Genomic DNA, 72,089 nt, shown 5'->3' with positions numbered 1-72,089 from the left:
CCACTCCCATAAGTAGTAATATTCAAGCTACGATACTTTCAAAAATGGTTCAAATGGCTCTAAGCATTATGGGTCTTAAGATTTAACATCTGAGGTCATCAGTCCCCTAGACTTAGAACTACTTAAACCTAACCAACCTAAGGACACATCCATGCACGAGGCATGGTTCGATCCTGCGACCTCAGCAGCCTCGTGGTTCCAGACTGAAGCGCCTAGAGCCGTTCGGTTACCGCGGCCGGCCACGATACTGTAAAGATATGCAAAATCTGTAATTCTAATACCCCAGAGAGACACATTAGAAATGCTTTTTGAACCGTAAATTTCAGTAGAAACACACACACACACACACACACACAAACACACACACACACACACACACACACACACACACACACACGCACACACATGAACGCACTAATTTAGCACAAAGGATGAAATTGGTCATAATTTCTAATACTTGTACATTGTAAAATCAGTGGAGTATGTTGAACATTTGTTACCTTTCTGCTTGTAGCATCCAGCTGAGAAAACGGGATGTCTCCACAATCTTTTAATCCTAGTTTTTTGCGTACAAAATCAGTTCAATCATCTAAGTGAGTATCTAAATCTAGACTCTCATTCCTACACAACATCGTAATAGTACATGAGATTATGCAGCTCAATGTTTGACACAACAACCAGCAGAACAACATGTGACGACCTATATCTGGACTGGAGTTCATTGACTGATTTTCGATATAGTCTGAGTGGTTGTGGACTATGAAGTGATTGTAAAATTTCCAACAAGATGGCGCCCAAGCTAAATAATACTCTCTAGCGGCTCAATACAAAGATCGATGAGGGAAATTTTTTAATAACTCAGAAATATGTTGAATAATAAGTTCAAAATGGTTCAAATGGCTCTGAGCACTATGGGACTCAACTGCTGAGGTCATTAGTCCCCTAGAACTTAGAACTAGTTAAACCTAACTAACCTAAAGATATCACAAACAGCCATGCCCGAGGCAGGATTCGAACCTGCGACCGTAGCGGTCTTGCGGTTCCAGACTGCAGCGCCTTTAACCGCACGGCCACTTCGGCCGGCGAATAATAAGTAATTTGATTGTAAACGAATATGAGAAAATGACATTACAACCCAATAGTGGTACTCAATCCAACAAACACAAAATTTAGGTTTCTCAGAGTTCTTGCGTGAGTAAAAACTATTTTGTATTTAATGAAATGGTAATAGACTTGAACGTACGGTACGACGAAACGAAAAAGCAATGTACAACGCAGTAATCAGCTTCTGTTCAATTGTTAGCAACCTATAGTAAAGTCTCCCTTTTACTGTACTATACATCTTGGTCCCTACTCTGAGTGATGGTGACTTTTCAATACGAATTCAACTCCGATATACAATAACTTCACCATGGCAAGTGAACTGAAATGTGCTAACCCGGATCTTTATTCATCGTACAATCTGTATTCAGCATGGATCTTGACCAGACAAAAAACTGTTTTGTCTCCAAATACGGCTATACAGCACAAGCATCCAACCGACCTCGAGGAGAACATAGACTCGAATTTAACTCAGTAACGTCAAATTCAAGGAAGACTACACGAGCGGTAACCCGTTAACGATTCTCATTAGTTAAAAGCTAACTGACTCGCCAAAGCAGTAAAACTGCGACAGTGACTAAGCGAAGAGTTTACTGAGTGCTTGTAGCGAGTAATAGAAACTGAATACAACATAACCACGTTAATTATTGGAAGATAAAAACCGTAATCTACTACATATGAAATATAAACTGTATAAACATGAGTGGCGCGAAAACTGGCAGACCACTTCAATGAAAATGTAGCTGTCGCAGACTAGCTTAATGTGACAGCCTCAAGTTATGTTTATTTATTAAATAATTGTAAAGCTTGAAAAACTGGATAAGCTCATTGACCAATTTAGGGGGGCACTCTTTTGGACTCTTTGCCTCTGTCATTTGTTTGCTGTGTTTAGAGACCAAAGACTGATCTCGATACAGAATGCGACTTCTGTGAAATTGTATGTGGATCTTTCATGATGTGACGGTTCCACCTGCTTTTATTTCTCCCTTAGTTTGTTGATTGTCCTCGTGTCGACGTACTGCGTTGCTACACTGGCTGAAAAATGGGTTGTGGATTCCGACACTGAATATTTTAAATGATGTAGTTGACAGGTCCACAGTTGTGTTTCACAGTACTTTAATTTCACTGTTCACAACCCCCCAATAATACACAGTTATATGGCCAGTGCACTATTATTTAACCTTCGATATGGCTCATTAATAGTTAGCAGATGAAACTCCACAGCCTGCTACAATAGTTTACTGTTGAACTTCTACGAGCAGTAAAAACATAACCCCAGAGTTCACAGTTCTTGAAAAATAATCAGGTACATATGGAGCAGACACTGTCACTGTTTTTACACACGGCCTAATTATTTAACACTTATTCCGCAGTTAATTTGAAGTATTGTTGTTGTTCTAACCAGCACAGGTTCCTCATTAGAAACTCGGTCGTGGACTGACTGTCTCGTGACCAAAAATCGGGGCCTTATATATCATCACAATAATAGGTACTAAAACTTCACATTGTTCGATGTTTAATTTACAGAAATCACAACTAAAACTTAACCCATTAAACTAACTAAATACATCGAAAAATTACGTCTTTTTAACAGTTTCTTCTACCGCAAGAGTTAGACCGAATTATTTGTTTGAATCATGAAATTAACAAATACAGATATGCACACAATACTTTGGACAAAACTGTTAATTTCTTTGGAATTAATTAAGAACCAGCTATGGAATAGATCCAAATAGATACTTTAAGGTTACTAGTATTTCATCTTCCAAACCTTTATAATTAGTACAGAATTTATATATGTTTATATGTCAACAATAGGATTTAAGTTATCAAACAATTACTGATTTCACCCTATCACAAAAGGTGCTAAGTAGGAATAGTGAAAATAAATTAGAAAATCAGTTACAAAACTAACCAAAAAATTAGATCTGATGTTATATTCTTTAAAAACTAAGGGTCAATCTTTCTCTTTTATGATAACACTGCTTATACTCAGGTATTTTAACGTTAATTAAGTCAAAATCAAATAATGAATTTCAAGGAGGCAGACGACAAAACAAGAAGAGAATTAAAATTATCCCAGCTTGCTTCGTCACAATGTGCCTGGGGATACCGAAAGTTGAATCGGGATGATATTTTCTGAAGTAATACATTTTGTTACGCATTGCTTATGATAGTGTTACAATAGGACAAGGATTTCCGCCTTATGCAAGACACCTTGTCTTGCATAAGGTGGAAATCCTCATCCTATTTTCATAGCAAGCACGGACATAAGAAGAACTGCAACATCACAAAATGATTATAGTGCTACAATTTTCAAGAAGTTTTTATTTCGCGGAGAAGGAAGGAAGGAAGATCAGGGTTTAAAGTCCAGTCGACGTGGACGTCATTACAGACTGAGCAGAAGCCCGGAATGCTTCAAGGATGGGGAAGGAAATTTGTCGTGCCCATTCAAAGGAACCATCCCAGTATTTCCCTGGAACGATATAAAAAAACTGAGGGAATCCTAAATTTGGAAGACCAGCTGCGGATTTGTACCGTCGTCCTCCCGAATGCGAATCCATTGCGCTGACCACCGTATCACCTCGCTCGGTATTATTTCATGAACTGATATGCAGATGGGCAACGACCTTGCCGCAGTGGATACACCGGTTCCCGTGAAATCACCGAAGTAAAGCGCTGCCGGGCGCGGCCGCCACTTCGATGGGTGACCATCCAGGCCGCCATGCGCTGTTGCCATTTTTCGGGGTGCACTCAGCCTCGTGATGTCAATTGAGGAGCTACTCGACCGAATAGTTGCGGCTCCGGTCACAGACAACAATCATAACCACCGGGAGAGAGGTGTGCTGACCACACTCCCCTCCTGTCCGCATCCTCAACTGATGATGACACGGCGGTCGAATGGTCCCGATGGGCCACTTGTGGCCTCAAGACGGAGTGTTAATATGCAGATACAAATAAATTTCAACCATTAGTGTTGCACAACAGCATGTTCTTATTCTCGATATATCCAAGAGATGGCCTGATTTTGTAATGCGCATCCAGTTTACAAAATAACATTTCTCAACTCCGACGTGGCTTCCATTTGCAGCAGGTGCTGAAACTATCGCACCGTTCGCGCTTTTACAGCAACATCATCATGTCACAGAACTGCAACATCTTCCGGCAAGTACCAGGAAACAGTAACCTTTTAACGATTCAGCTGTATTTCTCCTTTGAAATTTAAAATAACTAGCTCTAAATGGTGAATTTCTTTTTCCCTGTCTTTTTCTCCCGCATTATCATTGATTATACGGTGTCCAAATTTGCTGTTCGTACTGGATTTTTCAGGTGTAGTTACATTTTCTGATGTCCATCCTGTTGTCGCAATATGACGCGTAAGATAAGTAGTGATAAGGCTACTCAGTGAGATTTCGCGTGCATTGCCTGTCTGTATCGAGTAATCATATTGGCTGTTTCCGTGTTTTCACTAGTTACATATTTTCAAAAAATGGTTCAAATGGCTCTGAGCACTATAGGACTTAACATCTTAGGTCATCAGTCCCCTAGAACTTAGAACTACTTAAACCTAACTAACCTAAGGACATCACACACATCCATGCCCGAGGCAGGATTCGAACTTGCGACCGTAGCAGTCCCGCGGTTCCGGACTGCAGCGCCTAGAACCGCACGGCCACCGCGGCCGGCTACATATTTTCATTAAAGCCTGTCAGTGGTCACATAATGTTCACCTCCATGCTGATGGGTAAAATATCACAACCATGCTTACACTAGCGCGGATACTATGCGTGTTTTAATCACTTCGCTGCTTCGAAAGTAAACGCTCTTAGCTTTACTCTGTACTATCAGGATCGAAAGCCACACCAATTGCAAATCGAACTGTAGGTGACGGATCGAAATGAACACAAATGCAGGTAATACATGTTAAGTTTTCCTGTACACTAAGCAGCTCTCTGTAATAGCTAACCGAGCTGCAGTGAATACAAACGTTGCGTCGTTCGGAGCGTTCCACAAGTAAAGTGGACGATGTGCAAATCGGAAGATTGGCGATATCATATAAATTCTCTACTGTTCCATTTTACCGTGTCTGTGTGCTAACGCGTATTTCCGCTATGTTCTTCATATCATCGCTGATGCTGAGGTTTTGAAATTAATCGCAAAATGTAATTTGTTACCTGAAAATATAAACTTACCTATCTAAATCTGCATTATTTTGGACCTCACTCTCAAGGAAATAACTAGACGTGATTTTTAGTCCAATTAGAGGTAAAAATATTTCGAACATTAGGTATACCATGAATACTTAGAGCGTTCCTTCTGTGTATTGTCTAAAATGCAAAGTGTGTGAGACCTCATTGAAAAGCTACAAACGCATACCATAAATTGACGTCACTGACTGGTGTTACACCTGTATAAGGGCCAATAGATTTTAACTCTTCCAAAAGGAATCGCCATAACTAATGCCGGCCACGGTGGCTGAGCGGTTCTAGGCGCTACAGTCTGGAACCGCACGATCGCTACGGTCGCAGGTTCGAATCCTGCCTCGGGCATGGATGTGTTTGATGTCTTTAGGTTAGTTAGGTTTAAGTAATTTTAAGTTCTAGGGGACTGATGACCTCAGAAGTTAAGTCCCATAGTGCTCAGAGCCATCTGAACCATTTTTGAACCATAACTAATGGTCATTTATCGCACTGTCAGACAAATTGGTCAAGGCCTTTTAATTTAGCTCTTTCGTATCTGGATCGAGACAATGCAATGAATTATAATAATGAATATTAAATAGAGGTCAATTAAGTTTATGGATTGGTAAAATATGTTTCATACAAACTCTCGGCCCTTGAGCATGGCTTTTTCTGAAGGTCCGTTCAAATATTTTTAACCATGTTGCTTCTCTCTGCGTTTTCACTAAAATCGGACTTCGTAATAAGACAGCACCCGAAGACGGCGGTGGATCGAGCTGGATGACTTTTTGCTTAGAAGTACGGAACCCGTTGCCACGCCAAGTCACCCAACGATCTTACAATGACTAAAAATACAAAATAAAACATACATACATTAGTAATAACAGTATATTCTGAAATAAAACACAATTAAATTACGACACTTACATTGAGACCTGCATTATGCAATTACGAGCGCCGATTGGCTGCAACTCGTGAATGTATTAAAAAAATAATGTAGCATTAATGGCAGTGTGCGAAAATACGTCCGATCTGGACAAGACCTAGAAAACAAAAGGTGCCTCTTATTCCGCCAATAATCTGACGATCAAAAATCTTCAAATGTTTCCAGCGGATGCATACAACAGTTATACAGCCGTGTACTATATCTATGGATCAAGTTATTTCTTTATTTCATTACTTATAATTACATTTTGTGCTAGTTAAAGCTCAGCATGCAACTGTGCCTTTAAACTGCCCCCTGGGTTGCGAGGCGAAAGGACACACCTGCAGGCGAGCAACTCACTCTAAAGCACACTGCATACATAAGTCTACAAATATACATACAGACCATATATAACACACATATAATAGCATAATATTTACACAAAACTGGTTTTCAACGTTTGAGTGTGGTGCGTGCGCCTATAGCAGTTTTATGTTGGCACTGCGCCTACCACGCATGCGAGTCGCGTCAAGTTCAGTACTAGCGCGGCCGTTGCGAAGCGAGTTCATCACACGCCAAATGCTTATTGTTGATAGTCTCTTTCACACAGTATTGGGCTTGAAATGTCTTTTTGTTTCAGATATAATGTCTTTTCACGACGTAGCGTCGTTCACAGTTCCATGAATCGAAAACATACGATAACATTATAAAGGTCAGCATTGTTTATAGCAGTTAAATGTTGCGTAAATGCTGTTGGAATTATGTTGTCACATTTCGCAGTTTTGATACAGATGCGTGTGCGCGATCACTCGTAGCACGGTTTATATATTTTCACTGATTACACTGTTTATGAAGACTGATGTCATTGTTTTTTGTCCTAGGTTGTACATCGCCTGATAGAAGACTGGTGGATTCCCATTCCACAGCATAAGGATAAGCAAAAGTTCGTGAGGCATGGAAGCAGGATCCTCGTTTGGTCCAGGTAAGAGTGTCCGTCATTTCCGAGAACATTTTGCTCTGTGAGGACCCGTCGAAAATTCCTCCACCCGTCGAGTGGTCTTCATCGTTTTAGAGCAAAGCGAGCGTAGGTGCAGTAGTGCATCAGTTCTTGCTATTCAGACTTTCAGATTTAAAGAGATGCAGCGCAGTAAATGTCAGTTTGCGATGCACTCAAAACTGTCGGCGCACTTCACTATGACAGTTTTGCACGTACTCAGTTTGTCAGGTGATACACAAATATTCGTGCACAAATAGTTGTGGTGTAGAACAAATGTTCGTTGACAAGTCTTTACGCAAACAATTCGTAACACGACTTCACATTAACAGTTAGTACACAAATTTTAAACATCACGTCTATACACATAGCAATATATCATGAATAGCCTTTCTCAACTATGCGGTTTTTCACACCAGTTTCCTCGTAGTTACAAGCTCAACGACGTATAGTAGACGTCCAGAAATAGTTTCAGGTTATGTAAGTCTCATAACTTTTCACACATGGGCACCTGTAACAAGTACAGATAACATATACAAGTGAGCATATATCATTTAGCTTTACCTAAATACAGATAAATACGTAGAAACATGTTACGTACATATTTTTACATAGGTAGAAATACATACAAACATATTACATATTGGATTTACATAAACATATTTCTTGTCTTCACACAAGTATGACTGGTCACATAAAAATATTTTTCATATACCTATACATAATTTTACAGTATATACAGTATTTACAATCATTACAAGTTTAGATCCATGTTTTCTTTTGCAAATGATGTCTCCTGAAATCACACCAGCAATAAGACCAAGCGCACAGCTACAAATAAGCAAATAACAAAAGCAATGAACTAATATCAAACACAAAAAATACTTGCGACACGAGTGTAAGTGTGAAATGTAAGCAAAGCCTTAGCTACACGTAAGTGTGTGTATTCAATATTGAGATGCGTATCCAATCAGTTTCAAGGTGCAAGTCTAAGGGTATAGAATGATTAAGTATTCACGTCAATCAGTCGTTAGCAGTTGAAGACTGGCGGTGCAGAGACTCAATCCCGTAGGCTGAAAATATATCACCTTCACACCTATATAAATGTTAATACAAAATTTGCTTTAAAATTTTACGTTGCTGTTGAAAGTATTCGGCGAAGACGAATCTCTTCTTTCTCCTTCTGCTGATGACAGGAATAAATTCTTATACTACGTAGCTTCTCTGTAGAAGTACTGTGAGGTACGTGTATTTAATACTTGTGTATGACTTATGCATGATCCATAGACGTGTTTACTGTTGAGCATGGCATACTCTAAGATCACGGTTAGAATATAGTCTAATAATTCTATTTGTTTTAGGATGCTGCAGCAGGTATGCACCTGGATGCGGAATGCTGACGATAATGTAAAGACCGTCATACAGCAGACGCCAATTCGCGTTGCGCCGCTGAAGAGGAGAAAACTTATGGTGAGTATGCAAGAGGACTAGCATACCAACTTTAAATTCCTGCTTCCTCTTGACAGTACGCACATAAGTGTTGTTCCTAATTGTGGCTTCCGCAGACAGCATAGCATAGACTTCCCTTACCTTCTCATTGTGTGTTGTTCGCTGAAAAAGTTTTGGCAAAGGCGTTGTCCAATAGTTGTCTTCTTTCAGATCGAACATGAGCTGCCGGCCGCGGTGGCCGTGCGGTTCTAGGCGCTTTAGTGCGGAACCGCGAGACTGCTACGGTCGCAGGTTCGAATCCTGCCTCGGGCATGGATGTGTGTGATGTCCTTAGGTTAGTTAGGTTAAGTAGTTCTAAGTTCTAGGGGACTGATGACCTAAGATGTTAAGTCCCATAGTGCTCAGAGCCATTTGAACCATTTTTGAACATGAGCCCATTAGGAGTGTACGGAGTTTGACAATCATTGAGGTGGTTGTGTACTTGGTCAAGTAAAGACAAACTTTTACCCAAATGGTATGTTTGGTAGAAATGTAGGTTCTCATAAATATGTTAATGTTACGGAACAAGCCTGTAGTGGGATTACACTGGGTACTACACCTTGAGATAAAAGTACTCTCAATACTATCGTCTTTGAAAAATTTACGTCACTTGTACCCAGTATAGTATGCAGCATTGTCGGATAAAATAGCTTTTGGTTTTCCCACGTTAGGAATGTAGTCACATAAGAAACGACGAATGATAGCAGTGGCCATAGCAAATCTTATATGCATACAGTTTAACATCCTTGGAGAATAAATCGTAAAATGCAAGAATATACTTCACACCACCAGTGCTTGAGGGATGTGGATCACTGATGTCAGAACTTACAATTTCTAGAGGTTTACTGGATAGAACAGAATGCAAATCAGTCTTCATAGACAAGTTCAGCGGTTTACATTTTTGGCAAATCGCACATGTTTTGAGTACACTGTAGACCTTACATCTCATATTGCTGAAGTAATAGTAGGTACTAAGCTTTTCTAGGCACTTCTTGGTACCATAATGACCCCAAACAAAATATGTGTGCCAAATGAGGTTGCGTTCAGAATCCATAGGAATACAAACACACCAAGTAATGGCTTCAGGTTGATGGCGATAAAATAACACATCATTGGGTGTCAAATATCTGTTACACAGAGGATGGTCAGCTTGATTTGTGAGTGAAACTCTTACCTTATTCCAGTGAGGATCAGGTTTCTGCAACGTTGATGTATTTCTACATAAGTCGATATAATACTGGCGATGTAGGCTTATCTTGCGTAAGAAGTAAAAAAAAAAAAAAAAAAAGTATGTGAATTCCGAAGGGATCAAACTGCTGAGGCGATCGGTCCTTAGACTTACACTACTTAAACTAACTTATGCTAAGAACAACACACACACACCTAGGCCCGAGGGAGGACTCGAACCTCCGGCGGGAGGGGCCGCACAATCCGTGACATGGCGCCTCAAACCGCGCGGCCACACCGTGCGGTGCGTAATAAGTATTCCGAAATCATTCACATTCTCCAGGTCAGAGTTACACTTATTCAAACCTTGAGGCAGACGAGACGAAGTGTCAGCAATGATGTTGTCTTTACCCTTAATATACACAATTTCAAAGGAATAATTTTGCAAAGATAAATCTCAGCGTGATAATCTGGGGTGTACAAGTTAACAGAAATGTGAGAGCTTGGTGGTCAGTATAAATTTCAGTGTGCTTACTGTGGTGTCACCGCCAGACACCACACTTGCTAGGTGGTAGCCTTTAAATCGGCCGCGGTCCGGTAGTATACGTCGAACCCGCGTGTCGCCACTATCAGTGATTGCAGACCGAGCGCCGCCACACGGCAGGTCTAGAGAGACTTCCTAGCACTCGCCCCGGTTGTACAGCCGACTTTGCTAGCGATGGTTCACTGACAAATTACGCTCTCATTTGCCGAGACGATAGTTAGCTTAGCCTTCAGCTACGTCATTTGCTACGACCTAGCAAGGCGCCATTATCAATTGCTATTTATCTTCTGATGCATGTACCGTCAGACCGATGTTCACCAATTATGGATTAAAGTTAAGTATTCCCGCAGCTACGTACGTTCTTTGTTACTATAACCTGCGTGAGCTTGAACGCGTGCCTTTCGGCTACTCGTCACTGTGGATTGGCGTCTTGCCAGTCCATGACACTTACCATACAAATAATAATTTAATTTCTTAAATGCCCACATAACAGAGAGTGTTTCAAGCTCTTTCACATTCACTAAGTGTGCGGCCCGAAAAACCAATATTTTCGCATGTTCTTGTTCTCCAATCTTTACAACTTGAAACAAACAACAGCGTAAGCCATAGGATGAGGCGTCGCATCTCATACAAAAATCTAAAATAAAATCAGGGTGATACAAAATGTTTGCGTTAACCAAAGCATGCTTAATACTATCAAAGTCTTTCCGGCACTGGTCAGACCATATCCATATCTGATTCTTTTTGAGTAGTTTTCTTTAGATGTTTGCTGTTTAAAAGTTTTTGCTGTAAAAATGGCCGAAAGAAAGAACAAAGTTAAAGGAAAGATTTCAGTTGCTTTCTAGTCCGTGGACTAGGAAAATTTCTGATTCATTCTAACTTACCTCGCTCAGGTCGTATACCTAGAGCATTAATATGGCCAAGATACTTAATTTCACTGCAAGCAAATTTCTACTTTTTGAGATTAGCCGTCACTCCAGTTTGTGCGAATTCATATAGAATCTTTTACAAAGTGTCAGTGTGTTCAGACCGAATCTTACTAGCTATGACCAGGTCATCAGTGTAGTGAGTAACTGATTCAACCAATTCATCATCAAGTACAGTATCTACTGAAGCGATAAACATGCCTGAGCTGACGTTCAGACCGAAGGGAAGGACACAAAACTAATAGGTTAGCCTACCCCCCCCCCCCCCGCCCCCGCGAATATAAATGCAGTATACTTTCTAGAATCTGGCGTGATTGCGACTTGCCAGAACGAATTGATCAGATATATCGTAGAAAAATAATTAGAATTTAAAATTTTTTGGAGTTGCTCCACTAAATTCTCTGGTTTCGTGCGAACAGGTAAAATAATCTCATTAATTGCACGATCATCCAAAACAACTCTGATATTCCCGTTGGGTTTCTTTACAACAAGTAAAGGGCTGCAGTAAGGTGACGTAGAAGGTTCCATAATTTTCCACTCCAACATTTGTTTCAAATCATGCTGCGCAGCAGGTCGTTGGGATAGTAGCACATTATAGGTTTTCTGGAATAAATCCAGTGACGCTCAACTTCTGTTTTATAAACATATATGTTGATTACACCTGGTCGTTTGCTAAATACTTGTATATACTTGGACAAAACATCATAAAGTTCATTACGTTCATGATGTGTGACAGCTGTGGTCTCAGATTCGCCATTGCATACTACAGGGTCGCCGCCGACGTTTCTCCATGAGCCGGGTGCTGTGCTTTGCATTTGCCTCGAGGACATTGTCGGAGTCATTCTGCTAGTGTATATCGATGGTACTGAGGCGATTACTGTCATCGCATGAGACTTCTTCTGAGTGTAAATAACTTGTAACCGATGCACTTTTATTACTAATTAAAGTTTTCAAGTGCTCAAACTCGGCATCAGGTGCGTGTATCTGTGTGGCAACATCATCAGTGCTCTGCATTAACTGAATCCTGTACCCTGTACGGTATATATCGTGCTTGAGAGTCCTGGTATCCAGGCCAATTCAGATTTCACTGCCCGTATTTCAAAATATATATTTACCTTGGGAGAAATCAATAGTGCTGTCCTTCTCGCACAATATGTGTAAACCTAAAATACAATTAGTGACCAGGTTTTGGACGTCATGGAATGGCAATTGTAGGATTCTATTACCTACCTTCACTGTTACAAATACCAGTATCTTAATCCTAGAAAACTAATTGCCTACGCCTGTTAAAATTTTACAGTTCTGGACAGAATACTCTGGTACAGCTTCAAACTCACACATTTTCTTGTAAAAATCATGTTTTTGTTGTGGTCTTCAGTCTTGAGACTGATTTGATGCAGCTCTCCATGCTACTCTATCCTGTGCAAGCTTTTTCATCTCCCAGTACCTACTGCAACCTACATCCTTCTGAATCTGCTTAGTGTATTCATCTCTTCGTCTCCCTCTACGATTTTTACCCTCCACGCTGCCCTCCAATACTAAATTGGTGATCCCTTGATGCCTCAGAACATGTCCTACCAACCGATCCCTTTTTCTGGTCAAGTTGTGCCACAAACTTCTCTTCTCCCCAATCCTATTCAATACTTCCTCATTAGTTATGTGATCTACCCATCTAATCTTCAGCATTCTTCTGTAGCACCATATTTGGAAAGCTTCTATTCTCTTCTCTTCCAAACTATTTATCGTCCATGTTTCACTTCCATACATGGCTACACTCCATACAAATACTTTCAGAAACGACTTCCTGTCACTTAAATATATGCTCGATGTTCACAAATTTCTCATCTTCAGAAACGCTTTCCTTGCCATTGCCAGTCTACATTTTATATCCTCTCTACTTCGACCATCATCAGTTATTTTGCTCCCCAAATAGCAAAACTCCTTTACTACTTTAAGTGTCTCATTTCCTAATCTAATTCCCTCAGCATCACCCGACTTAATTAGACTACATTCCATTATCCTTGTTTTGCTTTTGTTGACGTTCATCTTATATCCTCCTTTCAAGACACTGTCCATTCCATTCAACTGCTCTTCCAAGTCCTTTGCTGTCTCTGACAGAATTACAATGTCATCGGCGAACCTCAAAGTTTTTATTTCTTCTCCATGAATTTTAATACCTACTCCGAATTTTTCTTTTGTTTCCTTTACTGCTTGCTCAATATACAGATTGAACAACATCGGGGAGAGGCTACAACCCTGTCTTACTCCCTTCCCAACCACTGCTTCCCTTTCATGTCCCTCGACTCTTATAACTGCCATCTGGTTTCTGTACAAATTGTAAATAGCCTTTCGCTCCCTGTATTTTACCCCTGCCACCTTTAGAATTTGAAAGAGAGTATTCCAGTCAACATTGTCGAAAGCTTTCTCTAAGTCTACAAATGCTAGAAACGTAGGTTTGCCTTTCCTTAATATTTCTTCTAAGGTAAGTCGTAAGGTCAGCATTGCCTCACGTGTTCCAGTGTTTCTACGGAATCCAAACTGATCTTCCCCGAGGTTGGCTTCTACTAGTTTTTCCATTCGTCTGTAAAGAATTCGCATTAGTATTTTGCAGCTGTGACTTATTAAACTGATAGTTCGGTAATTTTCACATCTGTCAACACCTGCTTTCCCTTCTTTGCTTAGAACTGGGTTTCCATCTGAGCTCTTGAGATTCATACAAGTCGTTCTCTTAAGGTCTCTTTAATTTTCCTGTAGGTAGTATCTATCTTACCCCTAGTGAGATAGGCCTCTACATACTTACATTTGTCCTCTAGCCATGCCTGCTTAGCCATTTTGCACTTCCTGTCGATCTCATTTTTGAGACGTTTGTATTCCTTTTTGCCTGCTTCATTTACTGCATTTTTATATTTTCTCCTTTCATCAATTAAATGCAATATTTCTTCTGTTACCCAAGGTTTTCTACTAGCCCTCGTCTTTTTACCTACTTGATCCTCTGCTGCCTTCGCTACTTCATCCCTCAAAACTACCCATTCTTCTTCTACTGTATTTCTTTCCCCCATTCCTGTCAATTGTTCCCTTATGCTCTCCCTGAAACTCTGTACAGCCTCTGGTTCTTTCAGTTTATCCAGGTCCCATCTCCTTAAATTCCCACCTTTTTGCAGTTTCTTCAGTTTTAATCTACAGGTCATAACCAATAGATTGTGGTCAGAGTCCACATCTGCCCCTGGAAATGTCTTACAATTTAAAACCTGGTTCCTAAATCTCTGTCTTACCATTATATAATCTATCTGATAGTATCTCCATGGTTCTTCCATGTATACAACCTTCTTTCATGATTCTTAAACCCAATGTTAGCTATGATTATGTTGTGCTCTGTGCAAAATTCTACCAGGCGGCTTCCTCTTTCATTTCTTAGCCCCAATCCATATTCCCCTACTATGTTTCCTTCTCTCCCTTTTCCTACACTCGAATTCCAGTCACCCATGACAATTAAATTTTCGTCTCCCTTCAGAATCTGAATACTTTCTTTTATTTCATCATACATTTCTTCAATTTCTTCGTCATCTGCAGAGCTAGTTGGCATATAAACTTGTACTACTGTAGTAGGTGTGGGCTTCGTATCTATCTTGGCCACAATAATGCGTTCACTATGCTGTTTGTAATAGCTTACCCGCATTCCTATTTTCCTAATCATTATTAAACCTACTCCTGCATTACCCCTATTTGATTTTATGTTTATAACCCTGTAGTCACCTGACCAGAAGTCTTGTTCCTCCTGCCACCGAACTTCACTAATTCCCACTATATCTAACTTCAACCTATCCATTTCCCTTTTTAAATTTTCTAACCTACCTGCCCGATTAAGGGATCTGACATTCCACGCTCCGATCCGTAGAACGCCAGTTTTCTTTCTCCTGATAACGACATCCTCTTGAGTAGTCCCCGCCCGGAGATCCGAATGGGGGACTATTTTACCTCCGGAATATTTTACCCAAGAGGACGCCATCATTATTTAATCATACAGTAAAGCTGCATGCCCTCGGGAAAAATTACGGCCGTAGTTTCCCCTTGCTTTCAGCCGTTCGCAGCACCAGCACGGCAAGGCCGTTTTGGTTATTGTTACAAGGCCTGATCAGTCAATCATCCAGACTGTTGCCCCTGCAACTACTGAAAAGGCTGCTGCCCCTCTTCAGGAACCAGACGTTTGTCTGGCCTCTCAACAGATACCCCTCCGTTGTGGTTGCACCTACGGTACGGCTATCTGTATCGCTGAGGCACGCAAGCCTCCCCACCAACGGCAAGGTCCATGGTTCATAGGACAAGACATTAACAGCCACTCCTGTGTCCAGAATAATAGAAGTGGGAAAACCACCCACAACACCAGTAGTTGAGGCCAAAACAACTTCATTGGATGATAAACGACATTGTGTACTCTTTTGTAACATCAGAAACGTTTATGTCATGATTATATATTATGAATAATAATGGTTGCTATATACAACTGTGAGGTACATTATCATTGTGCTGTTGCAAAGTGGGTGTGTCAAATAATAAATTTAAATTGAAGTCCCCCCCCCCCCCCCCCCCAAATACTGCTTTTAGCCTGCCGTCATCACACTTGTAGTGGGTGCTGGCACAACGGAGGTGGAATATCACTAGTCATTTCGATAACGTTTACATTAGGATATTGCTTGTTCCAGTATCTAAACTGTGGCGGTCGTTGCGTTTGCATGTTTTGACTCACCTGCGGGTTCGTAGACGCATTCCAGTTTATAGTTTGCGTTTGTGGCGGCCGCAATTGTCACTGGCTTGTATTATTGTTCTGCTGCAGTGGTGTCGCAGTGTTTTGATACTGAGCAGCCTAGTTGTTACTCCAGCTCTGTTGCTGGTTTGGTGGGGACTGATTGTTATTTTTTCTTCTCTTAAAATTTTTGTTACCATTCTCATAATTATTTTTGTAGTAATAGTAGTAGTTGTTGTTGTTGTTGCGCCGTCTCTTATTTGGATTGCCGCCAATAGAAAAAGAAGTGTTACAATTGCTGTTTGTGCTGTGTTGAGCATGTTGATTCTGTTGTGTATATACGTTTGCCATGTGAAGCGGTTAATTCTGTTGGCTTACGTGTCCGGCAGCAGCCGGCGCGCCGGAATTGGGTTGGCTAGCCTGCGTATTTTGCATGGCGCTGGTGTAAACATTGTAGCAATTGTTTTGCCGTAGGGAACGCTGATCCTCGTAAAGCATATCAACAGACTCGAGCACTGTGATAAAATACTCTGAGTCGTTGTGTGGGATGTGCAGAAGTTTTTCTTTGATATTAATCGCCAGTCTTGCCTTCAGCGCGCGGAGGATGTCGCGCATTGCAACCAGCTCGTCAAGGAAATGTCCCATAATTAAATATTTCTCAAAATACCGGCGTAAATGGTTCAGGATCGACAATCTGCCTACGAAGTCGTTCCTGTACAGATTGTGATCAAAATTAAGATAGAAAGGCTCTCTCAAATTGTTCGTGCGTGAAGCATCTGTCGGCTTCATTATACTACGATACAGCTACGTCACCATGGTTACAACAGACAACATAAGGTATCCTCTTACGGTCACTCCACGTACGAGGAAATGCATTTCTGAAGGCTTTAAGAAAGATGACAGGATGTACGTTTATTTTTTCAGGTATAAATGGCCGAAATTGTCTGTTTTTTTATGAGGCTCTCCTCTTCCTTGGCACTATAGTAATGTTTCGTTTCAGAATGATTACTTTAAGGTTCAGCTGGCGAATGGCAAGGAAAATGTTGTTGATAATTATCACTACTGCAATGCAATGTGCCACGTCAAGGTGCTTTCTATTGTTGTGAGTAAGTAGAGTGGGTGTGTATGCGTCATAAATGTACTTGTATTCATTGCCAAACTGTGTGTTTTGGTTGCTATTACCATCATTGCACACTGGTTGTACGTAATTGTCAAACTCTTTGAATTGCGCAGCGGCAAATTGTGCTGCTTGACTGATTACGTGTTCGTTGTTATTTATAAATTCCGAGACATTGTCGTGGACAATAGCAGGCAATTTTTCTTGTAGGCACTCGTCAAAATATTTGTCTTTTTGCTCTATCCAACTGTGTAATTCTTTATTGATGCATGAGAAATGGTTGTCAGTCTAACTTTATCAGAAAGCTGTTTGTCAGTTGTGTCAACCTTGTTTCCGACATCGGAAATACGCGTTTTTATATCATTATGCTGTACCAAAAAAGATTTAACCTAAGTAACTACAGACTCGCATGTTTTACTGAGATGGTTTACTTGTGCTTGGATATCTGTCACATCTTTCTTTGTGTTTTCTTGTTGTAATGTAAGCTCTGAAAATTTCGCGTTGAGGTTGAACACTTGTCCATTCAGTCCATTATTTACCTCCTCAACACGGCTACACAAAGTGTCGTCTGTCATTTGACGTTTTGAGTGCAGCTAAATCTGATTTAATTTCATCATGTCGTGTTTTCATATCGTCATGAGCTATTTTCAAAGTGGTGCGTGTAGACGTCGTCTGTTGGTCGATACGTGCGTCAATGTCCTATTTGTGTTGTGTCATTTGATTCTGAATGGATTCCATATGATTTTTGTTGTCAGTCAACATGTGTTTTTGTTCGTTCATCTGTTTCATAATAGCATCGAACATACTGGCAATACTAGTGATGTGCAAATGTTCCGCCCCGCCACGTTATTAGACATGACGTCGGACACCAAAATGGGTTCGGAACTAGATTTAGGAATATTACTAGTGGACGGTCTATTTTCTAAATTTACATCACCAGAATAGTCAATAATATGTCTCTCGTTAGTACACTACTGGCCATTGAAATTGCTACACCACGAAGATGACGTGCTACAGACGCGAAATTTAACCGACAGGAAGAAGATGCTGTTATATGCAAATGATTAGCTTTTCAGAGCATTCACACAAGGTTGGCGCCGGTGGCGACACTTACAACGTGCTGACATGAGGCAAGTTTCCAACCGATTTCTCATACACAAAGAGCAGTTGACCGGCGTTGCCTGGTGAAACGTTGTTGTGATGCCTCGTGTAAGGAGGAAAAATGCGTACCATCACTTTACCGACTTTGATAAAGGTCGGATTGTAGCCTACCGTGATTGCGGCTTATCGTATCGCGACGTTGCTGCTCGTGTTGGTCGAGATCCAATGACTGTTAGCAGAATATGCTATCGGTGGGTACAGGAGGGTAATACGGAACGCCGTGCTGGATCCCAACGGCCTCGTATCACTTGCAGTCCAGATGACAGGCATCTTATCCGCATGGCTGTAACAGATCGTGCAGCCACATCTCGATCCCTGAGTCAACAGATGGGGACGTTTTCAAGACAACAACCATTTGCACGAACACTACGACAAAGTTTGCAGCAGCATGGACTATCAGCTCGGAGGCCATGGTTGCGGTTACCCTTGACGCTGCATCAGAGACAGGAGTGCCTGCGATGGTGTACTCAACACCGAACCTGGGTGCACGAATGGCAAAACGTCATTTTTTCGGATGAATCCAGGTTCTGTTTACAGCATCATGATGGTCGCACCCGTGTTTGGCGACATCGCGGTGAACGCACATTGGAAGCGTGTATTCGTCTTCGCCATACTGGTGTATCACCCGGGGTGATGGTAGGGGAGCCGTTGGTTACACGCCTCGGTCACCTCTTGTTCGCATTGACGGCACTCTGAACGGCGGACGTTACATTTCAGATGTGTTACGACCTGTGGCTCTACCCTTCATTCGATCCCTGCGAAACCCTACATTTCAGCTGGATAATTCACGACCGCATGTTGCAGGTCCTGTACGGGCCTTTTTGGATACAGAAAATGTTCGTCTGCTGCCCTGGCCAGTACATTCTCCAGATCTCTCACCAATTGAAAATGTCTCTGTCAATGGTGGCCGAGCAACTGGCTCGTCACAGTACGCCAGTCACTACTCTTGATGAACTGTGGTATCGTGTTGAAGTTGCATGGACAGCTGTACCTGTACACGCCATCCAAGCTCTGTATCAAGGCCGTTATTACGACCAGATGTGGTTGTTCTGGGTACTGATTTCTCAGGATCTATGCACCCAAATTGCGTGAAAATGTATCACATATCAGTTCTAGTATAATATATTTGTCTAATGAATACCCGTTTATCATCTGCATTTCTTCTTGTTGTAGCAATGGCCAGTAGTGTATCTGAATCAACTGTAACGTCACTTTCATTATTTAATGGCATGTAATGGTCGGATTGCGCCTCTGTTTGCCGTCTCTGGTTCTCCATCTTTGCTAATTGTTTTCTGGTCAATACCATGCCACACATAATGTATGGCACAATAAAAATTTAAACTCGTATGTGTAATCGGAATAAATGTTCGTATGCGTAATTGAATAAAAATTAATCTCGCTGTGCGACATTGTCTGAACAAGATAATAACTGTCGTGGGTAATGGTGGAATTTGAACGCTAATGGCTGCACGCCATTTCACGTCGCACAGAACTAAAGTGGACCATACTGTGAAATGATAAAACTGTATTGTTGCACTGTACGAATAATGAAAATAATTTTGGTTCAAACGGTTCAAATGTCTCTGAGCACAATGCAACTTAACTTCTAAGGTCATCAGTCGCCTAGAACTTAGAACTAATTAAATCTAACTAACCTAAGGACATCACACACATCCATGCCCGAGGCAGGATTCGAACCTGGGTCCGTACCGGTCGCTCGGTTCCAGCCTGTAGTGCCTAGAACCGCACGGCGAAAATAATTTTGGAAACCACGATGTAGCTTAAAATCACTGCTACGCAAACGGAAAATTGTGATAGATCTGCCAAGCAGGCTATGATAATACAAGGCGCTTGGGCAAGATTGCTGATGTTATGCGGCGCCTTACCAGGTACCCATGAATGCAGCGTAATTTCTGGTGTCAACATACAATCCAGTAATTCGTCGTAGTTCAATGTATTCCAATGCTCAATAATAGGGTCTCGTATCCAGTTTGTAGCGTCCAATAAAGATATAACAAAAGGAAGACAATATAGTACATACAACGTGCGCCCAGACACGAAGTCGCCAATTTAATTTTAGCTCGTTCGTATTTGGAAAGAGACAATACAATGAATTATAGTAATGAATATTAAATAGAGATCAATTAAGTTTACAGATTGGTAAAATGTGTTTCATACGAACTCTCGGCGCTTGAGCATGGCTTTTTCTGTTAAGGTCCGTTCATGCATTTTTAACCGTGATGCTTCTCTCTGCGTTTTCACTAAAAGCGGACTTCGTAATAAGACAACACCCGAAGACGACGTTGGATCGTGCTGGACGACTTTTTGCTTAGAAGCACGGAACCTTTTGCCATGCCAAGTCACCCAACTATCTTATAATGACTAAAGATACGAAATAAAACATACTTAGGTTAGTAATAACAGTATATTTTGAAATAAAACACAATTAAATTACAACACTTACAGTGAGACCTGCATTATGCAATTACGAGTGCCCATTGGTTGCTACTCGTGAATGTATTAATAAAATGATGTAATATTAATGGCAGTGTGTGAAAATACCTCCGATCTGGACAAGACCTAGAAAACAAAAGGTGCCTCTTATTCCGCCAATAATGTGACGATCAAAAATCGTCAAATGTTTCCAGTAGCTGCATACAGTATTTATACAGCCGTAGACTATATCTATGGCTCATATTATTTCTTTGTTTATTACTTATAAATGTTTTCTGCTAATAAAAGCTCAGCCTGCAAACGTGCCAATACAGCCTTCACGAAAGAAATTCGGTTGCGTGCGGAACCATGATTGTACCCAGGCGAGCATCTCTTCGTACGAAGCAAATCGACGGCCACGAATGTCTTTCATCGGATCTTCAAAAATATGTAGATCGCGTGTGGAGAGATGGGGACTGTCTGAAGGATGTGTAATGGCTTCTCAGCGGAACTTCTGCAACGTAATCGAAACAATCTTGGCACCATGTTGTTCTTTATTTGACTGAACCCTGTACTTTCACTGTGCCGCGGATTATCTTTGGTTTCTGCAGTAAACGAAGAGCAAAGCTTAAATGTAACAATATTAGAAAAGGAAAGCTGCCACTCACCATGTAGCAGAGATTCTGAGTCGCAGGTAGGCACAGCAGAAAGACTGTCGCAGAATAAGCTTTCGGCCAACAAGGCCTTTGTCAAAAACAGACAACAGACTCAGGTAAACTCACTCAGGCAAACGCAACTCACACACATGTGACTGCATCTCTGGCACCTGAAGTCACACAAAGACAGCAAAACAATCTAGCAGCGCCTGATCAACCTGATCGTCATCATCCAAGCGGCAAGATTTATTTTAAACCTTTTTTCTTCCAGCAGCACTCGTATCAGCGCAACAAATGCTAATACTTCCTTCCAAAGGACTAGGCGGAAGTGCCGCAGTCAATATTTTATGGGTTTTTCTAAGAAGGTGGACTTCAAATATTTTTTATTTTTTCTTCTGGCCTGGCTACGTGTAACGACGAACCATACAGTTATTTATTCAGTTAAACAGAATGAGAGCAACAAAATGAGAACTGAAGTTAATCCAAACTGTTTGCTCTTTAACTTCGGTGACACTTCACTTTGAATTTTGTGTTATAATATCTGACTACAACTTACTTTGTTAGAAATAGTCACAGATGTATGTTACACCTGATTTTAATATCATGCTCTTATGCTACCTGAGGCAGAAAGTATTATTAAGTGGAATTGTTTATTACAAGTCTCTGAGAAATAATCCTGTGTCAAATTAGTAAACAGCACACTACTTATATAGCCTCGAAAATGCATCAGCCGCAATTTCTATTGACCAGCTTTAACTGCGGTAAACCTGAATAATAACCAAAAGTAATAATCAATGATCATTAAAGCGTTTTCTCATTTACAGCAGCATTTGAGAGACATTATATTGCACTATTTCGTGGCGTCATCCAGATGCTATATGGAAGGACATGCGGTGACCACAATGCTCGCTAGGCCGTTGTGCCAACTGCCCAGTTCTTTTAGCAGACCTCAGTAGGCATCACGAGTCTTGGTGCACCCCGCATCAGTCCTCCCATCAAGCAAACATCATTAGTAGGATTCACTTATGCAGGTGAACACCTATTAATGGAGATTAATATGAGGTCTAGCCTTCATGCAGACTTGCATTCTGCTGGAGACAATTCCAGTTAGTTGTGTCAGCGTCTGTGGAGGAATGATCGCCCAGTCTTTCTTAAGGGGACATTGTACATGAAAGTCGTTGAAATTGGACGTTTTCTGTTTTTTACTCCATAATGTACTTTGGACTTTCATCAACATTTAGGTATATAATACATTAAAATCAGACAATTGTGAGACCTTCAAATAATATTTTGAATGTTTACGTGTGACTGTCAAATTTCGCGGCTACGCATTTACTGCCACAGTTGAGCAGTCATATCTTGGGAACTACACAGTCCAGAAGGTTGTGAATTGCTTTGCTTTGTGCCTACTGCTACGTCTCAGAAGTTGGCATTACGAATAAACAAATCAGTCATGTGTTTCTGATACTAGTTTTCGTTAAAAGTAGTGTGATTTTCGGCTATTTTTGTAGTAAGCTAACTTCTATTGCTTTGTATATATAAATAAAATGACTAACCGTGAAAGTAACTTGAAGAAACGCAAATTTGTTTGTAACAGATAAGTGAGACTTGCATTTTCTTCTGACGTACTTGAAAACAAGTGTGCTAGCAGTGAAGGAAACCACGAGAATGTTTCTGAAGTGACCACGTCCCCTAGTGCATCGAAAAGGAAAGTATCTTTAGAAATGGGTGACAGTGGTAAAAGTAATGATATTATAGACAGTAATGGAGGCAATCAAACCTATAGACACATTTGGCAAATCCTGAGCTACTGAAGAAGTGTTTACGTTGGAAGACCCAGAATGTAAATAAGTCCTTCAATAATGTTGTGTGGTGCTGTGTGCTTAAAAATGTATTTGTTGGCCTTATGACTCTAAAGTTAGCAGTGTCTGATGCTGTAATATCTTTAAATGGTGGAATCTATGAAAGACTTAACGTTCTGGAGAAGCTATGGGTGAGATTTGGACTGAATACAGGTAAAGGATTGCAGAAACTTGATGAGCTTCGTGTACATGAAGCAGAGTTAGCTGCTCAGCAAATGACAAAAGAAGCAAGAAAGAAAAGGGGGTGGCAAGCACTGGGCTGTTGTGACACTGAAGAAGACACAGACTATGGGCCAGGGCAATTCTAGTGCATAAAAGATGCAGAAATGTAAGTCTGTACAAAAATTTGCAATAAAAATGCTTTAAACCTCAATATCTCTGAACTAGATTTTCTGCAATAAATAACCCATTTTCTAAACAAGTAATGGTGGTAGAGACATGAAATTTCCACAGCACGCCAAGTGTGAGATTCAATACATATGGAACTAGACTAATTAAAATATCCTGAGTTCTTTTGTTTTTATGTTCATTTATTTACGAAATTCTGTCAAAAAATTGAGTGTTTGAAAAAAAAATGATAACATGCCCCACAATACAATTTTAGTAATAATTCTAGTTCAGCGTATCTAGAAAGGTGCATTCAATAACTATGAAAAATTGTAAGTTAGTGTCTTAAAAAGTTTCCAAGATAATGCGTCACAAAATTCGATAATTTAACGTTGGCGGCATAGGACATACAATGTCTCCTTAAGAACCGACACCAGGAAAAACAATGATGTTGAACGCTCGGGTCTGTGGCAAAGATAACATTGTAACTCATTCTGTCGGGTTCACGTCGAAATTCTGAATTCCGAGAGGAAAATTCTTCTTTAGATTTGCACTATTTATTCCTTTAAAAGAATCGTACCAATGGCCCATACTTAGAAACAGTTCTAACGAATTAAAGACATTAGCTGCCAGTGTGAATTGACGTATATCCGTGGGGGGAAGCGCAAAAATTATTCCAGACAGTGGAAGAACAAGCACCACTTTGATTCTGCAGCCACTCTGAATGAAGGCACAAAGGAATTCAGACATTAGTTGCCAGTGGGGATCGATTTATACCAAAGGGACACGAAAATTTGTACCAGACCGGCTTAAATTTTCAACTTGCCCCACTGCTGTAAATCAGTGCTCACTGGCAACTAATGTCTTAAATTACTTTGCGTCTAGATAACAGTGCGTGGTTATATATCTTAAAACACTGTACAAAAATGAGCACCTAGAATTAAAATGTTAAAAAACTGTAAGTACTCATTATGACAAATCATCAAATTATATAAATAGTTTTCTTTGTAGTCAATCTGCTCGTTCAGTAGATTTTGAGGTCAAATTTTGCAGTGGGTGCAATTCCCTATTTCTTCAATAGCATCTATTAACAGACTTTTTGGAGCATTATGCAAAATTTGAATACATTTCTTGTACCTGTTGAATGTTTATTCTGTAACAGGTGATGACCAAATATGAATTTATTACGTGCTACTACAGTATTTGAAACAAATACTAAAATTATAGCCTATTTGTTCAATATCGTCCTTATCATATTAATTACAACTAATTCTGTAAACACAGGAATGTTGAAATATCTTCTGATGGTTGCCCACAAGGTGTTTCAAATTTTTGTAAAGTGAGCCTCTACTTACATAAATTATATTGGTGTTTTCATTCCTAAATATTCTATATTTTTGTCTTAAATATGGTCCATACATATCTTATTGACAAAGCTGGGTCTTTCTGTAGTTAACAGAATTGTAGGTCCCCCTTTCACATCATTCAAACTAGCATACACTTTACCAGCGTTGTAATCATATACTCTTACAGTTCGTTTCAAAACATAAATTTCTTTTTCGGTTTCAGCAGGATGTAAAGAAAGCTCTAATAATCTATGTACCATTATAGTGTAAAATGCCATTTGGTATTTGTAGAGATGGCAAAATTTGGCGTTAATAACAGCTCAAGTATTTGTAGGCTGTCTGAAAATACTCCATTGATGCCTACCTCTGCAGTCTGTGATAGTAGAATTTAGGAAATTAATATGCTTGTCTCATTCATGTTCAGTTGTACAATGCAAATTTGGCTGCATGTTGCTTAGGATTTGTGTCATTTCACCTCTTTCATCCTGAAAAGTATTAATGTAGCATTATGGTATCTTTTGTTGCAAACAATTTTGGCTTTAATTTCACGATATTCTTCGTAGATTTTACGTTCACTATAATTCAAAAATATATCTGCTACAGTCTCAGTAAGAGAATTATCCACAGCTAATCCATCTTTTTGACAGTATACTTTATCGTTGGAATGAAAATATATAATTTCTGATACATTTTCAAGTAGAACGAGAAGGACCAATAATTTTCCAGTGTTCTTTTATGTTGTTCACAATTGGTCGAACAGGAATACCCTGTTTATTCATTTTGGGTTGAGATATCAGTGTGGATAACTGCGGATTCATTACATTCAAATATGGTTTCTCCTTTGGTAAGAACAAAGTATCATCTAGTAGCTTCCTAATTCACATGCAAAACTTCATTAAAGCAGCTTCAATTATTTCGCAAAAATTATTTCATTAAGAAGTTGTAGCAGCTCCATATGTCACAAAGGACATATGCTTATTTTCTCTTGTGGCCATGTGGCTGTTTGTTAGTTTTTATGGTGATTAGCTGTATTATATTTGGTTCATTTTGTTACCGATCTGAAGATGGTCATGTTCTGACTCAAACCGGTTGTCATAATAAAACGATATTAGTTGCGATCTAGAGTGACAGTTTTCGTAGTACGTTAGCGACTTGCAACTAGAGGACAGTGTACCAAGGATCAAACAATTGTTTTTGCCGCTAACTTCATTGTAGCGGCTAATGTAGAATCACATGAAAGAATGTATGGTAGAGACTCCCATGAGCAATTTTCGGCATTTGGTCCTCTTTTATTGTTAGCAGACATGGGGTTGTTTTTCCGCACTTGTTCTGCAAGTTTATATGCTGTGTAATATGTTAGAGTTATAGGGAGTATATTGTTATTTCTTCAGGCACAGATTTATGTGAAAAGCAAAGCGGAATATTTTTAGAACTACCCATGCAAGATGTAGATACTAAGCAGCAATATCTCGGTTGTGAACAATTTTGACCCTTGACACAGAAGATGGCCTTTTACCGTGGAGTATGTGATCTAGGAATGAACTACATTTCTTTAATCTCTTAACAATCTTCACTTACTTGAAAATGGAGGTTTCTGTAGTATCCAGTAGCTTCCATTTCAAAATATATTTAACTTGTAGCTGGTTTTTGATAATACTTCTGCTTCATTTGATTTTGCTTCCTGATTATTGGTGTGTAATAAAGTAATAATGTAACATATAGAATCGTAAGAGCAGTATTGGGAAGATTTTGTCAACTGTGATGCTTTTAAATTTCAATCTCATATTTTTTCCTAGGTACAAGAGCATGTTGCACGTTGGCACATGCTTTCACATTCGAAAAAAAAAAAATAAAAATAAAAAAGGCCTTAATTTTTCGCTGCAAATTTTGTAACTTCCGAAATAGACTGCAGCAGATAGAGTAAGAAAATATATTAAATCTCTGGGCTGGCTAGAGACAAAAATTTGAAAAGTGCATCAAGGTACAAAACTCTCCCCTACTACCTAAGCAGATTGCTGTTGTTCCAGTGTGACGTCACAGATACTAAGATCAGAGAATGGTAAAGACACACCACCTCTACTAATCTCATGCCTATTGAAGCAGCCTGAAGTTTAAATCGGCCTTCGTGTTGATGACAACTTTACCTTTTTTTAACAACTGAAGAGTACAAACTGAGTTCTGATAACCAATATCTATAATCGTTTGACGGTGATACGCCTGTCGTTACCGTTGTGCTGTTTCGGGAGCAGAGTGTGTAACGTCCGTGGCTGCAGTTGGGCAAGCGCACGCCACTGCAGCCAGCGCAGGCGGCGGTCTCCTCGGAATGTGGGGTGCGTCGCGACGCGCCGCGCGTCGCCGCCGCATCGATCCCGCCCGCTTCCGCCGGCGGCGAGGTGGAGAGGCGACGAAGAGACAGCCCAAGCCGTAGCACTGCCACCTGTCCTTCCCCAGTTCTGCCCATAACACAGTGCCCTCCTTTTACTTGCCTCACATATCCCCAAAGCTAAAATTGTTGGAGATGGTCGATTCCGTATATATCTCATTTATACAAAGATCATTATTGTGCTAGTTGGGGGAAATGATCATCTGAAACGAGACCGGTAACATAGATACACGGCGATGAGCTGAAACATTATGACCAGCTGGACTAGCTTGTATTTGTCACGAATCTCTGCCCGAGCACAAAGTCTCAAGCGACTGGAGAAAAGAGCAGGTGACTCCAGTATACTGAGTTTGCCCTTTTCTCACGATATCGAAAGGGTCCTGTAGTCCCCTTTCATTATAATTTTATTTGCTTTCCAATGATACAGAACTCTCTAGTATGCCTGACAACAGCACTTAGAACACTGTCAAGCTACTCCAATCGGAACCAACTCAGACCAAACCCTTCGAAGACACAAGTGTGTGCCTTTCATTTAAGAAACAGGGAAGCCAATCGTGAGCTACATATTGCAGGACAGGCATCCAACTCCAGCATCATCAAGCACCTGAATACTTGGGAGTCACTCTCGATAGAACTCTGACATTCAAAGCTCACTGCAAGAAAACTAACATGAAAATCTCTGCTCGAAACAATCTAATTCGCAAACTAGTGGGGACACAGTGGGGATCACATCCACAAACTATTGGCTGTTCTGCAATGGCACTGTGCATTTCTACTGCTGAATATGCTTCTCCAGTCTGGTACAGGTCATCTCAAGCCAGACAAGTAGACATTGCTCTCAACGAAACCCGCAGGTTGATCACAGGTTGCTTAAGGGGCTCCGGAACGGCTCAAAATCATGAACAGTTCAATTTTTACTTTTTTGCGTTTTCTGAATCTGCAGACTATTACCTTTTAATAGATATATAATTTATTCAATTCCGAAGACTACAACTATTTTTAAATTTTTTTTTGAAATGTGTTCTACATGGGCGTGACCCACTGTGGCGCTGTTAAACTGCTGTCAAATGGTGTTATTATTAACGTCCGTGTTCATCAGGTACATTTTAGTGATGTGAGATAAAGTATGTGTTGTGGCTAACCTGTGATGGTTCAATATATATCGCTGATGTGATTGTCGATTGTTTCATGTTTATTTACTCTGTCGTTATCTCGAAAATATTCGTAATTAATTCTGTTTCTTGAGTCTCTGTTTTGTTGAAGTATAATAATGAGTAAAAGTAAAGTTATTAGAAATCCTCTGAAGGCTTTTAAGAAAAGGAGAAATGTTGGAAAGCCAAAGGTATGTGTTATTACTGTAAACAATAAAGACGATAACCAAATGAGTGAACCTAACCTCTCAAGTACACCTGCCCATAGCAGTCAAAGTGGGAAAGAAAATACTTCACAGAAGAAGCTTGGTTCAATGAGTGAAAACTATGAATGTTTTATGGGCGAATCGGATGTGAATGAAATATTTGATATGTCGGTTCTCAAAGGAATTTTTTCAAACTGTGTAAGACGTATTCATTGTAGTGAAGTTGGTCTGGAACTCTCCATAATAAAGCACGTAGGACTTGCTAGTGAAATACAACTGAAATGTGATAAGTGTTCATACATGACCACCTTTTGGAACAGTGTTGCAGTAACTGCAACTGAAGAAAATGGTAGCAAAATCTACGAACACAACAACGAGTGATGCTTGCTTTAGACAAGGAACGCCTTCGGGCTGCAGACATGGCTGTAAAGAGTCTAGAAATACAAGCAAGAGTAAACAGGAGGAGGAACAAGAGGAAGCTGGAGAAGGAGTTTGCAGAGGATGAAGATAATCCATCCTATGGACCTGGAATGCACCAAAAAGTTAATCCAATCTTTGTCGCTCGATTCCCAAAACTTTTATTTTCTCATACTAATTACATGTTTTCTAAGGATCTTCCAAACATATTTGTTTCAAACTTTCAGTAAATGTTACACAGTACCTTCTGCATAATTTATCGCAGCCTTTTTCCAAAAAACTCTATATTTTTGAATATATAAATAAAAAATTGCAAAAAATGTTGTGAATTTTCATTACAATTGAAAAAAAATCATCTTTAATAACTGAACTAAAATTTTGTAAAATCCCTGTGTTAAGTTGTAGCCCATATTCCAATAAATAATCTGTAAAAAGTTCAACTTCCTACCTCAAATACTTTGTGAGGAAAGATGTAATTTATAAGCGTTAATTTAACATTGCAAGTATAGGGCGTTCCGGAGCCCCTTAAGACCTACCCCTACTGATAAGCTCTACTACTTGACTGGAATAGCGCCACTATGGGTACGCAGAACAGTGGCTGCCAACAAGGAGAGACTGAAAGTGGAACAGGACAGTGCCCATCCACTGCACGGACATAATCCACCACAGCAACGGCTGAGATCGCGAAAGAGCTTCCTGAGAACATCCGAGAAGCTCACCGTTTCACCAGAGAAGGCAAGGCTGGAGTTATGGAAGAAGTCGACGCCTCACCTACAGGCGCCAGAAGCTGAAGAACTAACATCTAGACACAACGAGAGCTGGCTGGTGTGGAAATCTTTAAACAGATTACGATCAGGAGTTCGACGATCCAGAGACAACCTGAACAGATGGGGCTTCATAACAGAAGATACGTCCTGTGATTGTGGACAAGAACAAACCGCAAGCCACATGCTCCAGTGCCTTTTGTGCCCTACATCCTGCACGAATGCACGAAGATTGATCTCCTGCAAGACACTCCAATTGCCTTCGACGTTGCAAAGTACTGGGCATATATATATATATATATATATATATATATATATATATATATATATATATATATATATGTGTGTGTGTGTGTGTGTGTGTACATATTTATTGATGTGTATGGCTACTGTAAATTTGTAGGTTTCGACTCGAAAATACATTCCTGGGGTCAGATACATCACATGATCACACTGACAGAACCACAGGCACATAGACACAGGCAACAGAGCATGCACAATGTCGGCACTACTTTATTGACACATTCCTGGGGTCAGATACATCACATGATCACACTGACAGAACCACAGGCACATAGACACAGGCAACAGAGCATGCACAATGTCGGCACTATTACAGTGTATATCCACCTTTCGCAGCAATGCAGGCTGATATTCTCCCATGGAGACGATCGTAGAGATGCTGGATGTAGTCCTGTGGAACGGCTTGCCATGCCATTTCCACCTGGCGCCTCAGTTGGACCAGCGTTCGTGCTGGACGTGCAGACCGCGTGAGACGACGCTTCATCCAGTCCCAAACATGCTCAATGGGGGACAGATCCGGAGATCTTGCTGGCCAGGGTAGTTGACTTACACCTTCTAGAGCACGTTGGGTGGCACGGGATACATGCGGACGTGCATTGTCCTGTTGGAACAGCAAGTTCCCTTACCGGTCTAGGAATGGTAGAACGATGGGTTCGATGACGGTTTGGATGTACCGTGCACTATTCAGTGTCCCCTCGACGATCACCAGTGGTGTACGGCCAGTGTAGGAGATCGCTCCCCACACCATGATGCCGGGTGTTGGCACTGTGTGCCTCGGTCGTATGCAGTCCTGATTGTGGCGCTCACCTGCACGGCGCCAAACACGCATACGACCATCACTGGCACCAAGGCAGAAGCGACTCTCATCGCTGAAGACGACACGTCTCCATTCGTCCCTCCATTCACGCCTGTCGCGACACCACTGGAGGCGGGCTGCACGATGTTGGGTCGTGAGCGGAAGACGGCCTAACGGTGTGCGGGACCGTAGACCAGCTTCATGGAGACGGTTGCGAATGGTCCTCGCCGATACCCCAGGAGCAACAGTGTCCCTAATTTGCTGGGAAGTGGCGGTGCGGTCCCCTACGGCACTGCGTAGGATCCTACGGTCTTGGCGTGCATCCGTGCGTCGCTGCGGTCCGGTCCCAGGTCGACGGGCACGTGCACCTTCCGCCGACCACTGGCGACAACATCGATGTACTGTGGAGACCTCACGCCCCACGTGTTGAGCAATTCGGCGGTACGTCCACCCGGCCTCCCGCATGCCCACTATACGCCCTCGCTCAGAGTCCGTCAACTGCACATACGGTTCACGTCCACGCTGTCGCGACATGCTACCAGTGTTAAAGACTGCGATGGAGCTCCGTATGCCACGGCAAACTGGCTGACACTGACGGCGGCGGTGCACAAATGCTGCGCAGCTAGCGCCATTCGACGGCCAACACCGCGGTTCCTGGTGTGTCCGCTGTGCCGTGCGTGTGATCATTGCTTGTACAGCCCTCTCGCAGTGTCCGGAGCAAGTATGGTGGGTCTGACACACTGGTGTCAATGTGTTCTTTTTTCCATTTCCAGGAGTGTATTTTGTAATATTTGTAATGTTTGTGAATTGTCTAAAGTTTTGTATTTATTTTTATGTTTCATATACAGAGAGGGCGGCGCAACGAACGGAGACATTATCTTCACTGCCGGGACCAGAGAGAAAATTGCTGGCCACTATACGTCGCGGGTCGACAGCCAAAGAGCAACAGAAGATCCTGAAACCGAGCTGTTGCGTCGTGCTTCTAAAAACTGAAAAAATATGAATTTGTATTGTTTCTACAACAATGACGTCATAGAAAGTTTAATCATGTTGTAAACGTTCGGTCCTATCTTGTCAAGGCTCATGTTCACGTCTATAGGTAGTATATATGAAGATAATAAACTAGTGTATACTACAAAAGTTTAAATACGTTTTCCGAGAATTTATTAATGAAGAATTATATTAAGGAAAATGTATTACTGATTTATTTGACAAGATTATTAAATTTTGACAACGTTCATCGCGAGTTTGAGTCTTGAAAGTTAATTCAATGTAGTTTTAATATTTATTAAAGCAAATAACTTACATTAATATAATTTCTGAGAAGAAACAAAAGACATCTAAATTGAAAAAAGTTTGCGCAAACCAATTGGACTGAGTGGCGTAATTCTGCGCATACGACTCAAAGGATGATGTTTTAATTACAGTTCCGTTCAAGAACCATTCAGAGACAACTTTAAAAAGAATTTAAATAATTTTGAAGTGTTTTGTAACTGACGTAGGTGACGAAGTCTGCACATGGTCATATGTCAAAAGAAAATCATTTATACAAAACTTACGTCGTTACACTACACGATGTAGATGTAGATGTGTGCCGTGGGTTCGGAATGTCGTTGGTAAGTGTCGTGAGGCATGTGGCACCAGATGTCTACCCACGTAATTCGCGTACATTATGGGCTGGTGGTTTTTGGGCGCGAAGATGGCACCTGGTCGCCTCTCAGATGTGTTCCATCTTCTTCGCATCAGGTGAATTTGTTGTTCACGACATAAATGAGAGTTAAGTACCACGCTACTCAAACCTGTATTGTGGCCTTGTAACACGAATAGAAATCCAGCTGAAAGATGCCATCAAGGTCGGTGAAGAAAAAGTATGAAACAATGCAGGGCGTTCGCAATAACGTTCACGTAGTCCACTGCTGTTGTAGTGTCTCCGATTACTAACACACGTCCTACATGACCGTCGAGCCGGTGTAACTAGATACGTGATTCATCCAAGCAGACGAGTCGTTACCATTAATCCGCAACCTGATCTCAATGTACCCGTTACAACTACAATCTTAATTGATGATGTCAGTGGACAAGTATGAGAACACGAATCAGTTGTCTGTTGAGAAGCCTTCGAACGATGTGCTCCGAAACACTTGTGTCTGCACCAGCGTTGTATCGCCATCTATCCCACTTTACAGAGCGGCCAAGCCTTTGTACTTCACATTCTGTGATAACGCCTGGACGTCCAACACACTGTCACCTACTGATGGTTTCACCGCCCTCCATCCCCTGTCCATAGATGCCCACGATAGTAGCACATGAATAGGTGACCAGCTTTGCTGTTTCCGAGAAGCTTGTCCTAGGTGTCGGATCATAAAAATCTAACCTTTGTCAGAGTCACATATGTCACAGCATTTCTGCAGCCGAAATTCGAATCATCGCTCTAATGATTCTTATTCGCTTCTGGTGAGTGATTTACCCTCAACACCACCAGACCTCAATCAATCTTCAGTGGCCATAATTTTTTGGTTCATTAGTGTATGTCCTAATCTGAGAAGCGATTGACTGGTAGAAGTCAACGTTGGGGAAGATTGGAGTCATCCTGAAGAAATAAAGCAATTAAATTAATATTACTTGGAATACAATTATTTAAACTTCTTCTTCGATGCACGGCTATTTTTCAGTTAATTTATGTTCACACAATTCTGTTCCCATTTCGCAGCAGTAATTCAGTGTGCTTTCTTACACAGTGTGGTATCAAGTATAGATACCATCCCACAGGCGTCTTGAAGTTGGTAACGGATTTGAAAATTCCTATTAGCTGCCGATAGTGGTCGCGTAGGATCTGACGGACCTATCGGTGTGCGCTCTCTGGGCCACAGCTCCAGTGGATCAGTACCACGAGCGCTCTCTGCCGCCACGATATAGGTAGGTCAGCGACAGCTGCTCACCCCACTCACACTTGAAGGCTCTTTCTTGTAGCACTGGTAGCTAGACTCCCCTTTTTGTTGTATTATCTGTAATATGCCTTCGTACACATGGAGAAATACGAGTAAATCTTCTGTTCACTGTGATAACTTGTTCATTAACCATTTCTGCTCGTGTCCAGTTTTCCTATGACGACAGTTGCTTCGCCACTCTACAGTCCACCTCTCCTTAGCATTGTGTATGAAGCCGTACACAATATACAGCTTAAGTCTCGTCTGGTTAACACACCATAGAAATAAAAACCATTTGCGATCTCAGTTATTTGACATTCCGAAATAAAAAGGATAATATACAGAGATCCAAAGGAATTCTATAATTTGTCGAGAAACCAGATGCAGCTGTAACAGTCGAAGGGCTCGGAAGGATAGCACTAATTGAGAGAGCAGCCCGACAGTGCTGTAGCCTATTCCAGATGTTACTGAATCTGCGTACTTAAAAAGCAGTAGAGGAAAGAAAGGAGAAATTTGGAAACGAAATTTAAGTTGACAGAGAAGAAATGAAGACTCTGAGGTTTGCGGTTGACATTGCAGCTCTGTTAAACATGGGAAAATACTCCAACAGAATAGACAGTTTTTTTTTTCAAAAGAGTGTACAGGATTAATATCGACAAAAATTAAGACAAGGCTTTTGGAATGTATTTGAATAAAGCCAGGCGATGACGAGGAAATTAGATTAGAAAATAAGACACTAAAGTAGCTGATACGTTTTGCTATTTGGACGGCGAAATAACACCGTGGCCGAAGAAGAGCCGATATGAAATACAGACTGGCGATAGCAAGGAAAGCCCTTGTGGAAAATAGGAATTTGTCAACACGAACTTAAATCTGAGTGACAGAAACACTATTCTGGAGGTACTTACGTGGAGTCTGATGTTAGTGGTTACATATTTACTTGCCAACTGTAGATTCGGGTTTTGGATTGACTGCGTGTTTCCGTAACTCACATAAATTCGTCTCAGTCGCAAAAGAAGCCGAATAATTCATTTATATCGGTTTCATTTGTATTTATCTGACCAAGGTATTTATCTTCAACGTATGAATTACTGGATCAAATATTCGTTTCAAAAACAATCTTACAGGCTCTGTTGTAACCGACATGAAAGAGGAAAGTTGTCAAGGGCCTAGCAGAGATGACGACAGTAATTAAGCTCTTCAAGCTGAGCTGTCGTCAGCTATCTCAAGTTTTCGCCACAGAGACGTAAACAGACTTCATATGAAGCCTTTAAAAACAGGGAAAAACAGTAAAAAAATAAAATTCTTCCTTCACATGTGAAAATACTGAGTCTCTTCAAAAAATAAATCCATCTCTCTGTGTTGAAGATATTCTGTTTACACCCTCTGACATCGTATCTTGCAAAAATAAAGTGTATCATTTGATAAAAATAATCTTCTAATTTTCATGGATGAATTTATAACTCCCACACATTATTGAAATCCATATAAATTAGTCATCAACTCTCACTCAACACCACACTTTTAATCATTTCGAAGCTAATCTGACAGTTTCAACAACAAGGAAATGATACAATTCATTCAGCAGAAAATTATAATTATTCATACTTAGAATTAATAACTTAGTAATTAATTTAGTAAGGGATTACTTGGACAATACACGATCGATTTTCTGAGGAGCGATGGCCTTCGACAAATTGCAACTGCTGACGAGGCACGGTTCCGTCTTCAGAGGCGACTCGCATTCTTACAGAGGTCATCTGCTAAATAAAAATAAATGCATAATTTCTGTAATTATATAATAAACGTACGTCTATTTCAGCACATAATGAAAACTGTTAAGCTGTGTAATACGAAGATTTGGTCGGCTGTTTCGAAAAGTGAGTGCCGCAAATAAGTCTAAAAGTGTAACCTTGATAACTTCTGTCTTGTAGATTTTGTGTTGCAGCGAAGAGAGACACGTGCAGTAAACCGTTGGATCTTTGACTACCCATAGACGCGACAATCAAGTGGAAGTTAGCAAGGCACACCGCAGCTGTGTGAATGTGAGCGCAGCTTGAGTGCCCAAGATATGACGTCTTCTGTTGGTAGCACGATACGGGGAGGACCTCCACCGCCAATTATCTACAGTCCACGGCAATGCGTTAACGCCTGTGGTCTTTGTCGACTACCGTGGATTGCAACATAGGATATTCAGTGTACAATCCGGAAGTGCTCTCCTGGAGAACAATGAGTAGTACTCATATTGTACAGAACAAAGCCCTCTCTTGTTCCAACATTATCTCAGGGAGGCCCCTAAGCCCTATATCCTCAATTATTTATTGGATGTTCAGAAAATAAGCCGCAATTGTAGGAGTCGTTGGGTTGAATGGGAAGCGATAACTGAGGAGGGAGTGAGACAGGCTTGTAGCCTATGCTGACGTCACTCAGTTCGCACACTGAGCAAGCAGTAAAGGAAAACAACGAAAAATTTGACGGAGGAAAATCTCAAAATTTCGAGGTCTGCTGAGGACATTATAATTCTATCAGAAACAACAAAGGACTAGAAAGCTGAAGGGAATGGACTTTTTCTTGAAAGCAGCAAATAAGATGAAACTCAAGAAATGTACAACAAGGCTAACTGAAGACAGTCGAATTAAATCAGGTGATGCTGAGGGGATTAGGTTAGGAAATGCGACACGAACAGTAATAGACGAGTTTTGCATTGGGTCATTAAAATAACTGATGATGGCCGAAGTAGAGTAGATATAAAATTTAAACTGCCAATGGAAAGAACAACGTTTCTGAAGAAGAGAAAACTGTTAACTTCGAATATAAACTTAAATGTTAGGAAGTCTTTTCAGACGTTATTTATCTGGCGTGTGGTCTTGTGTGTGAATGACATGTGGACTATAAGCAGATCGGACAAGAAGAGAATAAAACTACACTCCTGGAAATTGAAATAAGAGCACCGTGAATTCATTGTCCCAGGAAGGGGAAACTTTATTGACACATTCCTGGGGTCAGATACATCACATGATCACACTGACAGAACCACAGGCACATAGACACAGGCAACAGAGCATGCACAATGTCGGCACTAGTACAGTGTATATCCACCTTTCGCAGCAATGCAGGCTGCTATTCTCCCATGGAGACGATCGTAGAGATGCTGGATGTAGTCCTGTGGAATGGCTTGCCATGCCGTTTCCACCTGGCGCCTTAGCTGGACCAGCGTTCGTGCTGGACGTGCAGACCGCGTGAGACGACGCTTCATCCAGTCCCAAACATGCTCAATGGGGGACAGATCTGGAGATCTTGCTGGCCAGGGTAGTTGACTTACACCTTCTAGAGCACGTTGGGTGGCACGGGATACATGCGGACGTGCATTGTCCTGTTGGAACAGCAAGTTCCCTTGCCGGTCTAGGAATGGTAGAACGATGGGTTCGATGACGGTTTGGATGTACCGTGCACTATTCAGTGTCCCCTCGACGATCACCAGTGGTGTACGGCCAGTGTAGGAGATCGCTCCCCACACCATGATGCCGGGTGTTGGCCCTGTGTGCCTCGGTCGTATGCAGTCCTGATTGTGGCGCTCACCTGCACGGCGCCAAACACGCATACGACCATCATTGGCACCAAGGCAGAAGCGACTCTTATCGCTGAAGACGACACGTCTCCATTCGTCCCTCCATTTACGCCTGTCGCGACACCACTGGAGGCGGGCTGCACGATGTTGGGGCGTGAGCGGAAGACGGCCTAACGGTGTGCGGGACCGTAGCCCAGCTTCATGGAGACGGTTGCGAATGGTCCTCGCCGATACCCCAGGAGCAACAGTATCCCTAATTTGCTGGGAAGTGGCGGTGCGGTCCCCTAAGGCACTGCGTAGGATCCTACGGTCTTGGCGTGCATCCGTGCGTCGCTGCGGTCCGGACCCAGGTCGACGGGCACGTGCACCTTCCGCCGACCACTGGCGACAACATCGATGTACTGTGGAAACCTCACGCCCCACGTGTTGAGCAATTCGGCGGTACGTCCACCCGGCCTCCCGCATGCCCACTATACGCCCTCGCTCAAAGTCCGTCAACTGCACATACAGTTCACGTCCACGCTGTCGCGGCATGCTACCAGTGTTAAAGACTGCGATGGCTGACACTGACGGCGGCGGTGCACAAATGCTGCGCAGCTAGCGCCATTCGACGGCCAACACCGCGGTTCCTGGTGTGTCCGCTGTGCCGTGCGTGTGATCATTGCTTGTACAGCCCTCTCGCAGTGTCCGGAGCAAGTATGGTGGGTCTGACACACCGGTGTCAATGTGTTCTTTTTTCCATTTCCAGGAGTGTATTTGAAATGTGGTACTACAGAATAATCCTGAAGATCAGATGAGTATATGATGTAAATAAAGAAGAGTTAGTGAATACAATTGGGGACAAATGAATACTGAGACACAACTTGGCTGAAAGAAGGTGATGGGATAAATTCCGAGACATCAAGGAATCATCAGTTTAGTAATGGCGGGAATTGGTGGGAGGGGTAAAAATTGTAACGGCAGAACAAGACACGAATGCAGCAAGCAGATTCAAATGGATGTAGGTTACAGTAGTTATTTGGAGACGGACAGCTTACAGAGAACACAACAGCTGCATCAGACCAGTCTTCAAAACAAAGACCACACTGACAACAACAACATTGCGGTCTCTGTCTTCCCCCGCAATGTTTACTATCTTGAGTACTCTCTTGAATACCATGGAAGTCATTCTTTGCCGTCTTAACAAATCTCTTGTCATTTTGCTTTTTCTAAGTGTTTTCCATATGTTCGCAGAGAACCTCCCAGTTCCTTACCACTCCACCTAATTTTCAGCATACATCTACAGCATTTCATATATAGAGCAAATGGGATGGTCAGATATAGTAGCAACCTGAGACTGGGTCTAGCAACATCCTTTGAAGTCACACACTGTGAGAACACCAGGATATCCACGTAGTTGCTAGTGTATGTCGCGGCTGCAAACACAAACATATATAAATACCAAGGCAGAGACGACAAACGGACATTCCACAGGACACGGACCATCTATAATTAATGGACAACATGCAGTCTACCTAGTGAGAGAATGCCTTCTACGAACACCTTTCCTGGCAGTTGTGTATGATGTTTCTCCCTTGAGAATTACGGACGGTACGAAACAATTAACGAGGAAGTAACTAATTTAAGTGGTCAGAAGAACATGATCCGGCCAATCGGATGTGAGGCCAAGACCACGGAGAGGTATCCTGAGAACAATTAGAGATTTTCCTGGGGTCGAGGACTTCGATACAGCAAAAAGAAACGTTTCCCGGTAAAACTAGATTTCACACGAGAGTAGGCACACAGATGAGAGCCTCGTTGAAGGTTGTCTTTTGAGCGTCACTACCACCAATTGTGAACATGCTGTTGTGGCCACAGCCGCAGGACTCACACCCTCCACAGCACTGAAGCCAGGGCTGCAGTATCGGGTCAGCCCACTAAAATGTGTGCCAGCAGCCCGAGCGACGGCCAGTAAACGTACAGCGCTAATACACTCCCACCAATGTCAGTCTGTTGGTTCCGTTTCTCTCTTAGCGAACACTATTAACCCTCTGACTGGTATGGACTAGTTAACACATCATGCTCCGCTGCTCTCCAGGTGCTGAGGACGTGTTTAAACGTGATGTCTGGGTTTTCCTTTGCCATGTTTTAAGGGTCACGTTCTGCTGACTCTCTCAGTGCTGCAGACAAGTTACTGCCGTGTCTCGGTGAATAGAAAAGTTTCAAGTAGTTATCACATAGGCATCTTCGAGTGCTATCATTTGCACAAAACCTAGTTTCAGTATCTTGAATTGTTAATCAACTATAATGATTGTTATGACCACATGAGCCGACGCACGAGGAGAGAATCGGAGTGTACACTGGATATAACAACAATATCTCGACAGCAAAATGAGATATTGTTATGCTCTCAGTTTTAAATAAAATTTAGACATCTTCTCTACATTTCATAAACTGCTGTGTATAATCTAAAATCAACCATACGCAAATTCGACGCAGTGAGTTTGCACCTCTGCAATTCTTTAAAATTTCGCACAATGCTTTACTAAATTTGACGCAACACAATAACTATGGCGAATAAGAAGTATTACACAGCAGCCGGAGCGCTATCTCTTAGCACAGGTAACAGCATGAAGCGTGCACTACATCAAAGACAAAGCCGCGCACTGCACGGAATGCAGCCAGCACGTCTGTATCAGTCAAAGGGATAAAACTCCGGTAAGGATCCAGAGAATTTTATTACTGATAATTAGCATATTAATATTATATTTCATTAGTAACAGTAATTTGTAAATTACATATGCACACACATCAATAAAAGTTTCGCATCACCTCGGTTCCGAGAGTTCCGGAGCCTGTACAGAAAACTGCAATAGAGATCAACATAAACATCATTTCCGCCCTTTTTATTGCTCATGAAAACCACACATTGCATGTTGTACCACTATACAGCGAGACCTCCAGAGGCGGTGGTCCAGACTGCTGTACACACCGGTACCTCTAATACCCAGTAGCACGTCCTCTAGTATTGACGCAAGCCTGTATTCGTCGTGGCATACTATCCACAAGTTCATCAAGGCACTGTTGATCCGCACTGTCCCACTCCTCAACGGCGATTAGGCATAGATCCCTCAGAAAGGTTGGTGGGTCACGTCGTCCATAAACAGCCCTTTCCAATCTATACCAGACAAAAGGTTCAAATGGCTCTGAGCACTATGGGACTCAACTGCTGAGGTCATTAGTCCCCTAGAACTTAGAACTAGTTAAACCTAACTAACCTAAGGACATCACAAACATCCATGCCCGAGGCAGGATTCGAACCTGCGACCGTAGCGGTCTCGCGGTTCCAGACTGCAGCGCCTTTAACCGCACGGCTCTACCAGACATGTTCGAAAGGGTTCATGTCTGGAGAACATGCTGGCCACTCTAGTCGAGCAATGTCGTTACCCTGAAGGAAGTCATTCACAAGATGTGCTCGATAATGGGGCGCGAATTGTCGTCCATGAAGACGAATGTCTCGCCAATATGCTGCCGATATGGCTGCGCTATCAGTCGGAGGTTGGCATTCACGTATCGTACAGCAGTTACGGCGCCTTCCATCACCACCAGCGGCGTGCGTCAGCTTCGCATAATGCCACCCCAAAACAGCAGGGAACCTCCACCTTGCTGCACTCGCTGGACAGTGTGTCTAAGGCGTTCAGCCTCAGCGAGTTGCCTCCAAACACGTCTCCTACCATTGTCTGGACACTCAACGCTGAAGAGAACGTGATGTCAATCTAGAGCAGTCCATTTGGAATGTTGTTGGGCCATCTATACCGTGCTGCATGGTGTCCTGGTTGCAAAGATGGTTCTCGCAATGAACGTCGCAACTGAAGTTGCGCATCACGCAGCCTATTGCGCACAGTTTGAGTCGTAACACGACGTCCTATGGCTGCACGAAAAGCATTATTCAACATGGTGACAGTAATCCGTAGGTAGCGGTCATCCACTGCAGTAGTAGCCCTTGGGCGCCTTGAGCGAGGCATGTCATCGACAGTTCCTGTCTCACTGTATCTCCTCCATGTCCCAACAACATCGCTTTGGTTCAGTCCGAGACACCTGGACATTTGCCTTGTTAAGAGCCCTTCCTGGCACAAAGTAACAATACGGACGGTATCGAACCGCGGTATTGACCGTCTAGGCATGGCTTAACTATAGACAACACGAGGCGTGTACCTCCTTCCTGGTGGAATGACTGGAACTGATGGGCTGTCGGACCCCTCTGTCTAATAGGCTCTGCTCATGCATATTTGTTTACATCTTTGGGCGAGTTTAGTGACATCTCTGAACAGTTAAAGGGACTGTGTCTGTGATACATTATCCACAGTCAACGTCTATCTTCAGGAGTTCTGGGAACCAGTGTGATGCAAAACTCTTTTTTATATGTGTATGTAGTAGTGATCGAAAATAATTTCGAAAGAAATGTTTCTAGCAGTTCAGTTGCATTCTTGCGGCTGGTACATGTATTCCCAATGCAAATAAACGCACATCAGCGCGCATTAAAATACTGTAATTAGTAAATACTGAATCTACCATTACAAGCATCACATCTCAAACGCCTCCATTTTCTTCTTTTCCGGTTTTCGCTATCCATGACTCACTTCGATGTGCCGCTGTCCTCCAAATGTACATTCCCAGAAATTTCTTCCTCACATTAAGGCCGATTCTTCTTACTAGAAGCACCTTTTGGCCAGAAATTTTGTCTTTGCCTGTGCTATTTTGATTTTTGTGTCCTCCTTGCTTCAAAAAAATGGCTCTGAGCACTATGCGACTTAACTTCTGAGGTCATCAGTCGCCTAGAACTTAGAACTAATTAAACCTAACTAACCTAAGGACATCACACACATCCATGCCCAAGGCAGGAATCGAACCTGCGACCGTAGCGGTCACGCCGTTCCAGACTGAAGCGCCTTCAACCGCACGGCCACACCGGCCGGCTCCTCCTTGCTTCATATGTCAGGGATTATTCTTCTTTCAACGTAGGAGAATTCATTAACTTCGTCTACTTCATGACTTCCAGTTTTAATATTAAGGTTATCGATAATCTCATAAATGCTTCTCTTCATTTTCTTTGTCGGTTTACTTTCAATACAAGTCCTGTACTCATTAGACTGTTCATTCCATTCAGCAAGTCCTGTAATTCTTCTTCACTATCATTAACGATAGCAGTTTCATCAGCGAACTTTATCACTCATGTTTTTTTCCATTCGAATTTCTGTCCCACTCTCAAACCTTTCTTTAATTTCGGTCATTGCTTCTTCTTGTATACGGTAGACTGAACAGTAGGGGTGAAGGACTGCATCTCTGCCTTGCATGCTCTTTAATCGAGAGTGCTTCGTAATTAGAATTATATTAATACCTTCAGCTGCTGACGGGCGTTGATATATATATCAACGGGGACAGGTGAAAATGTGTGCCCCGACCGGGTCTCGAACCCGTGATCTGCTGCTTACGTGGCAGACGCTCTATCCATCGGAGTCACTGAGGGCACAGAGAATAGTGCGACTGCAGGGATTATCTCGCGCTCGCCTTCCGCGAGGTCTACATTCTCACCTTGTATGTCCACACACTACATTCGTCGTTCTCCACTCCAACACACTCATTACTCGTGGAAGACATTCTTACCAGGTCCCGTAAGAGTTCGGGGAATATGTGTTCATCAGCACAGAAGAAGAAGGTCATCCATATACGTATATAGTCGGACATGTCCGAAAGAACAGACACCATATCCAGATAAGTATATAGTTCTGGCAATACTGGGCATGACCTTCTTCTTCAGTGCGGATGCACACACATTCCCCGAACTCTTACGGGACTGGTAAGAATGTCTTCCACAAGTAATGAGTGTGCTGAGTGGGACACTACGAATGTAGTGTGTGGACATACAAGGTGAGAATGTAGACCTCGCGGGCGGCGTGCGCGAGATAGTCCCTGCAGTCGCACTATCCTTTGTGTCCTCGGTGGATCAGGTAGATAGAACGTCTGCCATGTAAGCAGTAGATCCCGGGTTCGCGTCCCAGTCGGGGCACACACTTTCACCTGTCCCCGTTGATATATATATCAACGCCCCTCAGCAGGTGAAGATATTAACATAATTCTAATTTCGTTCTAGGCGGCTGCAGGTCATCCATGGTGTCTGTTCTTTCGGACATGTCCAAAGAACAGACAGCATATTCATATAATTATATGCTTCGTAATTGGTCTTCCGTTCTTGGTGTTCGCACTTCATTCTTGTACATATTGTGTTACTCAATCTTCCCTTTAGTTTGCTCCTATTTCTCTCGGAATTTCGAACACCTTACACCAGTTGTGCATTGTCGAATGCTTTTACTATGTTGACAAATGATATGAATGTGTTATAAGTTCTCTTCATTCTTGCCTCCATTATCAACTGCAACGTCAGACTTGCCTCTCTGGTGTCCTTAATCTTCCCAAACTGATTATTATGTAACAGATCATCAATTTTCTTTTCCATTCTTCTGTATATTATTCTTGTCAGCTTCTTGAATACATGAGCCGTTAAGTTGATTACGCCTTAGGCATCGCACTTCTCGGCCCTTACTATCATCAGTTGTGTGTGGATGACTTCTTTTTTTTTTTTTTTCTTAGTCCGATAAGATGTTTCCAGTCTCAGATTCAACATACCAACTGGAATAGATTTTTGATTGTATCCTCCCCTAGTGATTTTAGAAATTTCGAAAGATTGTTATCCATCCATTGGTATCCACTCATTCTGCCTTGTTTCATCATAACTCTTCCAAGACTCTATTAAACACTGACTCTAATACTGGATCAAGTATATCTTCCATATCTACTCTGGTATCTTCTTCCGTCACTTGCTGTGTACTATTTTCACTTGAGTGTGTTCTCTTCTGCATTTAAGAGCGAAATGTCTATTGTACTCTAAATCTCCACGTTTTTATTTCACTGAAGTTCATTTTGACTGCTGAATTAGCCCTTCCGAGAACTATTTCTTTTTCAATTTCTTCACATTTTTCCTGCAATCCTTTCACCTTGGATTTCCTGCACTTCCTATTTATTCTATTTCTAAGTTATTTTTATTTCAGTATTCCTATCTTCCCCTGAACTTCTGTGTACTTCCTTATTTCGTCAATCATTTGAAGTATTTCTTCTATTTTTCCAAGGTAGCTTCACAATTACCTTCACTGAACCAATATTTGTCTCTCTAATTCTGTGATACCTCTTTTGAGAGATGACAATCACTCTTCAACTGGACTGCTTACTGTGGTATTCATTATCACGGTGCATACAACAATAGAGAACTTCAAATGCATCTCGTCTTTCCTAAGTACTTCAGTACCTCACTTCTTTACACAGTAATTCTTCCAAACGATTCACAGAAACTTCAGTCCAGTCATTAAGAAATTGTGGTTCGAGTCCCTGTTTTGTCCTGGGTACGCCTTACAATCCAATATCTGGTTTCGGTATCTCTGCCTGACTTACAGAATCCCTTAAAAGTAAGAAAGAGTCAGAAACATCAATATATGCATCCGGACTCTGGCTACGCCTTCCGTAACTGTATATTATATGACAGAATACATGTATGTGTGTGATACGATACTCATAAGATTTTGAGATGAAATACTCATACAGCAACGGAAACAAAATCACAATAACAAGAAAGAGTTTTGCGACTCAAACAAGAGTTAGTAGCCGTGTTACTACGTCTGAAAGGTGATATCTATTCAGATTTCATGTCGGTATCATAAGAGCGGCGCTTTGACATCGGATTTGGTGTGCTGATGTTAGGGAAGAATACCTTTAAGATGACAAATACGCATTACCGATACTCCACTGAGTTTGAACGAGGTCGTGTAATATGGCTACGAGTTGCTAGAAATTCCTTCTGCTATATTGCAGAAATACGTGCCAGGCTTGTAGTTACTGCATATGATTGCTAGCAGCGGTTGTCACCAGAATGTACGATCCCAAGGAAACCGGGATTCGGACGGGCATTTGGGACTACTGAAAGGGAAACCATGACTCTGCCGCATCGTACTGCAATTTGAGCCGCAGTTGGCATCATAGTGACCCAACGAAATGTTTCCGCCTACTCATCGGACGATAAGAACAACCAGCACTAACCGTGATTATATTGACCGATCAAGTGCAATAGGCGTGGAACTCCATCTCAAAAACTGACATCCGTCACCTGTGCGTCACAATGCACGTACGTTTGCACGCTTCCATGCGATATTGTGGTGGTTACAACGGCTATTAACGTACCACCATTTCACATTTGCAATCTCTTATCTTGTGCTTACATAAACCAATGATCTTACAATGTTAATCACTTCCGTATGTTACCTAGACAAATGTATTCCCCAAATCCCATTTCTCTGCATTAATTATTTTTCACCGAGCGAGGTGGCGCAGTGGTTAGACACTGGACTCGCATTCGGGAGGACGACGGTTCAATCCCGCGTCCGGCCATCCTGATTTAGGTTTTCCGTGATTTCCCTAAGTCGCTCCAGGCAAATGCCTGGATGGTTCCTTTCAAAGAGCACGGCCGACTTCCTTCCCCGTCCTTCCCTAATCCGATAAGACCGATGACCTCGCTGTCTGGTCTCATTCCCCAAACAACCTAACCCAACCCTTAATTATTTTTCGGTGTTCGACAGCGTATTATGGTGTCCTATGGACCTTCTTTATTACTATACGTTGATCTTACCAAATGCTGAGAAGCGTGTTAGAATGAGTAACAGTATCTTTTCCGAACGTTGTATTTGGAACTATGTGACGCTGTGTAACTTTACTTCTACAGCCGCGCTGTGCTGGAGCTGTAGCGTTTGATACGATGCTCGTGTTCGATAAAATGCTTGTTACGACTCTACCCTGCAAGAAAAGAACGGAAGGGTCCTCGGAAGAAAACGTCCCTGATATCAAATTTTCACTCATCAGATTAATACTCCGTCCGATGATTGACGTGCTCCATTCAGCCGCAGGATGTTCATTAAAACAGCGACAGGCAGATGCGAGACGCAAGTACAGGCGATCGCCCCCACACCTGTCCGCATCGCCATCTGGTAGCAGGCGGGGAGTCCCCCCGAGTCGGCAGCGACGGCTGAGAGCTGTCCACAGCGCGAGATGAGTCCCGACAGCGGCAGAGGCAGAAGATGCCGACACGATAATGCGGCCAATTTGGGCAGCGCCGCGGGCGCTCCCCAGCCACCTGATACCATCTGCCATCCCCCCTCTAACCCCCATACCTCACCCTCGCCGCGCATCCTCCTACCTCACCGGTAATGAGCGACGCCGCGCTGCCCTCCAGACGCCTGTCACTCCGGCCCAGTGATCGATATCTCGCAAATTGAGTAGACTCGCCAGCATCTCCCCGTCCGACAGTTCCTCCACCTCAGGAGCGGGTGGAGCTAACCTTTTATAACCTGCTGCGAAACCGAGCCATAATGGTGCCTTATAATCGTTCGTCTCCGACAGGCTTTAGCGGGTGATCGAGTAATTGATCCACCGATCGCCCGGCGCTTCAAAGCGCGCCATTGACAGCTTCCTTTAGCTTTTTTCTTCTCTCTAGGGCCAAAAACGAGAGACTCGAGTGGAGACAAGTTTTCAGGGAGCATTAGATCCCCAGAGGTTTTATTAGTCGATTTCAAATAAAGATCAAATGCTGTCTGCTCTGTCTCGAATTTTTGTAGAGCATTACATCCTATATGTAACACATTAGCTAATTATGTACGATATTCACCTGACTATAAATCCATATTGCCCGTAATATTTTAAAAGGTAGTTTCCTGTAGAGTGAATCATGTAAGTCATATTGAAATACCTTGCATAGCCGTTACAGATTCGTGGGCTAATTTTTCAAGAGAGCGCGTGGTTCTTTACATTATTTCTGCAGTTTAAAAATATGAGTAAATCTTTTAAGATTTTTGCCGTGTGTCAGTGAAATGAAACCCTCTTGCTGCATAAGCTCGCATTGTGACCGTGACTGGACTACTCTTTCTTTCCATCATTTGGCGTAACTCACGTTCATCATATGTGGCAAGCTATGGAAATGTTACACTTGACCATTTTCTAAGTTGTACTCGAGGTAGCTATTTCAGCGTATGCGTCCGAGATTGGTGATGTTTCACAAAAGTTAACAATCAGTGAGAACTTAAGTGTGAAATGTTTTTGATAGTTGTCACAACGAAACTCTACATAGAAATCTGTCAGAAAAGACAAAGAAAATGTGGTCTTTCGTTAAGTACACCAGCGCCCAGACACAATGAGTACCTTCACGATGCGATAGCTGTGGTAATTTTACCGGTGACAGTTCCGCTAAAGCGGAGTTACTAAACACGGTTATCCGAAATTCCTTCACCAAACAATACTAAGTAAATATCCCAGAATTGGAATCAAGAGCAGATGCCAACGTGAGTAACGTAGTAGATACACTCGGTGTAGTGAAGCAACGTAAATCGCTTAACAAACGCAATTCTTCTGGTCCAAACTGTAGAGCAGTTAGGTTGTTTTCCAAGGATGCTGATGTAATAACATCATATTTAACAATCATATACGCCCGTTAACTCAGCAAAGATCCGTACCTAAGGAATGAAAAGTTGCACAGTCACTCCACTACCCAAGAATAGAAATAGTAGTAATCCGCTGAAATACTGACCTCTATCACAGACGTCGATTTTCAGTGTGACACTGGAACATATGTTGGTCTCGAACATTGCGAATTACCGCAAAGAAAACTATATTTTGGCATGTAGTCAGTACTGACTCACAAAATAACGTTCTTCATTCAATTGAAATAAGGAGTACTATCGACAGGGGACTTCAAACTAATTCGATATTTTTAGATTTCCAGAAAGCGTTTGTCATTTTTCCTCTCAAGTGGTTTGTAATACATAATATACCTATGGAGTATATCGTATCCGTTGTGAGACAGAATTCGTGATTTCCTGTCAAAAAGGTCATTGTTCGTGGTAACTAGTGCTAGTACGACAGAACTGATATCTAGTGATCGCCAAACAAGTCTTATAGGCCCTCTGCAGTTTCTAATCTATGTAAACGACGCAGGAGAAAATATTACTAGCTCCCTTCTTTCTGACTGGTTTGATGCCACAGATTCCTCTCCTTTGCCAAACTTTTCACCTCAGAGTAGCACAAGCAACTTACGTCCTCAATTATTTGCTGATTGTGTTCCAATCTCTGTTTTCCTCTACTGTCCTTACTCTCTACAGTTCCCCCTAGTACCATTAAAGTCATATCCTTGTGTCTTAACAAATGTCCTAGCATCCTGTCCTCCTTGTCAGTGTTTTCCACATATTTCTTTCGTCATCGATTCTGCGGAGAACCTCCTTATTTATTATCTTATCAGTCCACCTAAACCTTAACACTCTTCTTTAGCACCACACAAAAATGCTTCGACTCTCCTATTTTCTTGTTTTCCCACCGTCCATGTTTCACACCCATAGAATAATGTGCTCTAACGTGCATTCTCGAAAATTTCTACCTCAATTTAAAGCCAGTGTTTGATAATAATAGTTACTTTGTTGCTTAGGTACCAGAATTCGTTAACTTCGTCTACTTCTTGACCCCCGACTTTGGTGTCGAGTAGGTGTTGTTCTCATTTCTGCTACTTTTCATTACCTCCGTCTTTTTACACTTTAGTCTCAATCGATATGCTGTACTCATTAGACTTTTCATTCCATTCAACATATACTTCTTCACAATCACTCAGCATAGCAGTGTCATCAGCGAATCTTGTTATTGATAACCTTCCACCATGAACTTTAAAACCGCTCTTGAAGTTTTCGTTTCTTTCTGTCAATGGTTCTTCGCTGTATAGATTGAACAGTAGTGGTGAAACTCTACGGCCCAGTTTTACATGCTTTTTAATTCGAGCACTTCGTTCTTGGTCTTCCAGTCTTATTATTCCCTCTTGGTTCTTGGGCATATGGTACATTACGCGTCTTCCACTACAGCTTACCTCTATTTTTCTTAGAATTTCGAACATCTTCCCCGCTTAGGTGTAGCCGCTCTGTCTAGGGCACATTGCCACGGTTTGCGCTGCTGCCCCCGTTGGAGGTTCGACTCCACCCTCGGGCATGGGTGTGTGTGTGTGTGTGTGTGTGTGTGTGTGTGTGTGTGTGTGTGTTGTCCTTAGCGTAAGTTGGTTTAACTTAGATTAAGTAGTGTCTAAACCCGATGACCCCAGCAGTTTGGTCCCATTGGAACTTACCATGAATTACCAAAAATTTTCGAACATCTTGCACCATTTTACATTGTCGAACGCTTTTTCCAAGTCGACAAATCCTCTCAACATGTCTTGATTTTCCTTCAGCCATTCTTTCGTTATCAACCGCAACGTAAGAACTGCCTCTCTGGTGCCTTCACCTTCCCTAAAACCAAACTTATCGTCACCCAACACATCCTCAATTTTCTTTTCCATTCTTATGTGTACTGTCCTAGTCAGCAACTTGGATGTATCAACGGTTAAACTGATTGTGTGATAATTCTCGTAGTTGTTGGCTCTTTCAAGCTTCAGAATCTTGTCGATAGTGTTTTTCGAATGTCTGATGGTATATCGACAGTCTTATGGTGAGAGTAGTCGTTTTGCTACCACTTCCCCAAATGACTTTATAAATTCTGATGAAAAGGTATCTTTCCGTTCTGCCTCATTTGATGTCAAGTCATGAAAACCTCTTTTAATTTCTATAATGCTGGATCCCTTACCTCATCCCTCTTAACTTCTGTTTCTTCTTCTATCGCGTCGTCAGACAAGTCCTACCGCTCACAGAGGACTTCAATGGATTCTTTTTACGTATCCAATTTCTTGTTTGCATTTAACAATGAAGTTCCCATTGAACTTTAATATTACCGACCTTGCTTTTAATTTCGCCGAATCTTGATTGACTTTTTTATACGCTGAGTCAGTCCTCCCGACAATTATTTCTTTTTCGATTCTTGATATTTTTTATGTAGCCATTTTGCCTTAGGTTCCCTGTGCTTCCTATTTATGTCATTCCTACGTGACATATATTTTTATAATGCTGAAATGCCATGAATATTTTTGTACTTTCTTCTTTCGCCGATCAGCTGAAGTATTTTTTCTGTTACCCATCGTTTCTTCATAGTTACCTTCTTTGCATATATGTTTTCTTTCCAACTTCTGTGATTGCCCATTTAGAGATGTCCATTTCTTTATAACTGAACTGCCTACTGAGCTTTTCTTGATCGCACAATCTATAGCTCCTGAGGACTTCAAGAGTACCTCTTCGCTCCTTAATACTTCCGTATCCCACTTCTCTATGTACTGATTCTTCCTGATCAGTCTCTTAGACTTCACCACACTCTTCCTGATTACCAAATTGTGGTCTCAGTCTGTATCTTCTCCTGGGTATATCTCACAATCCAAACCTGATTTCGGAATCTCTGCCGGACCATGATGTAATCTAATTCGAATCTTCCTGTATCTGCTTCCCTTCTTCAAGTATACCTCTTTCTCTTGTGATTCTTGAATGGAGTATTCGCTATTAGCATCTGAAACAAATTGCAGAACTCACTCTTTCTCCTCTCTCCTTCCTATCGCTAAGACCATATTCTCCAAAAAAGCCCCTTCTCCCATCCTTCTCCTACAACCGCGTCCGAGTCTCCCATGGCTAATGGATTTTCATCTCCCTCTATGTACTGAATGATCCTTTCAATATCTTCATATACGTTCTCTATTTCCTCATCTTCTCCTTGCGACGTTGGCATGAATACCTGAACTATTGTTGTCGGTGTTGGTTTCCTTTCGTGTACCGTCTAGTAAAGTCATCAAATGAACAAAACCAATTGCAAAATTCGTTACACTATGTATCTGTATAGTTCGGAAAGTGGCAATTGACTCTAAACAATAAAAATATGTGACGTCATCCATGTGAGCGCCAAAACGGAATCCGGTACAGATTTCATATCATCCTGCCTTCTTCTTGTCAGTGTTTTCTATGTGTTCCTTTCCTGCTGATTCTCCGGAGAATCTCCTCATTCCTCAACACTATTCTGTAACACCACATCTCGGATGCTGTGAGTCTGTTCTTGCCATATAATGCTGTGCTCCAAACGCAGAGTCCTAGACATTTCTTCTGCAGATTAAGGCCTGTTTACACAGTAAATAACACAGATAACAGTAATTCAGTGCAAATAAATACCTATAGATTACATTTCAACTGAAACTTGAAACTTAATATAGAACATGTTTGGAAGGCTAACCATAGACTCTGTTTTATCCGCAGAACTCTTACATGATGCCACTGATCTAGTAAAGCGTCCGCCCTCATTACGATTGGACGTCCTCTTCTGGAGTAGTTCTGGGTGCTTCGGTCTACTTCCCAGAGAGGTTTGACGGACGTCTAAAAAAAATCGAAGAAAACAAGTTCGGGTAGTATTGTCGCAAAAAAGGGTAGAGAGTGTCATGTATATGAAACGTGACTTGTGGTGGCAGTCATTTAAATAAAGGTATTTCTTATTGCGGAGAAATTTTGTCACGAAATTTCAGACTTTCTTCCGAAATGTGAGAATATTTTATTGATTCTCATGACTAATTTGAGAAAATACTAGACAGCTAGACGACAAATATATACATTTATACACAGATAAACACACTCTCATATTTATAATGGGTTCATGTCTTTCAGTCCAGGTTTGAAATTTAGTCAAAAGTTTCGCCAGACAAAATAAGAAGGTATACATGATGTACTAGTGTAATTTCTGTCCTCTTTCTGTAACATCCTCGGAGAAAACATTCCAATATTGTATGATGTGCTGATGGCATTGCTATCCTCAGTGCACCTGAAGAACAATTGCGGGCTCTGCTGAATGGAGTGAACGGTCTATTATGTACAGAATATGGATTGAGAGTAAATCGAAGAAAGACGAAAATAATAAGAAATAGCAGAAACGAGAAGAGGGAGAAACTTAACATCAGGAATTCTGCTACCTAGGCAGCAAAATACCACATGACGGTCGGAGGAAGGATATAACAAGCAACGGCAAAGGCAGAAAGGACATTCCTGGATAAGAGAAATCTCCTAGTAACGAACATAGGCCTTAAATTGGGGAAAAACTTTTTGAGAATGTATGTTTAGAACACAGCGTTGTATGGTAGCGATGCGTGGTCTTCGGGAAAACCAGAAAAGGAGAGAATCGAAGCATTTGAGATGTGGTGTTACAGAAAAATGTTGAAAATTAGGTGTAAAGGAAAATATAGAAAACACTCACAAGAAGAAGGGACAGGAATGTTACGACGTTATGGAGTGATTTTTAAGACATTAGAGGAAGCCGTAGACGGCAAAAATTGTAGACGAAGACAGAAAATGGATTACATTCAGCAAATAACTGAGGACGTAGGTTGCAAGAGGTAGACATAGGAGAAGAATTCGTGGAGGACAACAAAAAATAAATAAAAGCACCCTTGGTGGAAAGCGGATTGTAAAACAACAGCTAAGTCAAGGCATGAGGTATTCATAAATTGGAATAGTACCAAAACCGAAAATACGTACACCACCTTTCGAACAATGGGAAAAGAAACATCTAAATTAATCCGACAGACTAAAAGAAACCATGAAAATGACCAAATTTAGAAATCGAAAAAAACTTCAAAAAGAACCACAATAGAAACTTTTATAAAACATTCAAAACAAAACTAACTGGTTACCAACCTCAAAGTCTTTGCTTCAAAAATGAAAATGGCTGTTTGGCTCTTAACAACCAGGAAAACACTAAGAGACTTGCTAATTATTTTGAAAAACTATTAAACTGTTCAGAACCAGCGGTAAATTACAACCACGGCAAACTAATAACACCAACTCTAACTCTAAAGAACCTGACGAAATCGAAATAATTAAACAAATTAAGAGACTTAGAAACAATACAGCATCCGGAGAATACGGTATAATTGCAGGACTACTATAATCAGCTGGTCCTAGCACTATAAAAGATATCACTCAACTAACAGGAAATATCTGGAAAACTGAGATTGGAAAATGACCCTAATTCATGCACTGCATAAAAAAGGGGATAGAACTGATGTTAAAAATTACCGATGAATCTCTCTTCTCCCGGTCACATACAAAATTCTCTCGCAATGTTTACTTAAGCAAGTCCAAGAACGGTTAGAGCCCAAAACTGGTGAATACCATGCACGCTTTAGACCAAACAGATCCTATCCGTAACCAATTTTTAGGCATCAAAAGATTTCTGGTAACAAAATTTTGTGCACATTTGAGAATTTTAAAAAGGCCTACGACTCAGTTGATCGTGAATCTCTTTTGCAAAGTTTAAGGGAGCAAGGGCTAGATAATAAAACTCTAACATTGGTTAAGGAAACGTTAATTGGTACTAGCTCTAAAGTTAAATTCATGAGATAAATTTCTGAACCATTTGATACAAAGACTGGTGTTAAACAGGGAGATGGACTCTCCCTGTTACTGTTTAACTGTGTTTTGGAAAAGCTGGGAACTGATGACCTCCGATGTTATGTCCCGTAGTGCTCAGAGCCGTTTGAAAAGGTGATTACAGAATGGCGAGAGGAAAAGTCGAGTCAGAATATAGGTCAATCAATCTAGTTAGCTATAAGTAATATTAGAAAAAATGCCTAGCCTTGACAGATGATCTGGCAACTAGAGATATTACCGCAGATCAAAAACAAATTGAAATTCTTAAATAAGCTGAGGAAACAGTAGGATTACAAATATCATTTGGAAAAACGGAATATATGGCATGCAACAAACAAGCGCCAAAGTTTTTGAACACAAAACATGAAAAAATAAAAATGATTTCTCAGTTTCAATAATCGTACACGAAAAACTGTCTGGAAGAAGTTGCAAACGAAGATCGCTGTCGAAAAATGACAACTGCATAAAATATTTGTAACGAAATATCACTTTCTAAATTCAGTAACCTTAGCCATTACAGCACTGTAATCAAACTTAAAAGTCTTTATGGAGCAGTAACTTTAATTTTAAATAGAAAGAGGGATATTGAAGAAATTCAAAAAAAGAAAGCAAGATTATTAAGAAAGTATTAGGCCCCAAAATTACTGATGGAGAAACTTATAGACTGGGAACTAATGAAGAAGTAGAAGAATTCACATACATGTTGGCATGGGAAAACGAAGACTTAAATTTTATGGGCACGTTAAAAGATAGGCACCACTAGATTGACAAAACAAATAGTAGAATTCTACGAAATCAGAAGTAAGGCCAAAACTGAGCCAATTAAATGGATCGCTGCGATTAAGGAGGGTCTTAAAGTAACCTGTATAATTCAGGCAGACATTACTGACTGATAGAAAAACATTCAGGCAAGAGATATTTGCTTGGAAAGTTGGTCAGAGGGAAATTAGAAAACGGACTGTAACACAGTGGTCTGATAAAAGAAAGACTTAATTCTGAAAGAATGAAACAAATTTGGACACAAAGGAATGTCACCTATCAAAAGTCGTCCTATTGGGCCCATACGTGAATAAAAATAACAATAATAATAAATAAACAATGGTGGACTTCCATCCCTACTGGCACACCAGCGCTCTAATCAGTTCTGATCCGATTCAGTATACACCATTGCTGAAGGAGTAGATGAAAACCTGTTGTTCGCTCCCAGAGCATATTAATTAACTCAGCACACTTCAAGTGAGTCTGCTTCCGCCACTGATCGTTCCAGGCATCTTACATGTAGACACGAATATCTCCAGGATGATTGGTGTGAGCCACGATGGTTGCCTAGAACTCAGTCGCTAGGTTCCTGATAATGAAAATACTAAATGAACTGGTGATTTTGAGTTGATTTTATTCTTGTTCACTTGCTCAGCGATGATTTTGATCATCTTATGTTTGACTGAGGATTATTATTAGAAACGATAGCCAGTATGTGTGTGTGGAACGAATAGACCCTCATGAGGCGTATTGCTCGTTTGAGATGTCTCTCTACTTCACTGTGAGCACCTTTTAGGCATGTATAATAGCAGTACTCTGCGACGCTACGAATGAGCTAAAGCTCATGTTCTGAGGTCTGCTTCAACGGCACCCCCGACAGTTGCCACATTTCAGAGATGGGCGTTTTATGTCAAAGACCTGTCTAAGTTTTCCTGACACATGCATCCCTATGTACAAAAAAAGCTTATTCTTCTGCCCCCCACAAAACCTATTGTTCCACATTCCATCTATGCATACGTACTCATAGCAAGTAATGGGAACACCTTTGGACGGACTTCGGGTTCCCTCTTGCTTTTAATGCCTGATTGTTTCCTCCTTCTTCATCCCTGTTTGGAATGCTGCAATACTGGAGTGTCTGATCTCTAAATGTGTCGTTAGGTTGGTGCTTCGCTTTTTCATTGCGAAGGTGGAAAGTTGATACAATAGTCTTTCGAGGACTCGGCCAGGTAGAGTTAAGTTTGAAGTATTATCAAACATCTTTAGTCTGATGGTTGTGTCGCTTAAGCTTCCCCAATTCTTTGATCTGGAGCGATCAAAGCAATATCAAAAAATGGTTCAAATGACTCTGAGCACTATGGGACTTAACATCTGAGGTCATCAGTCCCCTAGACTTAGAACTATTTATGCCTAACTAACCTGAGGACATCATACACATCCATGCCCGAAGCAGCAGCGTGGTTTCGGACTGAAGCGCCTAGAATCGCTTGGCCACAGCGGCTGGCGAAGCAATATCATCAACGTAAATAAATTCCTTGGAATTTGTTTCTGAAAACTAGTATGTATACTGAGCCGTGAGTGACTCGTGTTCGTGCCGTTTACTGCTTGACATCTTGTCTTTACGGTATTGCCCTCTCGTTTCTTATTCGATTTACTGGCGTCACTGAGTTTCTGGCTTGACTGGCCGTGAGTGGCAGCAGCAGCGTTTATTAGTAAGAGCACTGTCGTACCATCTTTGAAGGGACCGCTAGTATTTCCGGGTCGTCTTGTGTCGGGAGTTCAGTCAGGATTGAGCACCAGTGAGGTCCGGACAGCGAGTACTCGCCCGACCGTTCCGGGCCCCTTCAGTTTATCATCTTGTGGGACGTGGGCGGTTCCTTGCTTGTGCGGAGATGTCGGGTGGCCAATGGCCAAGAGTTCCCTCTGCATGTTTGGGACCGAGCCAGTGTCTCTGGGTCGGCGCGCGTCCGAAGGGAGTCGGGAAGTAGCAGCAGTGAGGTCCGGACAGACATGACTCGCCGAACCGTTGCCGACACCCATCGCTTAAGTGGGACGACCTTGGTTGATCGTTCGGTCGGTCGTCTTATCGGACGACGTGTATTTGGTCGCCGACCGTTTCTGGTTTCTCTGTGGGAGTCGACTTGTGATTCGTCCTTGTTGTTCCACAGTCACTGGTTTTAGTATTGTTCGAGTTGTTTGTGGAAGTGTTTTCGTGGAACCGTGTGTAGCTTGTGTAGTTGGACTGAGCAGTTATAATTAATGCTCTCTGTGTGTGTGGTAGTGAGTCGGCTGGGACAGAGCACGAAGCAAGTCTCCGTGATGCGAGGCGAGGCTGAAGCCGCTGGCGGTGTTCACGCGCTGTCAGATCGTGAGGCGCTACCTGCGAGGGCGACAAGTTCGTTGCCCACCGAACCTGGACGCTGAAATTGAGTGATCAGTTAATCTGTTACGAAACCTCAACTAATGTGACATCTCTTCGTTCATTTGCGCGTTGTTGCCCCCTTGGCCATTCTGGCTAGCAGCGTTGTATGATGTGTTGGAGTCGGCGAAATCTTGCAGCCGTCTTCCTATGTTGTGACTAACTATTAAATTGACTGTTACTTATCAGTGAAGTGCGCTAGCGGAATTATCTGCCCTGTGGTCGTTAACGCTCCAGTTACCTGCCCTGGTCGATAGCGTAGTTTTTAGGCAGTGTGCCTTTTCCTCGTTTTGTTGTTGCTGTCCAGCACGGCGTGTAGTTCGACAGCCTTTTAAGTTGTTTGGTTCATATTTGCGTAGAGTGGTTATTGTTCCCCTGGCTATTTTTAGACTCCAATTTTTTGAGGCGTAGTGCTGTTCGTATTCTCGTCCTCGGCCAATATTCTCCATCGTCGTGCCGTTGGTCGGACGAAGGGAATTGGTTAAATTGTTGGTCTGTCCTTGGGCCGTCCCTAGTTTGGGTTGCCATCCGATTACCTAACTTCAACTCTTGGCTGCCTGTTTCACCTCACCTTACGTTTTAGCTACCTTCCCAGCCGACCCTTGGAACACTTCTGAGCACCACTTGTTTTGCTTGTTGTGTGGTCTGGGGCCTTCAGCCCAGAAAGCGACTCAGCCGTATTGTTTCATTGTGATCTTTTAGACCAATGTGTAAATAAGTGGTTCCTAGAAAAATAAAGTTGTGTGTTTGATTGTGGAACTCACACTGTTTACGGCCCCATCCACAATCTTAACCTTATCCTGTGCGCTCTCTGACTACCTCCCAATCAGCTCTCATATGCAAATTAAAAAGAACTGGGATCCAAACAGAACCTTGTGGGATACCATCACTTATTTTATCAACTCTACTTTTAGAGTTCTGTGAAAACACGTCACCAATTGCAGTGGTCAGTTTCCGACACTGAATGACAGAAACTAACCACTCTACTACCTTGCACATGCCCGCTAGGTGCTGCTAGGCGAGGAATAGCTTTTAGGATGGGACCAAACTGTCTCAAAGGCCTTTCGGTCAGAGACTACAGAGGAAAGATACCTCAAGATGCTATCGGAGAGTAGAACTGTAGAGGAGTTGTCTTAAAGTGGTTCGATAATTTCTCTGTCAAGCACTGAAGTGTGAAACGCAGAGTACTCATGTAGGCGTAGATGTACATTTGTATTGCACAGGTCACTGCACGATGTGAGACGGAAGGTACATGAGGTAACAGAGTCATTTCTCTCCCATTTCTCTAACGTTTGTGGATAATGAAAGTGATGAAATTTTGTTGGTACTCCTTTGAATATACTATATGTCTTATTAAATTTAGCTTCATTGCTATACAAGTTTCTTCATAAATACATAGGCTTAAGAGGCAGGTGTCAGTCTCGTTAAAACCCTTCTGTGTACAATACATTATCATCTTACACAATACTTAAAATTCTAAAATAAACGAAACTCCTGCCGTGTCGCAGCACCGTTCGTCAGGGCAGTAATCTTACATTTCTTTATTGCCATTTCAGTTCCCCATGAAGGGGAGGGCTGGAAGTGAATAAAACCGCTCTTCAGCCAAAGGTTACACAACAACAGCAAAAATGGCCTGAAATAGAGTGAAACAGATGACAATAAATGTTTTTTTTAAAAAAACACATCAATTGACAGTATTTATAATTTTTACAAACAAACGTAAAATCATGAAGATTTTTTTAAAAAGACGCAGTGGTGGACAATATTGATGATTTTTAAAACTTACTAGACGCTTATCTATTAGAGCTAGGATTCAGTCACTGATGATCATGTGAATGATGTTATGGTGTAAGGCTGACTGCTGCTGATGCATGAAAATGAACATGGTTATGATGGAGGCGGAATAATGAATAATACTATGGGTCTTCTGGAATCATTCGTAGTGATTAAAATTCGGCGAGGTGGAGGAAGGGTGAGACACGAAAGTGGAAGGATGATGCGAAGCGGAACTCTGTGACTCGGGTTTGAAGGAGGGGTATATCTCGGGTTGAATTTCATCGTCGAGGAGTGGAAGTTGGTTGAAATTCTGGCGGAAGCCGATGGATAAGCCGTGTAGATGCTTAGCTGGGAAGTGTAAGCTTCATTGCATTTATTGGGGTATCGTGCGACCACCGAAGTAACACTTTTTAAAATTTTATTGGCTGCTCAACGCTAAGACTGAGGGAAGGAATATGTGACAGACTATTTGTGGATTGCACGGCTTGCTGGAAATTCGTAAACCGTTACGAATCGGCGAGATGCTGTAGTGGCTGTGATTTTTTGTTCTATTAGTTTGTTTATCCGGTTGCGGCAGTGTCCGGCGAACGTCACAATTGGACCGTAGTTCAGCGACTACTGCAAGCCAGGACACCGAGATAATGTCGTGTGACTATGGCCTCCCGTTGCGTAGACCGTTCGCCGGGAGCAAGTCTTTCGATTTGACGCCACTTCGGCGATTTGCGCGTCAATGGGGATGAAATAATGATGATCAGGACAACACAACACCCACTCCCTGAGCGGAGAAAATCTCCGACCCAGCCGGGAATCGAACCCGGGCCCTGAGGATTGACATTCTTCCGCGCTGACCACTTTTTTTTTTTTTTAATTTCATTTCGTTCGTTTTCGTTCGTTGCATCTGAGCGGGGCGGACGTCGTAAGACACCCTTTTAAGTTCGTTGTTGATCTATTAACTCAGTTTTTTTTATTACAAATGGGAGTTAACCCTCTGAGCGATCACACTGAGCTACCGTGCCGGCAGCCACTCAGCTACCGGGGGCGGACTCTTCTCTGTTGATGTTGTCAGACTGCTTCAAAATTTCGGTTCCCTTCCTTACTCTGGGAGTGCGCATCCGCTGATGTATTGGTGCCTATAAATAATTTGCAATGCATCTCCTCCCTTTCGGCTAACATCGATCAGTGGTACTTCAATGCCACTAAAATTATAACAGGTATGACGTCGGTGATCTAAACACTCTAAGAAATGCAACGTACTGAGACACCCACTACCCTGCTAATTAGTATATGCCCTGAGCAAGGCCGGTGCGACACGGCTGAAACGTCGATTATTTTTGTATTTAACTTTTTAAGTCAGCTATAAGATGATGCAGCAATTAACCCAGAAGTATCTTAATGATAAATTTCTATATGCCAAAATTCTTTTAGGATTTTAACGTATCTTCAGTTGCTGGAATACATTTTACGTCGACTGAGCTTTGAAAGCAGCGGCAGAGGTTTATTATCCATCTTCAACTCCTTGTTTAGTGTTTCATTCACTGATGTACAGACATACCACTGCATTTGCCATGCTGCCGCCCAATACTGAAGAGCGATCTCTCGGACCATTAAGATTGGTTTCCCGCAATGCGCATCGCCTTTGTTTGACAACAAGCACTTCCATACAGAGTAATGTACCAGAATGGTTAAAGCATTCGAGAAGAGTGAAGTTCAAGCCCTGTGTGGGTAGTTTCACTCACATTTTATTTGGTTTCTTCGAGAACAACACCGACAGTTTCGTTCCACCTCGTTCTGGTCTTACCGATTTCAAGCTGTCTCCAATAACAACGTCGTCAGGTGATATTAATTCTCGTCTTTAGGTTCTATCGACCTGAGACCGTGTTGGTAATCAGGCTATTCCACAAACGTCGTCGAGACTGAGTGCATGTGGGACTGACGGAGTGTCTTCGAAAGGGGTAAGGGGTAGGTGGTGTTTGAGAGATCTCTTTCACCACGAGATACGGGTAAGCTGGGCCTCTGCATCGACGTGGTAGAGCAGTGACAGACTAGCTGGGGGAGAGGGTGGGGGTGAGGGCAGCGCTCGCAATAAATCGCGGCCGTGTTCTGTCGCCCCGCGGAGAGATCCGTTCCTCCACTCCGTTCTCTGCCATTCATTACTGCCGACGAGGCCGGGCGGCGGCAACAGGGGGAGGAAACTACCCCTCCGCCCCCCACACATTGCAACCAGCAAGCTACCGGCCCCACAACATGCCACGCAGGCCCCGTCCGATCCTAGATAGCCCAGCGCACGTCGCTAGTTTAACCTAGTTCCCAAACCACCGGCGCGCGCGCTGGCACACACACACACACACACACACACACACACAGCGACACGCAGCCGCACACACGTCGCCCCGCTAAACGCACTTCTTGGCTGATTTATGGCGCTCTAAACCAGCTACAGGTTTCTGATTTACGAGGCCAGTAAATCGCAACTTTGGGAGCGCCAAGCAGCCCCCACGGCCGGGCTTATGAGACCGCCTCGTACGGTTATGGCCCCAATGAACAGTCCTGCTATGCCGACCTAACGCCATCGCAAGTTTTCCCTTTTTTGTATTTCCACAAAGTTCTGATTTACGTCCGTCATTTAGGTCGCGAGTGAGTACATGTAAAACATTGGCGCCCTACTTCATTGTCAGTTTATGTCCCAAAGCGGACGCTTTATTCTGTCGTCGCGGGAGTAAAACGATTAGCAACGGGCGGAAATGGATAAAAAGCATTCTTTTAACATAAAATCCTTTACGACACGTTCACACACAGCGTGCATGTTTGTCTCTATTTCCGCTATCATAACTAGTCCACTCTGCTGCATAATGTCTTCATCATGGAATTCACAGTCTTGGTTAAGTTTTATTCTTGTTAGCACAGATAACCGGTTTCCGCTTTACACCTGTGATAAGCTCTACAAGAGGAAATAAAAACAGAACTACTTAATAATTTGTGAAACATAAACATGAACATATTGGATGTAAATGGAATGCCGGCCGCTGTGGCCGAGCGGTTCTAGGCGCTTCAGACCGGAATCGCGCTGCTGCTACGGTCGCAGGTTCGAATCCTGCCTAGGGCACGGCTGTGTGTGATGTCCTTAGGTTCGTTAGGTTTAAGTAGTTCTAAGTCTAGGGGACTGATGACCTCAGATGTTAAGTCCCATAGTGTTTGGAGCCTTTTGAATTGTGGAAAAGGAAAAATTAAATGTTTATTGCCTTACAAGACAGTAATTAAAAGCCGGGCAGCATAATCAAATATGTTGTCAGGTGGGAAAATACGCGATATGTTGTATTAAATATGTGGATAAAAAATCGAGGTGAAGATCCCTAAAATTCCTTCATTTGATGACCAGTTTCAGCTCACTGACGATCCACCTTCAGATTTAAAATACAGAAAATTGCATAATGGAAATGAACAAAAGCTTAACAGCTTTTATATGTAAACTTCCATTCTGTGATACATACCACTAAAAATTTTGTTACTAGGTTCGGCATATGACAGCCACTAGGCATCACACTTAGTCATACTCTGTTCAGATGAATCATTCAGATGAATCTCTCTTGTTGTCCTATACAAACTGAAAACAGTTATACAGACCGTAACAAAATAAAGAAGTACAAAGTGCGTTTGAAAAGTGATCTCAACTAAAGTAGGTCATCATGGTTACATTTAGTCTGTCACTAGCCATGGGTGTCACTCGTAGTGTTACACGAACAAGGAAGTACCTGCGTGACTATTCTCGTATGCAGCGTTATTGCTACACAAAAGCGTGTAGGGTATCGCATTGTCCTGCTGGGATTTCCCTAGTCCGCCGGAATGCACAATGGATATGAATGGATGCAGGTGATCAGGCAGAATGCTCACGTATGTGTCACCTGTCAGAGTCGTATCTAGGCCTATTAGGCGTCCCATATCACTCCAACTGCACGACCCACACCATTACAGAAACTCGACCAACTTGAACAGTCCCCTGATGACATGCAGGGTGCATCGATTCATAAGGTTGTCTCCATACTCCTACACGTGCATCCGCTCGATGTAATTTGAAACGAGACTCGTCCGACCATGCAACATGTCTCCAGTCATCAACAGCCTCTGTTGACGGCCGCAGACGAGGCGTAAAGTTTTGTTTCGAGCAGTCATCAAGGGTATACGAGCGGACCTTCGGATCTGAAAGCCCATATCGATTATGTTTCCTTGAATGGTTCGCATGTTGACACTTATTGATGGCCCAGCACTGAAATCTGCAGCAATTTGGGGAAAGGATGCACCTCTGTCTCCTTGAACGATTCTCTTCAGTAGTCGTTGGTCTCGTTCTTGCAATATCTTTTTCGGCCGCAGCGATGTCGGAGATTTGATGTTTTACCGGATCCCTGATATTCACGGCACACTCGTGAAATAGGAAAATCACCACTTCATCTCCACCTCGGAGATTCTGTGTCCCATCGCTTGTGCGTCGACTATGGCACCACCTTCAAACTCACTTAAATCTTGATGACTTGCCACGGAAATCTTTTTTAACATTAGTCAGAATCATAAGTAGACACATGCCTCTTTGCCTGATATAGAATAATATTGGTTCAAATGCCTCTGAGCACTATGGGACTTAACATCTGCGGTCATCAATCCCCTATAACTTAGAACTACTTAAACCTAACTAACCTAAGGACATCACACACATCCATGCCCGAGGCAGGATTCGAACCTGCGACCGTAGCTGTCGCGCGGTTCCGGACTGAGCGCCTAGAACCGCGAGACCGCCGCGGCCGGCAGAATAATATTGCAGCCACTCATATGCATATGCGTAATGGTATAAATTACTACTACAACTTCCTCCCACCAGATATAGTCAAAGACAAAGGGCCAAGAGACGTATAAATCTGCGAGTAATTGCAATACAAATGTAGTTCAAGGTGTAGGTGCTATTTATACGATGATATATCGAGTTGAATGGTTTACAGTTGGATGTTTCACATGAAGAAGCGTTTCTTACAATCGAAGATGAGTTACAATGTTTACTTAAGAATGCAGTATAACAGTTATTGGCACAGGGCAATTCACAGTTGGGTGCTTCATACGAGAGAAGCGTTTGTCACTATTGAAGATGAGTTCAAATTTTTACTTGAAAATACAGATGAACAATCAGAGATATAAAATAACTGTATATCAGAATAATGTTCACTAATTTATTATTTGGGAACTAAGTGCTAAAACTAATAATATACTAATAATATAGACCTTTACATCATGTAGTTAACTGAAAAGCCAAGATGCTTATTGGTAACATAAGGGCTAGTCCATGTATTTTATGGTCAAATATATTTGGCAATCACATTCAACAATCATTTTATTAAACTAACATAAAATGTAGTGCAATGGTTTACTTTTGAATAGAAATAGTATCAATTAATTACGTAAAAAATAAACTGATGCATTAAAGGTAGTGAAACCAGGTGTGTAGGTACTCAGAGATCGCGCAGGATAAGGTTATGATTGTGGATGGGGCCATAAACAGTTACTGTGGGTTGCACAATCAAACACACAACTTTATTTTTCTAAGAACCACTCATTTACACGTTGCTTTTAAATATCACAATCAAACAATATGGCTGTAGGCCTAGTTAAAGAACTTGACATGCTTTTTGCGCTGAAGACCCAAAACCACACCAAAAACTTGAACGGCTCTAGGCCTGGTCTAGAAATCAAAAGCAATTAAAAATAGAAGGTAATTTTTCCTTTTAAAGAGACATGCAATTGAAAAACAATTAGTGGCTGAAGGACTACAACTACATGTCTGAAGGACAACTATAATTAAAACACATTAATAAACAATTTTTCCAACCAAGAAATTTCTTTTTAAACTTACAACAGATCGACAAAACGCCTAATTAAATAAATGTTAACTTATTGCGTGGCTGAAGGCCACAAACAAATTTGAGACAACGGCTGAAAGCCTGAACAACAATTCAGGAAAACAATTTAAAATAAAACCCTTCCTTCTTATAAAAAATTTTCCTTTCAAGAATACACATGGCTGAGGGCCTTATTAAAAGGGGTTCACGTAAATCCTCGGCTGAAGGCCACACATAACACATCAAACAACTAACAGCTTAGGGCCTGGATTACAAACAATTCCAGATAGAACCGATTTTAAGGATTTTTTTTTCTTTTTTAGAATAAAATCAATCTTCAAACTTTTAATTTAACACGGCTGAAGGCCTTTAGATAAAGTTTAAATAGAACTGAATTAGTACACAGCTGAAGGCCTCGCACAGTACTTCAAACTAAAATGAAAATCACAATTTAAAACAAACAGGACAAGGGGTGCTCAGAAACTTTCCAAGGGTCAGACTGCGAAGGTAGCTCAACTGTAATGTGAGGTGAGACAGGCAGCCAAGAGTTGAATATTCTGATGGCAACCCAAACTAGGGATGGCCCAAATACCGACCAACAATTTAACCAATTCCCTTCCGTCCGACCAGCAGCATAACGACGGAAAATATCGGTTGAGGACGAGGATACGATCAGCACTACATCTTCAGAAATTGGCGTTTGATAGCAGCCAAGGGAACAATAACCACTCTAAGCAAATATGAACCAAACAACTTAAAAGGCTGTCGAATTACATGGCGTGCCAGACAGCATCAACATGACAAAGGCACACTGCCGAAAAAGTACGCTAACGACCAGCGCAGGTAACTGGGGCGTTAAAGACCGTAGGGCAGAAAATACCGCTGGTACACATCACTGCTAAGTAACCTTATGCAATAAGGGTCATTGCAAATTTTGGTGATAAACATCTTAGTAAATTAGCTTACTACGCCTATTTTCACTCATTGCTTTCATATGGCATCATATTTTGGGGGACTTCATCACTGAGGAATAAAGTATTTATTGCACAAAAGCGTGTAATCAGAATAATAGCTGGAGTCCACCCAAGATCATCCTGCAGACATTTATTTAAGGATCTAGGGATATTCACAGTAGCTTCTCAGTATATATAATCTCTTATGAAATTTTTTATTAACAACCAAACCAAATTCAAAAGTAATAGCAGTGTGCATAACTACAATACTAGGAGAAAGGATGATCTTCACTATTCAAGATTAAATCTAACTTTGGCACAGAAAGGGGTGAATTATACTGGCACTAAAGTCTTTGGTCACTTACCAAATAGTATCAAAAGTCTGACAGATAACCAACAAGTATTTAAGAAGAAATTAAAAGAATTTCTGAATGACAACTCCTTCTACTCCATAGAAGAATTTTTAGATATAAATTAAGAAAAAAAAGAAAAAATATTTAAAAAATAAAAAAAATAAAAATAAAAAATAAAGAAAAACAAAAAACACAAAAAAATAAAGTTGTTATATTAACTTAAGTATGTTGTTAAATTAACCTAATTATGTCATGTATTAGAAAATTCGACTCGTTCCACATCATTACGAAATATCGTATTCATGATCCATGGAACTAGTATTAATCTAATCTAATCTAATTAATTACAATACAGGAAGACGGCTGCAAGTTTTCGCCGACCCCAACACATCATACGTTGCTGCTAGATTAGCGAGCAACAACCCACTAATGAATGAAGAGATGTCACAATACTTGAGGCTTCCTAACAGGTTAACTGATCACTCTACTTCAGCGTCCAGGTTCGGTGGGCAACGAAATTTGTCGCTCTCGCAGCTAGCGCCACACAAATCCAACAGCGCGTGCACGCCACCAGCGGGCCCAGCCTAGCCTGGCGCCTCGGACACTTCCTCGCTGCTCCGTCCAAACCGACTGACTTCCACACACACTACTACCACCCGGAAATACTAGCGGTCACACAAAAGATAGTACGACAGTAATAGTATCGATAAGCGCTGCTGCTGCCACTCAAGGAGGCAAGCCAGTAACTTCGTTACGCCAGTAAGTAAGGGAGAAACAAGGCGCCACTCGATGCCACAAAATGCCGAAGAACAAATGACATGACCGTGAGTCGCACATGGCTCAAGTAGTAACAATAATGTAAAGTGTGTCTCAAAGTACAAAGTATCAGATCTTAAATACATGAAAAAGAGCACAACTGTGCAGTGGAGGTGGATCTCCAGGGTGAAGTTAACCGTCACCTCGATGCAATTTTCTTCAGAGTAACTACTTCGAAATTTTTAAAGTCTTGCTATAACAGACTACACTGTAGTGGTTTCTAGTCATAGGTTGGTTGCTGTCATAACTCTCATTCCTCCTACGTGTTTAATCGTGTAAGTTATATGTTACATTGAAGGAAATGCATCAGCAAATTTGAACATGAAGCAGGCTGAAATAGCGTTGTAGTTCTCGCGAAGATGCGGCTCCGGGTAGAATTTCACCCCACCTTTGATGAGGATTTAATCGAAAAGTTTACATTTCAAATAGATCCGTAGTAAGTAGTTGTGCAGATTCCGAATATTTTCACATTGAAGATTAAAAAAGTTGAATAAGTACGTAACAGTGGGTAACTTTCTCTAAACCACTTTCGTAATTTTTTATGTTTTAAACATGGCTGCGTGGTCAGCGACCGTTTACAAAGTAAAATTAAATCAATAACAGCCCTCGGTCGCAAAAATTAAGCCTCTTGACTTGGTTTCGGCACTACTGTCAGTACCTTCATCAGAAGTAAAACATTCAAACATGCCTATTACGTAAGTACAAAATCATGGGAAATTCATTATAAGTGTAGATGCTGACAAAAAGTACAAGATAGAAACAGTACTTACATGTCACATACAACATGAATATCAAGCGATAAGGCTTAAGTCACAAAATTTAAAAAAATAGTAAAGGGAAGTCAAGCCAGGGCGTGAACATTACACGAAGAGTGCCATCTAGTAGCTGCAAATACAAATAGGCTACTTAGCATTCAAAATATAGACAGATGAATATCATGACGAATATTGTTTAGTTCTTGTTCTTGTGGGCTTCAGTACAGAGACTGGTTTGATGCAGTTCTCCATGCTGCTCTATCCTGTGCAAGCCTCTTCGTTTCCAAGTAACTACTGCAACGTACATCCTTCTGGATCTGCTTTGTGTATTCATCTCTTGGTCTCCCTCTACGATTTTTACCCTCCACGCTGATCTCCATTACCAACTTGATGATCCCTCAATGCCTCAGAACATGTCCTACCAACCGATGCCTTCTTCTAGTCAAGTTGTGCCACAGATTCCTCTTCTTCCCAATTATATTCAGTACCTCCTCATTAGTTACGTCATCCACCCATCTAATCTTCAGCATTCTTCTGTAGCACCACATTTCGGAAGCTTCTATTCTTTTCTTGTCTAAACTATTTATTGTTCATGTTTCACATCTATACATGACTATACTTTTAGGAAAGACTTCTGACACTTAAATCTATAATCGATGTTAACAAATGTCTCTTCCTCAGAAACACTTTCCTTACCATAGCCAGTCTATATTTTATATCCTCTCTGCTTCGACCATCATCAGTTATTATGCTCCCCAAATAGCAAAACTCCTTTACAACATTTACTACTTTAAGTGTCTCATTTCCTAATCTAATTCCCTCAGCATCACCCGACTTAATTCGACTACATTCCATTATCTTCGTTTTGCTTTTTTTGATGTTGATTTTATATCCTCCTTTCAAGACACTGTCCACTCCGTTCAACTGCTCTTCCTTGGCTATCTCTGACAGTATTATAATGTCGTTGGCAAACCTCAAAGATTTCATATATATACTTGTTTTGTTTATAGAACTGCCTTTTCTTGGTGCTACTTAATTTATTTATCGCATACGCGTTTCGCCTTATCTTGTTCTAAGGCATCATCAATGGGATCTATAAGGATATAGTTTCGTTAGTTTTATATTATAAAACAGTTCACATCGTGATTTTTTTGTAAAAATGTAATTACTTACGATTTGCTGATCTGCGATTCCTCACATCTGGTCTGGAGGTCACACTACCACTTTTATTACTGCCATATAAGCACATCTTCGCGTTCTGACCTTCTTCACACTGTTCACCATGTTTATCATTCTTTCCTTTGGTGCACCAGCTTCTTTTGGCACTCGATATAACTATTTCGCCCAACACTGCTTTTCACAACGTAAATACTGCGACTCAGTTACGTGTTTCCTCCTCTTCGGCATTTCTACCTACTTGTTGCCAACCGAACAAACTACGAAGTATATGTTCTGTTCAGGATGTTTATATCGTGTGTGTGTATGAGAGACAGAGAGAGAGAGAGAGAGAGAGAGAGAGAGAGGGAGAGAGAGAGAGAGACGACGACGACGACGACTATTTTTTTCTGGAGGTTGGTGGTTTGAATTGTATGGTGTTGTATTAGCTGTTAGCAAGTCGTTGAAAGCTTTGGTGACAGCTGATTTGACTTTTCGTTTCAATATTCTATGGAGGGGTTCCTGGATAAGTGAGTCTGAAGATGTCAGGTGGCATTATTATTACATTGGACAGCATTATTATATTCATCCTCTTTGGGAGCGTTATTCTATGATTTTATGTATTAGTGTAAATCATGAATTGCTTGGCATGTATACTTGCTCATTCAACAGGGTTTTTCTTTCTGCTTTGGTTTTCTGTATGTGGTATTTTTTCTGCAGGGTTAGGAGGTGTTTTTTTTGTTGACCGTAATTATTTTCATGTCATATTCTCTAGTGATTGGTTTGTGGTCATGTTCTCCTACGTGTTCTGCAAATGTGGAGTGGTTTGTCTCATGTTTCCAGGCTCTCATGTGTTCTTTGTATCTGACGTCAAATGTTCTACCTATCTCTCCTATGTATCTGCCTTCACAAGTTTTACACTGTAGTTGATAAATACCTGCTTTCTGGTGTATGTACTTTTTGTCAGTTTTGGGATGTATTTTTGTGTAGAATTCTCTTTTGTGTGTGCTATGTTTATTCCCTGTCTTTTGAAAATAAGGGTGACTTAATGAGTGAATTTGTATTTGTATGTCATTGTGTACCATCTTGTGTTTTCTTTCATGTTTTCCTGACTACCCTGTGTAGTTGTTATGAGACTGCATCTTTGTGTTTCGTTCTGTTGTGTTGCTGTCTGTGGCTTGGTGCATTCTGCTTTTTTCTTACTTTTAATTTTGATGTTTAGCTTTGTATCTGTGCTATTTCTGTAACGATTATTTTGTGCTGTCTGCATTATTATGTCCAGCTCTTTCTGGCAGTGTTCTTTGGTGAGTGGTAATGTGTTGAGTTTATGGAGCATGTGTCAAAGATCCCACCGATGATGCCTTAGAACAAGATAAGGTGGAACGCGTATGGGATGAATAAATTAAGTAGTAGCAGGAAAAGGCAGTTTTATTTACAAAACAAGTATTTATATGTGTGCTGCGGAGGATGGTCACGCAAAGAAAGTCAAAGTTTTTATTTCTTCTTTATGGATTTTAATTTCTGCTCCAGATTTTTCTTTTGTTTCCTTTACTGCTTGCTCAATATCCAGACTAAATAACATCGGACATATTCTTGTTTTTTTTTTTTTTTTTTTTTTTTTTAAAAAAAAAAAAAGAGAATGGCTAAACTTCACGCCAAATAAGGAAGCCCATGCGCAACTGTCATAACAAGAATCAACGCACTGAGGACACTGATGACGACTTTAAATCAACTACGTTCCTTCCATACGCCGGGAATGTGCGTCGAAAATAGGCCGATTACTGAAGAAAAATAAAATCAAGGTTATCTTCCGTCCACCAGCAAAGAACCATGCCCTGGTTGGATCCGTTAAAGACGATTTACAACTGAAGAAAGGAGGCATCTGCAAAATTCCCTGTGAATGTGTCTCTGCATATATTGGCTAGACCACAAGAACTGTCCATGAACGCTGTACAGAACATGGAAGATACACCCGTCTGCGGCAACCGTCAAAATCGGCAGTAGCAGAACACTGTATTTCTTTGGGACATTCAATGGGATACAATGGAACAAAAATTTTAGCTCCGGTTTCCGTATTTTGGGGATTCCGTAATCAAAGAATCAGTGGAAATACGTCTTGCCGATAATCTTATAAATCGTGACAACGGCTTTCAGCTGGATAAAAATTGGAATCCTGTTATTAAAATTATACAATCACAGCGGAATCGATAGCGTCATTCGATACTCAATGATTAGATGATCTTTTACTTTCACCACCGAGGGCAGCACGTACAACTCGGCTATGCCGCGCATGTCAACACCTGACGAATGCGCTGTAGGATGCCAGTACATTTCGCATGTGCGAGATTCGGCATAAATACCGCGACTGCACCTGGGCTCTTCAGTAGTTGTGTACTCACCTGATGATGGCCGGACGTCTCTGGGCCGAAATATCGTGGCAGAATGTCGACGGGATCCGGCTGCAGACCCGGAAATTATTAGAAAAAGAAATACGCCGGGAAAATTTCAGACGTCACATACGAATTTTCTAATTTCACTGCAGCACTCAATAATTTATACAATAAATACGTTACTACAGATTAGATTAGATTCAGTTTTCGTTCCATAGACCCAAAAATGAGATGATTCTCATGAGTGCGGAACAGGTCAGAAAATCTAAAAATAAGAAACGTAAAACATCTGAACATAATTCTCATTACACTGATTCTTTGTCAGGGGATTGTCAAACTGACCTCAGGGACTCACACCTAGTCAGTACGTGGCGGGCGACCATGGGGTACCGAGCTGCGTCCTGGCATTGCTTCCACTTACTTATGCCAGGCTCCTCACTTTTATATTTCGTATCTGGCCACCCTTCGGCCAGCTCTTGTTCTTTTCCGACCCTGACGCTATTACGTTTTGAGGGCTGGGGGTCTTTCATTTTCCAACCTATACTTCTCATGCAGCGTCTGGCCGGGAGCGGGCGGCTGCGAAAGGCGTCTGCATCCCATGTTAGGGGCGGCCTCCAGAACTGCGGTAGGCAACGGAATACCACCACAGATTATCTTCCCTGCATAATGCAGTCTGCATTTTATGCACAAAAAATCACTTCCTCTGGTGTTAAATCAGTATCCGGAGGTCAAATAGCCCCCCATTCGGATCTCCGGGGGGGGGGGGGGGGATGTTAGATTTAGGAAACCTGGAAAACCTTAAAAGAGAGGTGAAAAAGACTCATATGGACCTCGTAAGAGTTGCTAAGAAGGAATGGATGTGGAGAGTTACAGTCAGATGAATAAGTATTGTACTACTCAGGAGGAGAAGTAAAAGGAATGAATGGAGTAGG

The sequence above is a fragment of the Schistocerca piceifrons genome, chromosome 1 (assembly GCF_021461385.2).
Source record: "Schistocerca piceifrons isolate TAMUIC-IGC-003096 chromosome 1, iqSchPice1.1, whole genome shotgun sequence".
NCBI classification, from domain to species: domain Eukaryota; kingdom Metazoa; phylum Arthropoda; class Insecta; order Orthoptera; family Acrididae; genus Schistocerca; species Schistocerca piceifrons.
Note: the sequence above shows the minus strand (reverse complement) of the source record.